General features: G+C 38.9%; 1 protein-coding gene across 3 annotated transcripts; it reads right to left on the bottom strand.

Annotated features, from left to right (window-relative positions):
* Nucleotides 1–16,600: 16,600 nt before the first annotated feature.
* On the bottom strand, nt 16,601–65,769 carry RMDN2 (regulator of microtubule dynamics 2). Of its 3 annotated transcripts, XM_049831430.1 has the most exons (11): nt 65,667–65,769; nt 64,669–65,135; nt 56,943–57,135; nt 55,872–55,974; nt 53,710–53,770; nt 40,661–40,736; nt 38,922–38,999; nt 29,862–29,960; nt 28,080–28,133; nt 27,911–27,991; nt 17,250–17,511 (listed from the first exon to the last, which is right to left on the bottom strand). In XM_049831430.1, exons 2-11 carry the CDS (start codon nt 65,121–65,123, stop codon nt 17,458–17,460), a joined length of 1,254 nt encoding a protein of 417 aa, XP_049687387.1. In that variant the 5' UTR covers nt 65,124–65,135; nt 65,667–65,769; the 3' UTR covers nt 17,250–17,457. The 3 variants fall into 3 exon arrangements, with proteins under 3 accessions (XP_049687388.1, XP_049687387.1, XP_049687386.1); XM_049831431.1 differs by lacking the exons at nt 17,250–17,511; nt 65,667–65,769 and adding an exon at nt 16,601–16,757 and having other exon boundaries at nt 64,669–65,271; XM_049831429.1 differs by lacking the exon at nt 65,667–65,769 and having other exon boundaries at nt 64,669–65,270.
* Nucleotides 65,770–72,089: the final 6,320 nt, after the last annotated feature.

The following is a 72,089-nucleotide window of genomic DNA, read 5'->3' as shown; positions in this document are numbered from 1 at the left end:
ACCCTAGGGACCACACATTGTAATTGATGAAAACACACACACATGCCCCTGCGGTGGACAATTCATCCCATCTGCCCTCTTATCTCCGCTGATGAGAGAGCATAGACAGCCTGCTTGTACTGAACACCTACCATTCAGGTTATTGATGCACCGTGTCCCTCCCTTACTACTCACCATATGCTACAGACAGATATTTAGGTCTGCCCTGCTTAGACACAGACATGTTAAACTACAGAACATCTTCAGTGGTGCAGTTAGATTAGAAAAAAACCAATACTCTTACACTGCTGGGACACATTTCCTTAGGGGTTGAGGAAATAAGCCACACTGATTTAACTGGGCCATGCTGCAGAGTCTAACTCAATTTAACTACCTGATGTCACAGAATCAGACTGGTTGAGATAGGAAGGGACCTCTGGAAGCCATCTGGTCCGACCCCCTGATCAAGCAGGGCCTCCTAGAGCCGGTCTAGTCGTTCTACCTTCACAATAATAGCAACTACCTACCACACTATAGGCTTTTTCTTTCAGATTTTTTATAGCAAACACATAGCAAATAATGCGTTTACCACTGGTTTGCTTTCCTCTTGAAGTTAAGCCTGTATGGGCATCACCCTCGGAAACCCACCGCTGTCCAGAGGAAGCACTTTTCCTCAGCACTGCCCCTCACCCCCACTGCATGAGAAAAGCCTTCCCTTAACCTTCCTTTAGGAAACATCCCCACAGGCAGGAACAGGGAAAGGCCACGTAAGACAGCCCATTACTGCCCATCTCCTGCGGTTCTGAGCTGCATATTTTGTGATTTTATGTGCATTTGCTCCCTGCTTCAGCACATAATGGAGAGGATCTATCTGCCCAGAATGATCTGTCACAGGTTTTCCTGCTGCTGAACCGAGCCAGTAAGTCATTCGCATCTTCCCCAGATGTTTCTGTTTCCTGAACTAACAGGAACCGCATGTACTGCCAGCTCTCCCTGAAGACCTGGGCCAGCGCAGAGAGGGGGGAATTCTCCACTTGACTTCAGGAATGAAGTCTCACCTGCAGGAGCAGGGCTGGTCCAGGATGCTTCCTGAGGAAAGGGTCTAACAAAGAGCCACTCCTGAATCACTGGGACCAGTGAACATAGGTATGACCGATCAGTGAAAATCCCCCACTCCTTTCAAAGGTTTTAATGCTTTTAAAGTTCTAAATAGCACCATGGTGTCTTTGATACTTGAAGTAACAATTAAGCACTACATGCAGCAACCTTACCTATAGCAGTAAGTGAAGTAGACATGCAATTTAAGACACTGGTAATAAACAGTGCCCTGTTTGCTCACTGAGTTTTACCACAGAAGTCGGTGTTTATTGTAATGGTGATAAATCAAAGAATGTAAGCTTTCCCGTCAGTATTTTACAAATAAGTTCCTTGCAAAGTACTGTCACTATTTTCACATGTTTCCAAATATCAAGACGATAGTAAACGCATGGCATGTCTTCAGTCAAACTTGGTAGTCAGGATTTAAGTGAGGAAGAGCTATAGAGCAACATGTTTGCAAACACCTAAGTCCCTAATCTAGCCATTACATTTTACTGCATATTGTTTAATTTACTGCATACTGAAAATTAAATTTTAAAGATAGGAAACAAGTTACAATTTTTGTCAATCCAAATCTGGACAGGGCAATTCAGGCCACTGAACAGCACTTCATAAATAACTAGAAATTAGAACTCTACCTTTTACTTTCCAGTGTTTGGTTTGTGGTAGGTGTGGGTTTTTTTCTCCCCCCTTTACTCTCTGATCCTTGCTCAGATATTGGTCAAAAATAATTCGCAGAAGGCTTGCTTTCCCAGTCTCCGAAAACATTCTGTTGAGTTACCAAAACAAGGTATCAAAACTGTACTTCAGATTTTTTAGAGGTTTTTTTCTATCCAATGCACAGAAACATTTGATTACAGATGTTCACCAAAACAAGTTTTATTAAACTGTGCCACAGAAATTGTCTACAAATTTATCAGAAGGTACATGTTTTCAACTTAAATGTATGTTTTTTATTGCCTTTTTAGTTTTAACTGCTTAATAGCAGCACTATTCAAAAAGACAGACTTCAGTGAAATATGACTCTTGGGGAAACAGATTTCAACAGTAGCATAGGCTTACATAGTAAAGATTAATATAAGGCCAATGTTCTAGAATATTTCTTTCCATTTGTCTAGCTCTGGCCAGGCTAGGGTTTTTTATAATGCTCCTTTCAAGGGACTGGCCCTTACCTGTGCTCAGTAACTGGCTTGCACTCCTGCAGAGGTCCAATGAATTTCTCTATTGAAACTTTCAACTCCCAAGTCAGTTTGAGTCCATTCTTCACAAAGGCACTCAGGCATGATGAAATAACAAATTAGAGAGAATCGCCACATCCCTATGCAGTCTAAAAAAATTAGACCACCCTCATTGTAATTCTGTACTTGCAGTTGTCAATTTTCCACATACAACCCCAGGATCCTTTTATACACACTGCCAGAAAACTTCTCCACCAGTAGCCTGCAAGGCACAACAAAGCCACTTAGTTTGTCCAGGAACAATCTAAAACATGGGGTTAAAGTTCATAATTAACTAAAGCTCCATTCAAAGTTCAGGGATCTTGATGAGTATCAGTAAATTTCAAAGACTGTCAGGTTGCTTTCCTCTCCCAGACAAGCAAAAGGACTTCCAGGAAACAAAAAGAGTTTGATCTCTGCCTCCATGCCCCCAAGAATTATTATTACTTCTAATGAAACACATTGAGGGTCCACATTGCTGTCAGCTGTCTGCAACTTGGTTTATTTTTAGCTTGTAATATAGTTAATAAAAACCAGGTACAAACCTCATACTGCTTTAGAAACACAACTTGGAAATTGGACAGCTCTGCTAAAGTCATCATAGAACAAGATTTTAAGGTGCTTCTAAAGAGCCATAAACCAAACTGTTCTTAATATGCCATAAAAGCATTGTTTATCCATGTGCAAGCATTGAAACATCCGACATTGCACTTTCCCATTTATAGGGAAAGCCAACCCTCCCTCAGGGAGACCACACACTACGTCACATTTAGCACCTGTTAGGAAAGTTTCAGCATGATTTTATTTATTTCCAAGCTCAGTAAATCCTCTTCTGCCTCCTTGCTGGAAGGGTTTACATCAATTAAAATGGTGTGTCATGTAAACTGTTTAAGCCCCTAGAAAGCTTCAGTTTGCATCCTAGTTAGCAAATTCCTCTCCTTTTCACTCTCCACCTACAGCCTTGGTCATGACAGACTGTAAAATGTAGTTTCATAGGTAGCATAGTACCTAGAATTTCATCCAAAAGTCCCTATATTGCTGTCCATACCTATGATGAATTGCTTGCACTATCTATAGAGCTATCCTGCACTGACAGAGAAACCAAGCGAGAGCGGATGGGCCACTTGGCTGTAGTAACACCAGACTCTAAGCTCTTTCAGCATTTGTATTTAAAGAGTAAAAGTCTAGAAAAGCTGGGAACATGAACTTGGTATCTATGCCTATGGCTGCAAATCTGCTGAAAAAGTTGCACATCCCAAACCAAACAGCTTAATTCACCTCAGGGTACCATCTTCAGGAGCCAGCATTATCTGGGATCCTGCCCACCTGAACCTCCAGGGAAGAGTGCAAACACAGACAGACAGGCGCAGAGGCTACACAAGAGGGAACACAAACTTCTTTGGAAGTGATATGGGCATATCAGCAGCAAGAGAGGTCTCACACTCCATCTTTGGCCCTAAGTCCAGTCCACCTTGAGACATCAATATCATACCCTTGTTAATCAAGGACCAAGGCACAACTGAAATATTTCCCTCGTGTTGGACTACTCACAACATTAGAGCCTAGAGGCTCTTTTCTTCAGAGCAGAAATATGTAGCTGGATGAAAAGCACTAACACTGTAGCCATGCTTGGGCTTTCAGGTTTCAGAACCATTAGAGGTTTCCACATGCAGTCACCCCTGCAGAGGGAAAAATCAAGTCACAAAGAGCAGAAGTAATTCTGCTGTTAAAAGCAAAGATGGGGTTGGAGTCCACCAGTCTGCCCCTCATATCTTGCTCAGCTAGGCACAGCAGGCAGCAAAAGGCAGTTACAGGAAAATATAAGAAATAGAGCCTCTTGATCGCCTTCAAAAGAGCCCTTGGCATCTCCTAGCACAGGGCATTCTTCACCTGCAGCCAGACATCTCCTCACTGTTCAGTCTGGTCAGCAAGATGAAAGCTAAGAGCTTAATCTGTGGTTGATTAAAGCACCAATATGTGGTTTAGTTATTAGTAAGAGCATTGCAAGGAGTAGCAGAGTTTGTCCATATAAGCTGGAGAAAAACCTTAAAGGACAATCTTGCATGTCATACTTTGCAGCTGGGATGCCCACCTTTTCTAACAGAGCTTGTTCTGGCAGCACAGGCTTTCTTCTTATTCATCAGTGAAAAACCAATAGGAATAAGATCACCACTATTCTTTGTTATACCTCTCCCCTTCCGCTCCCCCCCCCCAAAAAAAAGACCAGATTTATGTTTTAATTTATACTTCACTCCCGTTTGGAAAAAGACACACAGATCTTATTAAGAAGCCTGCTGCTGCAGTGGAACTGAACAGTGCTCTTCCAGAACAAGCCACATAGATATTTTGATTCTACAGAAGCAGGTCATCTGAAGAAACACATCATTAGTTCTGAATGTTTGCAAATAAGCCTAAGCTTTCTGGGCATAGACGAAGGGTATTAGCAAGGAAGTTCAACTGGTCCTTATATTAGCTGAAGATGGATCACATTAGCAGGACAAAACTTCAGGATTATGGCTGGCCACAACAAATATCAGATGCTTCCAATATATTTCTGCTCCAACTCAGGGTGGAGTTCTCAAGTTTTCAAGACGATATCCGCTAGAAGTCATTTAGGCACCTAACTCCCATGTACTCAAAAATCTGGACATAAGTAACCTTGCACTTCTTAAGGAAGGGGGGGGAAAAAACCCAAACAACAAACAAAACCAGGCCATAATCTTTGTGTGAAGCTTTTCGTGTAAAGAGATACAAGTAATGTAGTTGAGTTTCATATTTTTGCAGGAGGAAGAAGAAAGAATTTGGACATAGCCCTGGCAATAATCATTCAACAATTAGGAGTTATCCCATAAAAACATAATATTGCCAAACATCTTCCACACAGATGCATGTTTTCATTGTTCATCCTTCGTGTTTCAGGAAACAGTAAATAATGCTATGGCCAATACCCAAACACAAGGTGATTTTAGTAGACCACCTCGTTTGGGACCAACCCACAGTCACCAACAGTTAAACACAATTCCTTACATTATACACTACTAGCAATGTCTGACAAAATACAAACATGTAAAACAACTCAGGCTAGCACCCGTACACCTAAGCCAAGGGCAACGGTGGGATTTAGGGGCAGACAAGTGTCTTCATTCCCTACTGGTAGATGTATCGGTTTCTCCAGTAAATGGGCTCATTGCCAGAGTTAGAGCACCGAGTGAGAAAATGTAACATCATGGGATGCAGACATGCATGCTGTGGTAGGCATTTTAACAGGGAAGGCTGCAGCCCCCTTGGAAAACCGCACCTTGCCACGCCGTGAGATGCCTTAATTCTCCCTGTTCTTTGCAGGGCCTGGGATTCCAAGCCCCTACAGTGAGCCCCCTCCTTCCCTAAGGAAAGAGATGGGTGTTAAGGAGGAGATCCTAGGAAAGTGCTTTACTAATCCAACTTTCAGCTCCAGGAAATTGTTCATGTCCCAGGGCAATCTTTTCATCAAAATTGGGTCTTGAATTGAATTGAATGCCAAAAACGAAGGAAATGAAAAATGAGTAAATAGCAAATTAAAATCCCATAGCATTTAATTGTGGAATCAACAAAACGTGGCATTCCTGGAACAAACGCTGTGCCCCAAGCACCTCAGCAACCGCTGCCCGGCACTGCTGAGACTTCTCAGCGTCCCGCTGTCCCAGTCGATCGGCAACTGGTAGCTGCCAAGAGACAAAGCAAAAATCCTGGCACACGTCAGGGTTTCTCATTTCTTTCTTTTTTAGTGTTTACATGGCTGTCTCTAATATGCCTGGTGAGGACTCCAGCAACAGAAACAACAGATGGGGCTTCCACAAAGCAGCATGTTGTCAGAGAGGGAATTGCATAGCTGGCAACTCAGCAGCAGCCCAGCATCACTGCTTCCCCCACATGTGTCCTCATAGGGTTATCTGCTTATTAGGATAGAACTACAGGCTGCCATGTGGTCTCTGTTTATGGGAAGAATAATGATGATGCATTTATATATTTTTAAAAAAATTAATTCACGGACATGCCTCTTTGCAAATCAATGCAGGGAAACATTAAAGTTACTTTCATGAGGAAAAAAAAAAGGATTAATTAATAAGAAAAATATAGTTCAAAGTTAACATAGTCAATCTGTTTTTAATATGATTTTTCTAAGTTCTTTACTGAATTGTCACTCTGATAACATTGCAGCAGAAATGAACTGTTTTCTTTCCTACACCACAAGGCCTGTTGGCTCCTCCCATCCCTTAAGTTTACAGTCAGTTCAGATATTGTGGCTTTTGTGATGTGCAAACTGTTCTCTGAACACATTCACTGACTGGCTTTATTTCAGGGCAATAATCTGTTGTCACTTTGCATCCTTTCAGGCAGTGACAGAAACCCAGAAGGTAATTATAGTTAATTTCATGGCACCCTACTCACTAGCACACCTGAGAACGCTCCACTTCAAATCAGCAGGAAAAACCCTACTAAACTCCAGAGCACCTGGATCCCTCTCTAGATCAGGGTTAGAGACTGGGTTGAGGGCTTTGTTGTTTATTTTTTGGCTTTAAACCTAGAAGAACATGAATGATGAGGAATGCAAAGCAAGGTCCAAGTGGTGAGTGTCAGTTATAGGAGAAATGTCTTAAAAGACTCATGCAGTGTTTCTCAAAATAAGAGATCACATAAATACAGTGTCTAAAAAGATTGCTTCAAAGGCTTACAGCACACAAACGTTGGCATGAAGTGCTTTACATGAAGCAATCCTCAGAAGGGTATCCTTTCATGCCAGAAGTTTTCTAAATTATTCTGCAGAATTTAACAGATAATTCCATCTGTGCTGAAAGACCACACGTCTCTCTATGGCTGCTCTGCCGCCTGCAATACCAAGAATTACTCAACCTGTCTCTGAATATGAGATATATCCTTTTGAAATCTGTCAATAACAACTGGAAAATCTATTATGTCACTGGAAAAAAGAAAATGTGGACCTGGGCAATTGGGCTGCTTCATACCCAAGTTTCTACATCAGCTGTATTTTATCATAATTATATTGAGTGAAATATTACCTGACTGCAAAGTTTCACAGGTCTCCAGTGCAAGAAATATTTTTTTGTAGCATTTGGAAGACTCTGAAAAAAAGAGGTGCTCCGCTTAGTTGCAAAAGCTTATGCTAGAGATGAGATGGGACCCCATCTGATAAAATAGGTAAGTAATTAGACGTAGTTCGGTAAGATGATGATCGAGTAAGTCAGTAAATACAGCATTACCTCACCTCCATTGTACATACTGTATGCATTAAGCATTAAATATATTGGAGGCTGTAAGCATTAAATATATTGGAGGCTGTGTGTAGTAATGAAGATACCAATGCAGAAAGCAAATGGTGAACTAAGGTTCCAAACATCCATTTCTGACTGCCATGTGTCAGGAAAAAAAACGGAATAAAAATCAAAGCCAACTCCAGAGAGAAGGAGTCACACAAGAGCAACACTGAAAAACAGAGTTTGCCAAAACCCTTGGAAACTGAAGTCCTGGAGATGTACACAGGTCTGCTGAGACCTCAATTTTTATGGACACCTTCACACTGGCCATGGGGCTCCAATTATCTCAGGTCAAACTTACTGACAGGCCTGTGGTTCCTGCTGAATGCCCCACCTGTCTGCTTGGCAGAAAAAGCACTTCACAGCCCCTGCAACACTAGCTCTAAAGCTCACTTGTTTAAGATTACATTTTGACTTCTCCTTCCTAAACTTACTTGTTTTAGCAAGAAAACTGGAAGAGATTCAGTGTGATATGGGTGAGCAGACCAGCTATTAGTGTCTCAGCAGGAGCCGTTCAGAGATGTACTTCAGTCTCCTCATACTTAATATCCAAGATTACTTCAATCTTGCCTGAAATTTCTCTCCCATTCCCACTCCCACAGGAGTTACTTTACTTTTTGATGAATGAGTACTGATTTCAGGAAACCAAAGAAAGTCAAACATTCCCACAGATGGATATTAAGCAAGCCTCCTTGAACATTTTTCTGCAAACCATGATCCTTACTTACAAAAAAACACCCTCAAAAGACAAAACCCCACCTCTACACACATAAGGCTCCCCCCCTCATCCCTCCCCTTCAGCCACAGACTCTCTAGAAGTAGATACGATGGTTTGGGGATACCAATTACAGCCATCTCTCTTAGAGACAGGGTTGATGAACTATGAGTTGACTCCTACTGACTCTGTAAACCCTTTAGAGTTCACAAGCTCACAATTTGAGAAGCCAAGGCAAGGAAAACTAATACATTTATTTACAGCATCTTTTACTTTTTTCTTTACCACCTGCCTGCCCTGAGTCAAACATGTAAGGGGCTTCCAATAGGAACTGACGGCTCTGTATCAAGATGAGCCGGCAGTGTCAAGTAGGGTTATCGCCTAGCACTTCCCTTCCAGCATACAAGGCATCTAGCAATGCTTCGTATTCAACAGGTATTTTTCCTGTCTTTCCTCTCAGAGGGAGGCCCAGTTAAATGCTGAACTGTGGCAATTCCTTTCATGAAGCATTTTTAACTTTGCTCTTAGAAGTTAGAATATAAAATGATGTGCAGGCAGAATCTTTCACAAAGTAATTGAGTTGCTTATTGTAGCTACAAAATACAGCAAATCATATCTATTTAAATTGCTCTTTGAAACATACAGGTATATACATTCACATAAATATTTTTATATGTATATACACTAACATAGAAGCTATGGTCCCCATTCAATTTCTGCATGTAATTACAGTTTGACATTCAAAATAAGACAGGGTGAAATCCCAAATCCATAGCATTCATATAAAAACAAATCCAGCACAACGCAGAGAAATCAAGATGTTGCATTGCAGATTAACCCAATCAGCCTGTTTGCCTTTACCCGATACCACTGAACATTTGCTTCTATTCTGCTACTCTTTGATATAAAAAAAGCTCCTTCATTCAAGTTCATTCTCTAGCCTAAATTTAAGGACTACTTTTCAACACACACGTGCACACGCACCTCCCCACCCCCCAACAACAATTTAAGAAAAACACAACACCCCTTAGCTTTCATTTAAGGCTGCCAGTGGCTGAAACAGTTCTCAGCTACTGGGAATCAGCATTAACTCCCCTTGCAGAGCCTGCTGATGGAGCCCTGCTCATTCACAGCAGCTCCTGACTGCCTCGCACCCACCACACAACTTTCATGCAGGTCCATCAGTGAGGATTTTAACCAAGTGCTGTAAATGGTTATGGAAGAAATTGAATAAAATATTGGCAGTTAAAATATATCCCACAAAACAAAGCTAAAGCAATGTTTTCACACTAGCGTTTTAGCACTTGTTTGCTTAACAGTATCAAGCCCTTCTCACAGCAAAATGGCTGTTCATAGGTATGAAGGTGGCAGTTCATAGGTAATACATTTGAAACGTCTTTTCTACCTTGTATTTTTCCATATAAATTTAAGTCAGAGAACATGAACAAAAAAACATTTTTTGAAGTAAGGAAAGAAGAAAAAGAAAAATTTTCATTTCACTGTCATCTGCCACATGCACCAGTGCCCCAGAGGAGGGTTCTGGAACATCCCCTCAGGTCTCACTGCAGGAGAGTCAAAGCACTGCATGGAGGAGTCTTGCATGTAGGTAGTTACAGGCTCAAGACTTAACACGCTTCCTTGTCAGGAGCTACCAAATCCTGTCTACCTTTAGTTAACCTTCCTAGGGACAGCTTCCAGATTTTCTCTTTTAACTGAACGCTGGCAGGTGCCAGGAGCAGAGACACAGGCTTGCAAAACACCCGCCATTATGGTATCCATCGTGTTTGTCACACACACTCTTTCTGTTACAGATGCAGCAGTGTGAAGCTGGATACCCTGCAGAGCACGTACTCACCCCTCCTTCACCTCCAGGCCAGCAGCAGCCAGAGGCTCAGCCCACCTTCCAGCAAACTCCTACAGTAAGACAGCTCCTGAGTGACCAGCATCCCCCAAAGGTGGGAAGCAGCCAGATGTGGGAGCCCAACCCTGTTCGTGAGCTCTCTGGGAAGCTTTAGTCTCACCATGTGCATCAAAACGCCAATTCTCTGCTGCCAGGCCCACCTGAACCCCAGTTCCAGGCACCCTGGGCTGCTCTCCCCACTGCTCAGCCAGGTGTGCCCGCCTCTCTCCTGGCCTCGCTAGGCTGCTGGCCCACAGCGGTGGGGAGAGCTATCCGAGCCCCCAGCACTTCTCCCTGCCTGGCCACCGCTCACTAGCTAGGGTGGCCGCTCACAGCCGCACTTGCCAGTACGCTCCTGCGGCTGGAGGTACAGCTGAGTATCTATCAACGTATCTGCACGGGCTTTCTGTGCGTTCCAGAAAACCAGCCTGGAAATGCCGTGTAAATGCATCCTGAGGCGTCGTCTTCCCTGACAGCTCTTCAGGTGCTGATGGAAAGAGTAAAAGAGGCCTAGAAAGTGAAGCCTATTTTACTGCTCACTGCTGTTGTGTGTTCTCCAACCAGTTAACGCTTGGCTGAACCTTGGCTTCGCTCTACCAGTTACTGAAAAACCACAGGTCAGCCTTCCCATTTTGCAACACCAGCCTGGCAATGGGGGAGTCACTGCCAGCTTCGGTGGCAAGCGGATGGTCCATTCAAACACTGTGATGGCCCCCATTGTGGAGGACTGTGCCTCACTGCCTGACATGTTTTTCTTCAAACCAACTGCATGGGTAAAAGAAGCACTATCAGCCCAATTTTTTTCAGATGGGGAAATAAGGGGCGGGGGGGATAAATATTATAATGTAAAGGCTGGAGAAAAATTCTGTAGTGTGCAATAGGCTAGACTGATCATAAAGCTCTCCCTCTAGAGAATAAACTAATACCCTTTACAGAAATCATGTCTGGTGGACAACTAATTAAAAGTATTGCTCAAATGACCACACAGGTCCAGGTCCAGTTGTTTGAGTCGTGTCCCCCCCCCCCCCCCCCCAAATCTATTGTTACTCAATTTCTCCTAAGACAGTCAGAAAGACCTGCCTTCTCATTTCCTGAATCAACATGTTTGGTCACGTATGAACAGCTGTAAGAGGGGCTGAAAGCAGCGTGCTGCTGGAACAAGCTGAACCAAGTATGAGGATGTACAGAAGCAAATGTCAGACAAGGTCAAGCAGGTACTTTTAAAAATCTCATCCTGGCACAAAGCCTGGATCTCACTGATGTCCAGAGGCTGTTTTGCCATGTTCTCAACGGCATCAAAATGTCACAGGTATGTTTTATAGGGATAAATCAAGTGAAACTACTCTTTAGTAAGACAAATACTTCTAAAACAAAGAAGACATCAGATAACCTTGGGGTCACACACTCACTTACGGTCTTTGCGTGCACAAAAGGGATTTGTGATGAATGTACCAGGAACACTGTTTTGCTTGAAACTGCCAACACCCACACACTGGTGGTATCAAAGAAACACACAGTCTAGCAGTGCTTTTGTGTGAATGCTTTGCTGCACTTAAATGTTGCTGTAGAAGCATTCTGCTCTTTTATTTTGAAAAATGTAAATTTTATTACTCTTTTAAGACTTCATATATGATTTTATAGGGCACTATATAAGCTGGCCTAGCATTCTGAAAACCAGCAATCCTTAGCCCAGAGCCACAGTCAGGAACTTCACAAATGACTTTTAATTTCTTCATATATTATCCTCTTCCAAGATTAGGAATAAAAAGTAAATTGCAGAATCCACTTTGCTGATTTGCCACATTTTTCTGAACAACAAACAAGAACACTTCTCTCACCTGGGGGCTGAAATTTCATCAGCCATGTTGATTACCTTTATCCATGAATTAGAAACTTGAACTTAGTTTAGTAGGTTTAAAAGTACATCCACATTCATACCCATATCCTTAAGAGATTCTTAGGTTACAATATTCCCAGTCAATATTGTGTGGCTGGTTTTTTGGCTCATACAGGTAGGCAATTCAAACCAGCTCATAATCAATCTTAATAAACAAGACATATGAAGAGTGGCTAGGTGGTGTTTGCATGCGTGTAACTTCGGTACGTAGCTAAGTAGCTTACCCCACAGTCACATCATGGGTCAGTAGCACTACCAAGCACAGAGCTCAGGTTGTTCATATTCAAGTTCACATTGGACAATGCTCCTACAGATACTTCTAGAATAACTGGTTGTTTATTTAATGAAATGAGTAAAATATTTCCTCTAAAAAAAATTACTAATGTTTCACATTCTTAGTTCTAGTGCTTCATTTACCAGCGTCACACATGCATAGGTTACACAAACATAGATGGGGCCAGAAAAGCTTACTTCTTTTTGTATTGTCAAGACAGTTTGGTTTGTTTCTTCACCAATGAACTGGGGAGTCTGTAAGAGGGAAAAGTGCTGGAAAATAAGAATATAACCTTATGTGCAGAAGAAAAAAAAAAGGCAAACAATAATGTTGGCCCTTCAGTCAGAGTTACTCCTTCTTGAGTTTGCACTGGATGAATGCTGCAATACAATTTTAATTGTCCCATCACTGCAGGATTTTCTAATTTGGAGTAGGTGTAATGCATCCATCATGACTATTGTGCCCACTGAAAGAAAATGCTACAGGACTGCCCTCCAGGGTGTCCGGGAAAATTCCAGAAAACCCATGGACCTTGCTGGAATCCACAGTACCTCCCTACAATTCTAGGCACTTTAAGGGGAAGGTGTTCAGGTGGTGATGGCTCAAGATAAAGAGATCCAGATAAGCTGGTATGTTTGGGTTGAACATGGCTGGATCTCTGGTAGCCACTTCTTCATTGTTCGGGTTTTTGTTGTTTGGTTTTGGGGTTTGGTTTTTTTTTCAGTCCAGGCTTTTACTACTATAATAACGGGGTTGCAGGTATGGATTTAGGGTTGGGATTTTTATTTAACTGGACACAGGAATTGTCACTTTCCTTTCTAAGTTGTCAGCTACTCATCACTGTTGGACAGCTTCCTAATTCATTCCAGAAGTCGGTGTATTGATATTACTACATAAAAATGAGTAAATAACCCTAAGACTCTGCAGAATGAAAGACAGTAATTTAAACAAAGTAGTATGACAGTGTATCACTGTAACTGTTTCCACAATGTGCCAGTGGCCAATTGCTACAAAAAATATATCACTTAATTTGTGATTACCTGCTGTTGCAGGTGGACAATCCCAAAGGGATGAGGATCCAATGACAGAGCCTTTAGCTTCACCACAAGAAATAAAAATCATCTCAATTATCCAGGAAGGCAGAACTAGTAATTTTAACTGTAATGAAGCACAAGAATCCTAGTATCAGATCAAGAGCCCCTGAACTCACCTTTTGCAGACATGTAAAGACACAAACTCCCCTGGAGAATTTACAGTGTATGTAGTGGAGCAGAGACCAAACAAGAGATGCCACAGTGGGAGAGCTGAAGGAGGTAGCAGGCAACATGGCCAAGGCACCGTGGCTTCAGGCAGACTGCAGCCCCATCTGCTTCATACAGACGAAAGGCCCACAGGGGTTAATATGGTTAACTTCTACCTCCTCCATGGAGACAAAACTACGGAAGTGAATGTCTGCTTCTGGATATTTTAAACAAAAAAGAAAACGTATGGCCCTCTGGAACTATGCTTACTGTTTCTCCAGCTGATACGACACAGAGAACAGATAGCCTAGGCCTAGAACTAAATGCAAAAGCCTTATTCCAAGGAGCAATTAGAGAACAATTTAGGGAACATGCTTCAATTTTAAAAGTTCTCAGATTAGCCAAGCAGAAATACAAAAAAGCTGAGAATGGTCATGTACACTAACTAGTAAAGAACTTAAAAAGCAGAAAATATCTTAGCTGTGTATAACAGCAGTTTCTTACCTGCATGAGGAATATTTCTGTAAACCATGAAAGACAACTTAGACTGAATAATTAAAACCAGCCTTTTCTCTCCCAGATGTTATTTTGTGATTCTACACATAGACTAGTAATGAGCAAAAAGAATGGGCGGAAAAGAAAGATGAGTAATTTCATTTATAAAATCAGAAATTTAATTTAAAAATTTAATCATGTGGATTAAAACCACAGGTGTGATACATAAATAGTCAAGGGCAGCCATGACGCGCATCTTTAAATTCAAGTCTTGAAACACGCTGGTAAATGTTTCACAGTGCAAATTCATTAGGCAGCCTGGGCCCAAATGCAGAGCCAGTGTGTGCAGATCAATCCTACCAATTGCAGAAACCCAGCAGGAGCGCCCGTGGCTTACAGGGGGCTGGAGTTGTGCGGTCCCCAGGGACAGCAAGGCCAGGAGGGATCTTAATAAGTCACCTAGTCCAACCTCTGCCAGAGGATGAACTGTGCCTTAAACATTGCCAATGTTTGAAATCATCTTTGTTTAACTTTTACTTTAAAACTTGTGTAAATGATTTTATAATGTTCTCAGCAAAAGTACTGCAGAGCTTTGCAAAGTTACCATCAGGATTATTTTCTCCTAGTGCCTAATCTAAAGGTAGGCAATTGCTTCTTGTCCTATGAACAGGGGATTAAGAGAACAAGGTTTGGGGTTTTTTTTAAACTGTCTTTTCGGCAATAGCTTTTTACAAATGTGAATACTCCTTTAGTCATTGCTCCTGCAGACTAAACAGAAGAAATTCTTTCAATTTTTACACACAAAATGATGTTGTCTAGCACTCTCATCTTTCTTGTGTCTCTCCACTGGACTCTTTCCAATTAGCCCCCAATCTCCTAGAAATGTGGTGCCTGAAACTGGATATAGTATTCCAGCTCAGACCTCATTAGACCTTATTAGGCCTAATTAGACTAAAAGGTTATTTCATGTGAATTTAATGGGGAATGCTTATTTATTCAGTCTAGTATGAAATTTGCCTTTTCACAAAACCATGACATTATTGACCCGCGATTAGCTTGCCACTCACAGGAATCTGAACGTCTTTTTCCACAGAATTACCACAACTAGCCAGGTCTCCTCCATCCTCTGTTACTTCAATTGAATACTTTCTATTTGCCTTTAATGAAGCAAATCCTACTTATGTCACCTAATTTCAGCAATTAATTTAAATAACTTCTTGTTCTAATCTATTCCTCTGATACACTTTCAGCATTTATTGGCAATAATTGCTTGGAAATGAAATATCTATTGCATAATCCAATCTATTTTATAAAGTATATCAATAAGCATAAAATTGATCTATGTAAAGGCCTTCTTATTACATCCTCCTAGGCGACAGTGAATTGCTAACAACAACCCTAAGTACAAATCACTGTTCTAGATCCATTTAAACTATGCTTCCTGCATTGGCTATGAAAATGTCAAATACAGTCTTTACCAAAAGCCCCTTACCAAAATCAAGATGCATCACCTTTGCAGCTTCTCTGTTCACAAGTCAATTATTCTGTCACAGAAGGAATTATTTGATAGGATTTATCTCATATGGTATTTCATCTTTTCTCTGAAATCATGTATGAAAAAGAGAACTCTGCAATTGAAAAAGAGTTATAGGAACTATTTTTCCTCAGAGCAAACATTAAAAACTACTAAAATACGTATTTCAATTTGTGAAGATCTTCAGGATAATGAAAACCATTGAGCTAACAGTGAGAACTTGGAACAGTTCTGAACTTTCAGATTTTGTTCAGAGGTATCTCACAGTAATGTTTGCACGTCTGAAAACATATTTTTAAAGAAAATGTTTGAAAAAATGGACAGCCCTATTTTATGAAAAGAAATCTCTGTACTTGGAGTCATGGAGTCAGGCTAAATTCAAACGTAACTCTACATCTGTAACTCTACCTGTTTTGTTCCAGGCTACTGCATGTATTGCCTTCTGTTGTTGGTAGTTAAAGCTCACTTACTATGAGATGCTTCAGTCATATATGTATACATACTTCTTCACATCTGCCCAATTTTTAGATCTTTGTAGCCATGACTAGTTCCTTCTTGCTTATGTCACTGTTCCCCATCTGTCCAAAATTAAACCCCCAGTTGCTAGTTCAATATATTCATGCCATATGAGTCCTCCTTGTCTTAGCCATAAACTGGTCCATGTTATCTTACACATCAAATAGGTCAAGTGAACATGCAGTTGTCCTTATCCAATTGTATTTCCTTTAACAGAAATGCTTACTTCTTCTAGATACGCTCCCTGAATCTAGATTAAGGTCCTGAATTAAAAGCCAGTGTGAAAACTGGCCTTTATTTTTCTACAGACTTTGGTGATTTCTGGATCAGTCTGTTGGTGAACAAAATTCTTTCCCTACCTGTAACATTTTCTTGAAAACATTGCTGTCCTACACACTCAGACAGAAGTAGTAGGTCTTTAATTAGTCTATTTTTATGTACAGGTTTTGTTATATAGACGATATAAAAGGTTAGTGATGGTCACATGCTGGACCAGGTTCTCCGAAGACACGCTGATGCCATCATGCTAGGCAACTGTTCAAAGAGAAAGAGCCAGGATTCACAAACTTGGTGGAGGTCCTATAACAAATCCATTAAACAGCACAGCTGTAATAGAATAATCTAAAACACTCAATTTCATTGGTCTGATTTTTAATATAGTACTTGATGTTACAAATAAAATATAACTTTAATATTTAATTTATAAAGTTTTCACATTTCTGTGTAAAACCAACAGTAGGTTTAAAGTAAAAAGAGCTTTGTGAAGGCAACAGCTTTATTTTTAAACTTCAACAAGAGTCTAATTTTATAAGAGTAGAGAAATGTGTAAACATAAACATTCATGATTTTCTTCTGTACACATCTGTGTAAATTACTTGATACAAATATAATTTACTATAGAAACATTGTTTTGTTTGGTTTTGCTACACACAGTTCTATGCTGGCATCACATACTAGTCGATTAATCTTTCAAAGATTAAATTCAAAGAGATTTATGCATTTTGCATTCTAACATCCAGTATGTCCATTGCCAGCAGTGGACTTCATGTTCAGAGAATCAGACTCACAGTGTTAGCAATCTAAATTTAAACTTTAGTACAAGATTATAAATAATCAAGTGAATGCATCGTTTTCATATCATAATTGCCACAATCCAAGCCAACCAAAGCCAATGACAGTTTTCCCACTGACTTGGCTGGAATTCACCCGCAGTTCCCAGTCACTATAGATTCTCATTTTAGTTTTTATCACAGCGTGAAGAGTTAAAAAGTGCGTAGTATCACAGCTTCAGTGTAAGAAGTAAAGCTTCTAAGTCTTTCTGGGCCTCTTTATCCTGAAAGAAACAGACAATCATGCATCAACTTAGGATAAATCCCTTAATTTGCCTAATGCATGCCTACCCATATTTCTTTATTAACAACAGGCATAACACACAACTGTAACAGCCACAGAATGTACAAGACTGCATAGTAAGTTAATTTATCAGTGATTGCAAAAATAAAGTTTGAAGTGAAAACAAGAGCCAGATGGCAGCCCTCTCTTTACAGCTCTGTTAAAGAACTTAAAATGTTAGGCACAAATAGCCTTCTCAGCAGACCAGTAAACCTTTCAGCTTAGGCCGTAACTTTTATTGGTGTACTTTGCATAAAGTACTGCCTTGCCTTATACTTTATGTAAAGCTTGCAACCCACCTGTGTGCAGTTTCTATAAAGATATTTCCATGATGTTTACTAATTATTTATTATGCAATTAAGAAGAAAACATTGGGAAATGTAATTAATGACATAGGTTAGATTATGGTTTCAGTGTATACAGCCATACCTACCTGTAATAACCACCATGGACTGACTACACCTTCAGTGTCTTCCATACTGGTGTTGGTGGGCTCTGCCTATGCTACTGGACTCATAGCAGAGTAGAGCCAATTGGGGAGCAAGAGGCGAATAATTTGCTATGCTCAGAGCCAACACTATACTATACCTCCTAGGACAGAAGGGAAAGGCTTCTTTTAGGCCAATGTGTAAGTGCGCAGTCTGCATGGGGCTTTAAACCAAACCCAGCCCACAGACTCTTTCACAGGTAACCAGTGACATATGTTTTGCTTATTCTATGTATAATCTGTTTGGAAAGGGGTACATGCATATGAACATGCAACCACAGTACAAAACCTCCATTATTCTACTTATTTTTGAAATGTCTCCTGGATATAATCCACTTGCTTTACTTGCCACTGCAAAACTTCTAGCTTGAAAAATGCACCCTGGTTTAAAACCACATTTCTAAAAAGTCAGCACCTCATAGGTGCAGGCTGGTAAGGGTCCAGACACCTAATGCATGCACCCATGCATACTTAGCAGTGCAAGTGAAAAGCACTTGCACATCACAAATTTTGTGCAAGTATTTCTAATGACAGAGACCAGTATTTCTTTCCCAGATAACACCACAGGCAATTCTGAAAGAAAATACTATAGACAGACAGCAAAGTAATCACTGAATTTCAGGATCACTTCATTATCCAATCAACCAAAGAGCTGGAACAAAATACAGAACATTTTAAAATACATTTTATGGGTGAAGAAATTCCTGCTTCCCTTTATTTTGGTTAGTTGTCCATAATGTCATGAAGGAATAGAGAAGAATATTGAGATGATAGAAACCATATGCCAGACATGTCAAACTATATTACATTATTGGTCTGGATTAAGGCATTAATACATTAGCTGGACACTTCTCTTGGAGTCACTGCCTTGGTCCCACTGGCAACAACAGGCTAAACTATCTGCCTAATCATTTATCAGAGGCTTTAAAAGGCACACACTGCACAGCCAGTAAGCTCTTGCCAAAATACTCTAACAGAAGGAAATGTCACACTGAATTCAGCACCCCTTAAACTCCACATCACTCCAGGCTGCCTGGAGCACCAGCCCATGGCTTTCAATAAAAATTGGAAAACTTAAAATTTGTATTAATATGTTGATTCATTCAGGGAAAATACACTTTTTTTCTGTACTGACTGTAGTCAACTTGTGAAAATCATTATGAACTTCATTAAAAAAAAAATAAAAAGCCAGATATTTTCCCATGGTATTACAAAAATTAAAAAGGTTTCATTGTATCTGGTCCTAATCTTTTCATGCTTTTCTAAGCCAAAAATTATAAAGAAGCGGGTCTCCTAGTATCTGAACAGTGTTCAGCATTTCATGGGTTGATGGGGTCCTTTACTCATTTTGCAGGATACAGCATTTTAAAAATATGTCTCCGAACAACTTTGTATAATTGTCTCTCTCCTTAGAAGCAAAAGATTATATTGGGCAATGAGCTTTACGAGTTGCAAAGGTCCCAGAAATATTGGGCAATCTTTCCTGAATCTTCCTCTGGGCTTAGGAGAAAGAATGAAGCAAACCCATGATTGTTCTAAGAACTAGCTAGAGAAGAAGCTGTGAACGTGCAAAGCATCTTACCTGTGGGTTGCCAGTTCTGAACAAGACTACATCAGTAAAAGCAAGCATTATTATTGTTGCAAACTACTTAATTGGCTGCTTTAATTGAGCCAGTGGCTTCCTGTCAATAGTAAGGACTCAGATGGCAAAAGCATAAAAAAAAATAAATGGGTAACAATGGCATTAAAAACAAAGCTGAGAATGGTCAGTGAAGGGAACTATTATGTCACCTTTGGATAAAGTCCTTCCAGACCAAAAGGCGTGTCATGCTAAAAGGAGAGAGAAGCCACAACTCTGTTCAGTGTACAAGTCTCCAGTTTTAAGGATGAAAACTTCATTAATGCCCAAAGTTTGGCTGTTAATGGGAAGACAAAGCCATAAATCTCTTATTTGGCCAACTTTCTTCCTCATTGATTTCTGGGTCTGTGGCTTTCTAAAAATTAACAATAAGGTTGACTTTTTTGTGTTTGGGTTTTGTTTTGGGGGGGGTGGGAGTTAAGACTGGCAGGCTTTGATCTCCCTTTAGAGTGCGGCAGGGAGAGGAAGAGGTGCAAGTCGTAGGAGGAATGCAATATATTTGCATCAGTCCCATTTGTTCACCCTGAGGCTTAGTTCAGCGTTGATTGAATACACAGCCATTTTCAACCTTGCCTTTCTACTGTCAAGGCTTACGTTTATTAAACACTTCTCATATAATTTTCAGAGTTGAATATGAGTTCAAAATGTTCTGCAAACTGCTACACAAAAGGTTTTAAAATTACAGGGTCAGTGACTTATTTTCCCGCCTTCCTATTTAGTTGCTTTTCTTTTGTGTTTCATCATCCACAGGGGACATGCACAGGAAAAAAAGACCTGGGAGGCCAGGGACTGAACAAGGGAAAAGAGGGAGTTGAAAAGAAGAGCAAGACGGAAGAGAGAGCTGGTGGGATAAAGGGAATGTTGGCTTAACTGGAGGTAGTCCACATTTTGACAGTTAATTTCTGCTGAAAAATTTTACTGATAGATATATATACACACAGACATACACATGTAAATGTGCATGTTAAAATTAAATGGCAATTAAAGCAGAGACAGAAAGATAATGATTTTACCTTCCATCTCTGCTAATTATTTCCTTATGCACTCTCAACCCAGGCACTGCACATGTGTGCACTTGTTGACAAAGTCCCAACTGTCAACAGAGAATGATACACCCCCATGACCACAACCAAAATGGTTACACCAGCCAATAATGTAATTGTGTGTAACCACTGCCAAAACCCAAGCTGACAAGCACCCTGTAGGGTTTCATTGAAGTCAGAGGCACTGCACAGTACATTAAATTAGCTGGGCTGCAAGGGTGGTCCAAAGCTGTACTCTGATACGCAGTAACAGCAATGAGGTGCTGAGAGCCACCCCTGATTTTGAGTACAGCTGTATCATTCCTTTGCAGCTCCAGAAGAAATCCTGGACTGTAACAGAAGAGACTCCCAAACAGGCATAAGGATCGTTAATTAGAGAGTAATAACTCTTGTGGACAATATAAATCATATAAAGCTATATACTATCCCTTCTCAGTTTCATGATAGACTCTTACAGAGGGTGTGATTGTAGTAGGTGTTAATTTGCATACGATTGCATAATACTGTTTTTCCCCTTAGATATTTGAATAAAACAATGCAATCATCTACTTGCAACCTTCTATGTGACTGCTGTATGTCACAAGTTAGAGCATTTTATGCTTTTTCATATTCTTAGGATCTTCCTCTGGGGATGAACCATTACTTCTCAAAGCTTTTAGGATCAAGGCAAGCACAGCTTTAAAATACGTAGCTGACAATAATTCCACATTTTCTGATTATACTTGAAGTAGAGGGAAAAATACCCTTTCACACCCGGAAGACTGACTAAACAGTTCAGCTAGTTCGAAGACTGCTGTTGAAAAATTACAAATGGCAGAATTCAATTTAGAATAATTAAGTCACGTAAAATTTTTATACACTAGTTCTTTTCTAACTTAAAAGACAAAGTTTCACCTGTAATCTGGTTTCCTTTTACTACTGTACACAATGCGGAGCTTTTGATGTTTCAGACATTCCCCTGTTTCTGTCCAGCTGCCGCTGCCACCACAATGGGACCTACAGCCCTTCTTTCTGTGTAGTCATCACTGAAACGGCTTAAACACGATCACACCCAGTTACAAGCCCTTCAGAAAGATGCCTGTTGAGGCTTTCCTTCACGCTGTATATTGATTCTGAGACAATATGTTTCAAAATTCTGGAAGCTTGACTTCCCCTGGCCACTCTACAAAAACAGGAAACCAATTGTGAACCTCTTCATCCTGCAGTGCACCACCACCTCCGTAAATACTTCTCCCACTCTGCCCCTGCAACATCAGCACACCAGGGGAAGAGATACACTCCACGCTTTGAGGAATCATCTGTTGATCAGTCTAGCTGCACTAAGAACTATGCCAAAACAATGTTACCCTTGATAGGATGTTGAAATTAATACTTTGTGATAAACTAGTCAATTTAATCATAAATATAAGCAGCTCAGTATTTATCAGGATAGACTTTATCCTTATGTATGAAACTACTGCACTAAAAAGATAGCTTCATTTTTTGGAATCGTTTTTGGAGAGGGAGAAAGAATAAGCAGACAATGCAAACAAACTTTTTGGCAAGAACTTCAAAAACATGCAGACAACAAATCAGTCTGATCACTAAGAGAAAAATAGACCGTATTCTCTGAAGTGCAAAATAATGTAAAATATAGGATGTCTCAAATTCTTCTAGCAGCTCTTTTAAAAATGTCTCATTTTTACCAGCATTTTACAGTTTGAAATCTGATCTTTTTATAATGAGGTTTTAAAAGGCCCATTTCCTGAGCCTGAAGCACTCATATTCAGTGTAAACAGAATCACTAATTAAGGAATAGTTTTTTAAAGTATATTCAGACGATACTTTAATTTTGGATTGGTGGTAGCTATTAGGAAATTCTTATTCAGCTCCACAAACAGTATTAGCAGGAAAACAATAGCCTAGATTTCAAAATGAACACAAATCTGAATATTTCCATTATTTTGTAATTGAAACACCATAGACTTTTTCTTGGCATTTGGAGGACAATTGTGCACAAAATCTAAAGGAACAAATAACCTCTGAAAACAATGACATTTTGTATTGATCTGATGATGTTGAGAAAAGAAAATGTTCTGTTTGATGAGAAAACAAAACCATTTTTTATAAGGTTAACCCAAATTATTCACATAGTTTTGATGGGTAGTTTTTTCCACAAACAAGTCATAATTTGTACCCTTCACTTGAAAAGCAGAAGTAAATTACTTTTTTCTCCTCAAAATCTGTTGTGGAAAATTCCAGATACGTAAATGGTCTATTGTAACAGGAACAACTGATAGGTGCTGAAGTTTATACTCTGTCATCTCTTCCATCCCTCTGTAACTCCCACTCTTTTCCTTACAGACAATATTAAAAATGTAAATTAATGACCAGGGAGATCGATTATGGCAATGTAAAACAAAATGTAAGAACATCATAAGGCCATGATTTCTCCTCAGCAGCTGTATTCTTGTGTAAACATTCAGCCATTGTTCCTGTCCATTATTACATTTACTTCCTCCTCCACATGGGCTTTTCTAGAGTTTCAAACGTCACTGGGGCCAAAGGCAGAGTCTCTAACAAGTCTCTGCTTCTTGCCATTCTACACCTGTTGGAAGTGAATGCCATAATGATCAATTCTGTAATATCTAAATCTCTTTCACTTGTTAATTTCAACACTAAATTGGCTTCATTTGTAATTCCTGGGTAGGAAGGAGTGGTTTTGAATTTAAGAGTTGTTTTTTTTTAAATCACCAATAATTTTGTAAAATACATGCTCAGTTTCAGGGAAGTTTTTATCTGCATTTTAAGTAAGACTTTCAGCAGCTCTCAGTGAAAATAGATTTGCTTTGCATTCTTCCTGCTTTGCTGTCTTCAGATCTTCCAAGACTACATTTTTTGTAATGTAACTGCTGCTTTTTAGATTAATTTTCAAAAAATATCATAGACACCAGAACCTTGAAATTTTAATCTTTTCCTCTGCTAGGCTGTTATCTCTTTGTGGTGAGCTTATGGGGCCTACAAGCACAGAGTTCACTCTGATGCCCATGCTCATCTCCAGATACAAGAAAAAATAATTTATTATACTTTATAATTCTATATTGAGACTTTTATTTTCTGCAAGTTCCAGCCTTGAAAATACCCAACAATCTTTGTTATAAACAAGAAATTAGTGTCTTATTCCCCTTACATACAAAGCGCTATGTGTTTAATCAAGCACAGACACACACCCATTCATTTTGTCTTTCTATATGCAAGACAAATGCTCATGTTTTCAAATTTAAATTACATTTTTCTCCTCAAATTTAAAAAAGTAATTTTTTTCCAATCACAGTAGCCCATCACATCTGGTTTTGACAGCCTTTCATGTAGTCATACTCACCAAGGCTTTAAGCGCACTACAAAGTAATGAGTCTCAGTAAGGGTAATGCAACATCCACTAGATAAACAGAGCAGCTGTTATGTACTTTACAGTAACTCACAGCAGCCCTGAGCATTAGGATCTCTTTTACTGAAGGGGTGAATGTTTCCCAGGACCCTGAGGTTATCCACCTGGACAGCAACCAGAGAAAAGCAGGACAATTTTATGTCCTGTGCACCTCCAGCAGTGAAGTACCACTCTACAGTATGACAGTATTTATGGCCAAGGAAGGACCGCATGATTCATTGGAGGTTTTTGTTTAGAGTAGAGAGGATAAAGAGAAAGGTCTCTACTGTAACATCAGTTTAGTTTTCCAGATTGATTTGCACCAAATCTCCTGTATTTCCTTTTAAAATTAAAAAAAATGCATAGACTGATTAGTTAAAAATGTGCCAAACTATTTTTAAAAACTGGTATTAGGACTTACAGGAGTCATTCAATCAGAATTTGTCTCTCCTTTTATGATTTCTTTGGTATCCTTTTTTAGGTTCATAAAAGGGTTGAAACTGGCCATCTGATTTTTATTTTTTTTTTTCCTTAACAAGAATTACCTCTGTTTGGAAGCCCCTCTACCCCTTGAATTAAAAAGATATTCCCAAGTGGTAGAACAGACACACAGAAGGGATATTTGGATGTGATACAACATTCAAGACAAAGTAATCTCACTTAACTTGAAATGTTACATAAAATGAATCCTAGACAAAGTGTCAAAGAAGTGCCCTGAGTTAGACCAGCTGAGAATTTGACCTGAGGATTAAAATGAGCTATGGGCTATTTTACTGATGCCGAGCACCTCTGGTTCCCACTGAAGTCACTGGAAACTGTGGATGCTCAGAAGCAATAAAAAGTAAACCATTGTCTACTATTATTTTTCATACTTATGCTGCAGGATGATTTGTATCATGAAATACTATACATTTCCTCAATGTGGCACCTTTCCAGCAACTTTGTTCTCTCAGCCTGCTCCTGATTTTATGCCTTTATACATATACATGTTTCTCAGTAGAAGCCAACATTTTAAAACAATAAAGGAATTCCCCTGCCTGAAGAAAGAGAGAAAACACACATGAGAAACTATGATTACACTTGGGAATGATGGTTTTGCATGACTGTGACAACATACCATGCTGCTGACAACCTTGAGATCCTGTGCTGTGGCAAACTGAAAGAAATCCTCAGACTGCTGCTGACCTATATTTTCTTTTTCAGACCACGAATGCCATCTTTTCCAGGGCTGTAGTCAATTCAGGCACTTTAACAGCATCTATTTATTATTGTCTCCCCAACGTCTCTTTAGTCTTATTACAGTCTTTTCCCTCCCTTAAACTAACCCGACTAAATGTTATTCCTCTGTACAGCTCCAAGCCCTGAACCACTTCAGTTCCAACATGTTTCCTCCCAAAATCAGTAACAGTCTTTCTCTAACACAATAACCAAAACAACATGTAACATTCTAATTCAGATGGGACTTGAGGTAACAGCATTAGCAGAATTTGTGTTCCAGATCTCTATTTCATAGTAATTCCTTTGAGTGTGCACGTGGTTTTACCTTGTGCTAACTGCCTTTTTTTTCTTCTTTTTTTTTAAAATTGAATTACACACTATTGCCCCAATGCCATATTTTCCTGGACTTTTTTTTTTCTAAACTTAACTCAAAACACATCACAAGGAAACAAGACAAAGCAGACAAATCTGTGATATCTACAGAATTAGTCAAAACAGAAGAGGACATATCATCTTGTCCTCTTCAGATGGACAAAAGATTTTGGGGGTCCATTTGCTGCTATTTCTTCTGTTCACAATCCAGTATCATTCTTATTCTCATCACCACCCTGCTTGCCAGAATACACACACACACCCTTCAGGCTGCTCCCAAATTCTGGCTCTCACCTCAGGGTCCCCCCTCCTTCTCAGGTCTGGCGGTACTTCAGAAATGTGATGGGGCATTCCTTTTACCAGGGACTAAGTCCCTCCAGGTGACCCAGGACACACTGAACTCCAGCTCACATTTAGACTGATGACAATGGACTTTAAAGGCAGGATTCACCTCTCATTAACTGCACAGTCTAGGAGTCAGGTGTCTCAGGTACACATCTTACACATACCTTCACATCTAGTCTCTCTGCTGTCAGGGGACAGAGAGAGGCAGGGTGGGGCATCTGGCTGCATCTATCTCTTTCCACCAAGTGTAGGGGGAGCCTCAGCAACTACCTTTGGTCACCAAAATTTTGTCCAGCTATTGTTATCAAAGATGAATCCTAATCTATGCTATCTCTACACTTTTTCAAGGAGTCTTTATGAATATGTTGAATGACTTCCAGTTTACTAAACACAGTTTTCTAACCATCAGAAGCTTCTGTGATATATGTTTGTTTGCGATTTTACCAGATATCTTCAGAGTTCATTGCAAGATTACCTGGCCTGTAGTAAATTGAATACAGGAAAAACAAAAAATTCACCAGCACAGTCAGTCCAGATATATACAAACAGGTTGAGTTCAAGCAATTTCAGTTGTATGCTCTCTCCCTTACACCATTGGTCCTACTTTTTATGCAAAGATGTAAGGCACCAAATAACAGGTAATTTATAGCAGTCTTTCCTAAGTTCTGTAATTGGCAAGCCGAAGGTACATTTCAACAGTAAGTAAAGAATAAAGCAGAGTTAAGAGACTATTAATGTCATATCTGTATCAATACATATTTAAAGAAACATTGAACTTAAGCAATGATTGTTTAATTTATGATTGGTACATACTATAACTTAGGCCAAAAATAAAGGCCACCCAGGAGCAGCTGCTGGTGAGGCATGCAGTGGTCTTTCTTCCCAGCAGGAATACTTGACATAAACATGTTACTGCTCCACACGCAGCATTTATTGTCAATCAAGTTACAGATCTATTTAATGGTCTTTTTCCTTAACTTCAAAGAATTAAATGGGATAGGGCCAATTCGTCTCTGGAATCACCTCTCTCTCTCCCTACCACATCTGCTGTGCTCAAAGGGGGTCCCTTAGGCTGACAAAGCTCAGGTTTGAACTTGTCACGCTCTGGCATGGTAAGACGTTTCCAGCCATGGGTCGGTAATTATGGAACTTGCTTCTGCATGAGATCAGACAGAATGAACCTCTTGCCATGACTTGGTTTATATTTGAGAAATTACATCACTTAAAATCTCTCAAATACCTGTAGAAATTTTGCATCCATGTACTAAGAATACTCTAAAGGACCTAAAAATGAATCTAATAATCTCTTAGAATAAACTATGTTCCAGCAGATGTAACTGGAAGAACTGTGCCTCTTTAACTGCACTGTGGTTGAAGACAAAGGCAATCTTGAATAACTCATCTACCTCTGCTATAGCCAACACAAACTGGAGGCTTTCAGGAGCAGAGACAGAGACTATGGGACAAAAATCCAGAATGCTTTCAACTGAGAAAAAGTTGGTTTGGGGCAAAATTTCAGCACAGCTAAAGTGACACACTCAACTGCTTATGCTTAAGATAGTGTAATGAAATGGGTTGAATTACAAAGAGTGCAATTCAATTTCTGACAGCCTCTAACACAGACAAGTCCCTGACAGTTCCCTGGACAAAGATTTTTTTAAAGCTGTTAATACAGACAACTGTAATGAGCCAACCTAGAGTGGAAGAAAAAGGAAGGTTCTGTGTTCAGGGGAAAAAGTGAAACATTATGTTATTACTGACAGTGCAATAATGGGTGCCAAAGACAAGACAGCAGTCACAAGAGAACAAGTTATCGCTCTCAATACCCACCTCATTAGTAACTGAGAGAATTGACAGTGCAGAATCACAGTACTTCAGTGCATTGTTTTTCTGGCCAAGATCTTTATAGCACTGAGAAGAAAAAACATTTTGTTTCCAATCAGACCACTGTAAGAATACCAGAGTCTACAAATCATTATTTATAAAAGAACTTGGTTACCTTTGCCAAATACACATAATTGCATTTGGAATATCCTGGATGCATTTCTTCTGCCTAAATAATAAAAAACAGGAAAGAAAATAGACATAAAACTTGTGTGATGAGATTTATGTGGTCTGCATAACATTTTTAGTAATGCACTAAGCTTCCTCAAACATCAGACTGAATCATCCCTACTATGTGCACCACAATCTGTTTAGCACTTCAAAAAAACCTCAAGAAAACAAGGAAACCCAAAACTCAAACCCTAAACCAGGCACATGAGGTGCTGATACTGAACACATAAAAATGCTCTGTACTGCTTGCTCTCCTCTCTCCCTAAGTGCTTTGTAAAGATATCGGATCACTTTACAGAATATCTGTTGGATTCATTCACTTACAGAGGGGGTTGGAAGACACTGCTCTCTCCGGATTATTAATATTTATTTCCTCATCAAAGAAATAAATAAGGAACCAACCATTCACACTTTGTGTAATGGGTAATGAACTGTATTCATCAACTTTATAATTATTTTTCTTTCACAGACCCATATCTTCCAGCTCTGTGTTCACCTTTCTTTTCACATTACGATCTTCTGAAAAGTTCAGGTTGTTAAAAAAGTTCAAGATTGTCTTCCTTTTAAAACACATCAAGGATGAAGCCTGAAAGGTGAGTAAAAACCTTACCAATTATCTACTAACCAAGAAGCAGCTTTAATCAACAAACAGCTTTTGGGAGAGAAAAATTACCTGAGTGAAATTTATAGTAGCTGTAATCCTTGGACCAAAGCAATGCTGCTTTCACCAAAACTGTGTATTATCAAACATTTGAAAAAAAACCCCCAAACAGTTGTCTTTCAGGCAGTAATTCAATTTTTGTTGCAGAAGATGCCTTAAAACCAGTTACTCTGCAGCCCACCACAAAATGCCTTGAAGCTAAAACACTTCAGTTTATTTCTACCATCTTTAAAGTTTGACATTGAAGATAAAGTCTCTTAAACTGGGAAGATGGTAATCCTTGGACCATTGTATTTCCAAAATTCAGGAGATCATTCCATCTTTAAATAGACTAAGAACACAGAAAACAAGCACTTTTGACAGTGAAGAAAACATGCTTATTCAATTCCTTTGAGAAACTGTCTGAAAGTAATTGTAATGATGGAAGTTTATGCTTTGCATTCAGTCAAGTGAAAAACATGTCTTTTTCAGCTCCAGAAGTAGAAATTATTCATATAAAAGACACTGAAAGAGAGGTTTGTTTTGTTCATGTGGTGTTTTCTCATAACTGTGCATTCAAGTAGAATGCCCAGGAACATGGACCTGTATGACAGAGCTTTCTTTTCTACTTCACTACAAAGGTAATTTCATCTCCACAAGCAAGAAAGGCTTCTACTGAAATTCAATGAAAAGAGCTTCAGATCAGAAAGAGACATATCACAATGTCAAAGTTTTCCTTGCCTATGTTAACCCTCTTCCAGAAACGGGCAAATCGCCAGTTATCACTATGGTTAATTTGTTTCAATGGCATATATAACTTATCTATATCCATCTCACATTAAATCCAATACTATTAACCACGGCAAGTCATTGAAGAATTCCCTAAAACTAAAGAAGAAAGGTGCTAGCTACTCATCTCCAAACTAATTTTAAAATAGAAAAAAAATATTTTAGTAGAGTGCTCTGTGGCATTTAGGAGAGCCCTAGATTTATAGCTACTGAACACAACCTGTTGAACAGACATCTTGACAACAGTCACAGCAGCTGGTAAACAGTCACACAGGAAAACCCTTGGCTAGGACTTACCTTAAGGAAATTCTGCAATGCTTCTTCTACTGTTGAAGTTGGTGGAGTCCCAAAGAGAGCAGCAGCTACTTTCTTTTCAATCCAAGACAACTGAGCTACCTATAATAATAATTAAAAAAAAAATTAAAAAAAAGAAAGAAAAGAAAAAAAATATAAAAGTCTTTAGGGTTGCTTCTCAGTTTTGGAGTAAATATTGTACTGTGCCACTGTACCACTTATACAACCTATTTTGCCAAACAACCTGTCAAGGAATGTTTTATACTGCCAATTTGCCAGCTGAAAGCATAGTCTTTTGGATTTTAGATTAGAAACAGTGCTTTAAACCTGTTAAGGTTTTCATGAGACAGACAGCTTACCATGTACTTGACTACTTTTCAACATTACAAAAAGCTCTTGCTAAAGCCAAAATGTGAGTGCTTTTGGTGCTTGTAAAACAAGTTAATTTATTACACAGAAGCTGGTGACAACCACTGTTAAGAAATAGGCTTCATTTTTTACTCTTCAATTCTGACAAGTAACACTTGCCAAAGACCTCTTCTCATTTCAGGAAGATGGGCTGCTATAAAAGGACTTTAGGGAACTGCCATATTGCCACACAATGTACATGACTTCTTCCCTTACATATACTGACACTTCACAGAAACTGCTCTGGTTACTGCCATAAGGTATTTGGCTCCATCACCTAACCTGGCAAAACACACCTCACATCTTTTATGAAGGATGGAGCTGCTAAGAAATGCAATGTGAGACTGGAGTCTGTTTAAATCAAGAAGTGAAGCCACCCTCCTTTGGACACTTCTACTGCATCTGTAAAGAAAAGTCAGATCTTTTTGCCTTCACATCAGTATTTGAACCACAGCACTGATGGCTCCTATCACAGTGTACAGCTGAGTTTAAAAATGGCAAAAAAAAGGTTCTGTGGTTTTCTAGCAATTTCTGGCCTGATCTATGCAGAGGCAACACAGAGAAGGGGTACACACAGGCAAAGAAAGCAAGCATGTCATCAGAGACCTGGAGGTAAAATATGAGTCGCACAGGGACATGTCTTTTTCAGAGGGATCTGCAATTCAAGTAACAGAGTTGAGCCTTGAACTCAAGTCTGTCCTACTGGTGTAAAAATTAAAATGGTTTTGGATAGCTTTAGATTATTCCCACCTCATTCCCTGGCTTCCCAATCTCTTCGGGGCTGTTGCTGCTCCCCTGCCTTCTCCACCTAAATCCAGCAATTATTCAGTAGATGCCAGTTAATTATAGTAAAATATAAGAATCCATCCACACATAATTATCCACAGCCATAAACCAGACTGCTTCTCTTTTGAACAGACATCAAGCTCTATGTATTTCTTGTTGCAATCTCTCCTAAAAATACCATTGCAAAGAGCACAAATACAGGCCAGCACACAATAGGAAAATGCACAGGACCATGTTTTCTCATCTGGCCCCAACAACTCTAGCTACATAGGAGCAACGTTGCTTGGAGACAGAAGGCGGATGCCTTCTGTCAAGTCTTGCTAGTTGTTCAGCCGGGACCAACGCCTTATTCGTTAAATGCCTCCAGTAAGTCTTTCACACAAAATCACTAGAAATTATATTCCAGAGAGAAACAATGTTAAGAAAATAAAGCTTTATTTCATGCTCTCTCTCTCTCTCAAATATCCGACTCTTGAAGGGAATAAAGTGGTTTTTACAAAAGCTCTCCAGCAATCCCAGAGTTCTTACTCTTTGAAGCAACAAGATGTCTCCCCTCTCTGCATTACAGTGCCTTCACACTATGTTACAAACTGCAGCATGCTGGTTGAAACTTCATATTGTAAGTATGTATATAATTCCCTCACACACTCCATTTCCCTAGTTGCTCTATAGTTTCTGAGACATACTCTGTGAGAGATATTAAAAGGATTTTTGCAAAAGTATTGATTTCTTCATACCAATCTACTGCTGCAGTGTTCTCTATTCTTTTGGAATAGGAAGGGGGTTTCTATATTTCTAGGTCCATCACAACAAGACAGAGGTAGCTTACAGAGGGAGGAAGAGACGGAAAATAATCAAGGGAATGTATATGCTTACACTGTTTTCTGCAAGACCACAGAACACCCTGGAGATACACATACACTGCACAGATAGAATTACCACACACGTGTCTGCTGTTACACAATACTGAAGAAACAATATTGTAGTTTTTCCATGTGGAGTTATGATTACCTATTGAAAACACAAGCTCTTCCTGGCAGTTTTTAATTTTCTTACAATATTTAATCAGAACTGATTTACTGAGGTTTTAGTCCTTATTTTGTCTGGCTTGGGTGCTGCTTTGCACTATTCAAACTTACAAAAAAGCCCAAACATATATGCACTTGGCCATTTTTATATTAAAAATCCCACCAACCTAAAACAATGTTTAAAAGTTAAATACATGCATGCACAATAGTGAGTTTTCTTTAATGTGCACTGGCTCCAGCATTACACTGTGTGACTATTACACAAATAGTCTGAGAGTTCTGTAATGTTTTGAGCAGTCAGACTTGTATGCCACTGGCTTGATGAATTCATTGCAGCTGACTCTAGCCATCCATAAATGAAGTGCCTAGTTTATGTGAGTTGTCCAGGTTCCTTGCATGGTTGATACAGAGAGAGGCATCTCCATTACGCAATTCTTCTTCACCTACATTAGCCTGGGATAAACACTCCTCTCTTTCTCTTCTTTCTTTCCTTCAACTACAAAAGGAGCATAGACAGTTATACCTTGTGGATGGCTAAAGACAGGTGAGGTGAATCCCATCACAACAGCTTAACCACACCCCACCTGAGTCAGTCTGCACCCCTCTATGACTGAGCTGGGACAAATGGAAAAGACCTGTTTTATGCAAGACACAAAATTGTGTCCTGCAGCAATAATGATGAACAGGAAATTATACCCTTTCCCTAAACACACACAAGCACAGTCTTTAATTTGAAATAACTTTATTAGAATAAATCTTATGCCATGTTCAGTGAAATGGAAACATCATTCCTACTATACCAACTAACTTTATTAAGCACTCTCTGTGTGTGAGCAAGCACAGGCAACAGGAACCCTGGTGTAGCATGCTCTAGTGTAGTGAAAATTTGACTTCTACAGTCAAGGTTATTCCAAATAGTGCAAAGCATATCTGGAGGTCTGTACAAAATCAGGTATAAAGAGACTGTAACTGTCATCAACTTCAGCGGAACCACGATTCCATTTAATGCATGTTTTAAGAATGGTATAGGCCAGCAGAAAGTAATAAGAAAAACAGCTACTGCAGCAAGTAATAGCTACAACAAAAAAATTAAAGAATGAAGACTGCCCTTGCCCTACAGATGATTTCCAAATCTTAAGTGAGTTTTGGTTTTTTAGGTCTCCCAAGCCCTGACATCAGTCCTCCCACCAGCCTTAAAATTCCTAAGAGCACTGCAAGGAACACTATGTTTCCACGAAATATCAGGTTTTAATGTATTGGGTCGCTCGAGGAACATTGCTCCCCAGCTGCTATACTTGAGGAGAGCTAGTCCCACTCGCTCAAGAGCAAAAAACAAGGGCCTGAGGGACCATCAGCCAACACTTTAACTTCCCTAGGGCTGGAGGGGAGTGGGTCACCACAACAGCCTGGCCTCTGTCAAGGAGAGCAGGCCACTCTTCAGTATGCCAAAGCTAACAGAGATGGTCATCTTGAACGATCTCTCTATAGATCTGTCAAACAGCTAGCTCTCATCGATTTATTCTACCCAAATCTCTACTAGTACCAGAAATGGAAGAAAGCCACCCAGAAAGTTCATACCTTGCATGTTCCTATCAGGCCTCTTGTTCCTCTGGCAGAAAATCTGGTTCTCCCCTAAAAACTGGGAAAAGGTATTTCCTAACATACCTTTCCCTTCCTTAGTCTAGGATCAGCAAAAATCACATATGAACTGAAACACTGGCTGGAGTTTGTGGTTTTTTGGTTTTGTCTTCTGTTTGTTTTTTATGAGATGCAAACACTGCCCATTTACAGCCTTTTCAAACTCCAGGATGTTGGTACCAAGGAAACTAACCCACTTGGATTGAAAATTCAGCCAGGATTGACTTGCAGCCCTAAAGGATTTCCTCCTCTGATGTTTCCTTGCTAATAGCTCACTGAAGACAGATCACACAATTGTCTTCCATAAAGGAAAATCATGCCATTGATCCAGCTTCAGTAAAATATTAATGGCATCTACTTAAATATCCCCAGAGAGTTGCTTTTTCTTTTTTATTATAACATATTAATGTAAAATTGTATTAAATAATTTTGCAATGTTTTGATTTCTGGAAGAGATTAATAACTGGACAGCAGCTTTAAAATACTGGCTTCCAACACAAATATTCTCTTTCTTGCCAGCTGAGGAACCAGGACAGTCTGCACAGGCATTTAGGCATTTATCCAACTTGAATTCCCTAGGCTTTTCACTTTCCAGTAAGGGGAGCAGACTTACAGAGCACACAGACAAAGGAACTGGGTCAATTTGTTCCCTGATGTTACCCAAACAGATACACCAGAGATGAATCCAACACATAGCGTGTAACGTGCAAAAAGGAAATCCCAAGAGAGCTATTTTTTAACACCCCACTAGCATTTACCAGAGGCTCCAATCCAGTTTCACAAGTATACGCTAACTGTTCTGTGCCAGCCCTGTAATGGCAAGTAGCCATAAGTCTTAACTAGATACGTACTCCATTTTAAAAGCTATACTAAATATTAAAACACTAAAAAACCTCACCAACACAAAATTACAAAGGATTATCAGATAATTGCACCCAAAACTCTAAGGAAAGAAAACCAATTCCTATACACCATGTACCACAGATCAATTCACTTCCAATAAATAACTTCTTGCTGATCTGAAGAGCAAAGTAGTTTTCACTTTCCCTTAACAAAAAAAAAAGCTGAAACTTCAAAGTTTCTAAGCACTGTACTTATTTTAAATCATATGAACCAAGCTGATTGTATATTTAAAACATTAAACCTTCCCTAAAAGTTATGTACTTAACAAAGCCTGGTTTTGTCACAGAAGGCTGAGAAGAAAAAGTTTTGTTCATCACCAAAGACATTTTAAATGAAAACTATTTTGCTGCAGTTGTTTTTCTTTGGAATAGTAATATCTCTTCTACTTACTAAACACTAGTTTACTTTGTTTACCAGGTATTTTAAAGTATCTTCATTACAATTATATGGTAATCATGTTTTCCTAACATTATCAATAAGACTACCCTGGAAAAAAATTACCGCTACATAGAAGTTCATATCAGCTTTGGAAAAAAGAATATTAAAATAATATTTAGTAGGATTCTGCAGTTATCCATTATTGGTGGTGTTCAATTATGTTTGCTCAATGCATAAATAAATAGGTTTGGGTTTTTTTCCCCTTGTCACCCCTGTAAAACAAAACATTAAAGCTATACGTGGCTTCTTGTATATACAGCATGTGTCTCAGGCAAAATTTTGCCCATCATGACATCTGTGAAATGATTGCTGACAATCTTGCCTACCTGATTGTGAGACCAGAAGTAATTTTCTAAAAAAGCTGAGATGATACACACATCAGAACAAAATCTTCCTCTTTTGTATAGCTCTACTGACTTTATAATGGTAGGAGAAATAAGAAACAGCAAAAATTGATTTTTAGACAATGTGGCACACAACTGCCACTGGCTCTGCATCAGAGACAAACCCCCATTGCTGTGAGGTGGTGAAAATCCAGCTCATCCTTTCTGCTGAAGGTGCTATGACACTTTGCATCAGCTTTGGATCTGGCCCCGCAAGAATAAATACTGACTAAAAAACTTGGCATTGCTGTACCATTGCTCTTTGCAAAGGACTGCTGAGGAAGGTGAGAAATGGCAGTCAGAGCCAAATTCTGGCAAAACTCCACAAATCAAATAGCTTTTACTAGTGCAGCATGCAGTCTCTGGATATAGATTTCAGCCTTCACAAAATCTTCTCCATTTGCCTCCACTATACTTTTTACCTAAAAGTCTGTTCAGCTGATTGCCATTTGTGAAAATGAATTGGAACCCTGAGTTACAACACTTGAAGCATCCCCTTTTACAGTCTCTTATGCTATACCTATTTCTTCCAGTTTATCAGGCCAAAACCCAGTGCTAGAATATAGTAATAAGATCCCCAACATTAAATGGGAAGTTAATGGGAAATGTCTGACTATACTAGGAAGACTTAAGTACCTCAGGTTTCCCCAAAGCGTTACCAAAAGTAGTGTTCGATACTTTATAGGCTATCTTTTTTAACTACACTGCTTCAGTAAAAGAATACGTGACTGAAATTAGACAATAATAGCCCTGGAAGTAACACTTGCGAAAGAACAAATATTGTGGCCAATTCTAACTTGACTCCAAAGTCAGCTAGGCTAAATGTAAAAACTAACCTTCTTTCTTCAGACATCCCTTTTCCTTCTTTAATTTCCTCATGTTGGACAACACAGCCTTCCCAGCCTCAACTGCAGCTAGACTAAACAGGAAAAACAGAGGGTCTAAGAGCAGCAATATCACTCCATCTACAGGTACCAGTATAGAGGAGGAGTGATAAATGAATTTTTCAAGCACTCTATCATAATCCCTACCCTGAAGAAGTATTTGGAACCAATGCCACAGCCAACAGTCTACTTCTGGGATAATTACCACAGCATGATACACCACAGTCTGCAGAATAGGACCAAGGAATTTGCCACATCTTCCACAGGTTCCAATGACTATCTATATCACGTGTATGGCCAAAGTGTTTCAGCTTACTATTTTGTCATGGCAGTCACAGAAGGCAAGAATTAAAAAAAAAAAAGAAGAAAAGAGAAATAGGAAATCAATCCTTAAGTATTTTAGTGGCTACATCTGTTTAGGTGGATTGTTTCACTTAATAAAATGCAGGTCAGCTCATACCCTAAAGCAAATGCTTATCTGTGGCTTCAGTGTTCAGTAAGGAGGCCCTGCATAGATGTTGCAAGTGTGGAACATGAGTTTGTAATGATATAGTGCAAGAAACCACATGTATTAGTCAGGAAGTGGTGATTGTCACTAAAATGAAACAAGAGTAAAAAAGCAGTGCAATAAGAACAAAGTGAGGTATACTGAGATGACATGTTAAGTTTCCAAAAGCGATAGCTCAAGTGAGAAATAAGCCATGAAAAAGATCTGGGAGTGTTTGACATAAATGGAAGCTGTAGCCAGCTGTTGGACACAGCATGGTATAAAACTGCTTAAGGAATCACTGGTGAGAGTGATGCTCTTCAAAGGCAGGACAGCAAGCATACTGTAGGACAATCTTCAGCACCTCACTTTTGCATAGCTAATGCTGATATTCAAGAATACCAGGTGACGAAAAGCAAAATGAAAAGCTCTTTGAAAAAGTTAGTGTCATTCTTTATTTAAATCAACTGAGAAAAAATGTAGTTGCTGAAAGCTCTTTGAAAGTTAAATATATGATCTGAAAGAACTGCTGATAGATTACTTTGCATTAAGTCTTGTTGCAGATAAAGACAAAGTCTGCAGTGTATCACAGCAACTCCTTTCCAGTTTGCAGTCACTTTGTAGTGACTAGCACTGGAGGTAGCTGGAGGAAAAAGACAGGGCTGGAATTCACTGTGCATTAGCAGTTATTATTCTGAGAAGCCTCCCAGTGATCTTTTACAGCATAGACTATGCAAGAACATTTTCTTCTGGTGAAAGATTTCTCACAGAACTAAGGATGAAGCATATAGGATGAAGGATATATGAAGGATATAGCCATCTGAGCCATCAAAGATGTGGGCTTAAGAATAAGACAACTCTCATATTACAAGCACAAGCACCATTTTAAAAAAAAGGAAAAAAAAACCAACAAAGAAACAGCTAACCTTGTAAAACAATTATTCTAGTTTTTCATATGAGTACTTATCACTATGTCATTAATACAATATATAAAGTGCCTGTTGTGTTGGCATAACACAAATTGTACCTCTTGCAAAACTTTATGTTGCATTATAGATTTTTATGCCTGCATCTTTGTTGTGACATTCTCCTGGAATTTACCAAGCGAGTATGGTAGCCTTGCTGCCACAGACATAATCCCACAGCATATAAATGCCTTTAACTTCAGTTATAAATGGGGAATAAAGTTACCAAAAACTATGTTACTAGCCCAAGGTCACTCAGAAAGTTTGTGGCAGAATAAAGAACTACTCCGCTCTCATAAGACCCCACCTGCAGTACTACATCCAGCTCTGGGGCCAGCAATGTAAGAAAGATGTTGACTTGTTGGAGCAGGTCCAGAGGAAGGCCACAAAGATGATCAGGGGGCTGGAACACCTCCCCTGTGAAGACAGGCTGATAGAGTTGGCATTGTTCAGCCTGGAGAAGAGAAGGATCCAGGGAGACCTTGTAGCCAGTATCTAAAGGGGGCCTACAAGAAAGCTGGAGAGGGACTTTTTACAAGGGCGTGTAGTGATAGGACAAGGGGTAATGGCTTTAAACTGAAAGAGGGTAGATTTAGATTAGATCTAAGGAAGAGGTTCTTCACTGTGAGGGTGGTGAGACACTGGAGCAGGTTGCCCAGAGAAGTTGTGGATGCCCCATCCCTGGGAGTGTTCAAGGCCAGGTTGGATGGGGCTTTGAGCAGCCTGGTCTAGTGGAAGGTGTCCCTGCCCATGGCAGTGGTGTTGGAACTAGACGATCTTTAAGGTCCCTTCCAACCCAAACCATTCTATGATTCTGTGAAATCAAGGCTTACAATACCAGAGGTCACCCTTCCTCCCTTGCAAATATCAATTACTTTTCATTCATACATTCAGACAGGAAATCTGAATGCAACATGAGGGACACACAAGCACAGCTTACTTAAAGTACATGACAGGAAAGGTCAGCAGTTAACATCATACATGCAGAAGTTAATTCAGGAAATGTAAATGTACTGCTTCATTTAGCTCAAAACATCTACTTCAATAAACACCTACTTTGTCTTAAGTCCCATTATTTCATTTCAAATGCATTATCATTTTTCAGTATACTCAATTCATACGTTAGATAAAAAACCAACTTACTGAATAGCACCATCTTCCATTTAGGTAATATAAAAATGGATCTTGAGGCTTAAGTTCAATTGCTTTGTCTAGGTGCTCCTATTAGAAAGAAAATCAGTGTCACTTTAGATGTTTGTTTGGCAAGTGTGTTTACATTCTAAGTTTGCTGTTAATCATAAACAAATTCAGAAATCCTCTTCTGCTGCAAATCTTTTCTAACATCCTAAAATATTTTAACTAGCAAACCCCTTCCCCATGGAGGGAAACCATAAACAAAATTATTTAGCAACTTTACACACAATGCAAGAAGGCATACTTTATTTAGAACTTTTGTCTTAAAAAGGCAACAACTTCAATTAAATTAATTTTATTTACAGTTAGTATTAGGAAACTGTCACACACCAAAACAGTGAGAAAGCAACCACTTTCTTTGACAGATCTTCCATGCCAGCACCCAGCACTGAAGCATAGTCTCTTCCACCCTGGAATGTGACTGCCCCAATGAAATAGTACATGACACAACAAATTGTTACTATAATGTAAAATTCAGAAAATAAAATTATTCTGTTTATAGTGAAACCATAAAATCTAGAAAGCCTCTTATGATGTGCTTCTTCCAAAACAATTTTCATTACAGGTCATAAGTATCTTTATTTCACTCTTTAATTTACTAAATAAAGCTTTTATTGCTCAACCTGAGTTTGAAGAAAAAAATAAGTTATTTCACCCCTAACTACCATTTGCCTCTCAAATAAATTTAACTTCTAAAATCTCCGCATCCCCCCCCCCGATATCTCTGGTGTTCTAATTAAGCCAGTCACTAAAATATCCGAGTTATACAGATCTAAGAGCCTATTATTCTATCATTTTGTCCACAGACTATTCAGATAGGAGCTATGTTTTCATATTATTATTTTCCCAAATCCTTAACATTTCCAAATGATTCACACAGATTTCAGTAATTACTTCTGAAGAGAAAAACCTCCCTGAAAAGTCTACTGCTAACACTGTGGGCTCTTTTTAAAGTCCATCCTTACACAACTGCAGCACTTCTGTTATTTGTCATTTTCCCTTTGTTCCTACCTTGTCCCAGTGCTCCAGGCTTAGCTCGCTTGGCACAACTCAGATGTAATTAATGCTCTCTCATAGGAAAGCTCCACGACACTCAAAGCCCTAACATGGACATGATGTGATAGAGACCCATCCCAGGCATTCCCTGGGAAGTGGAACACATCTGCTGCCTCTCAATGACACCCAGAAATTGGGGACGCTGGCTCGGAGGGCAAGGGATAGAAAGCACCTAAGCAATGACAAGGACAAGGAGGGGGAGAGTAGCACATGTAACACAAACTGCTAACCCTAAAAACCACGATTACCTTTGAAAGGACAGTGTTAAAACAAATATTACTTCTTAAGGGTGGCATGAAGAATGATTGCAGAACTGTGTTAGTTCATCACTTAGTATTTCATATGTTTTTATTTTCTAAACAGAATTGTCACTCCACTTTCCTCTGCCCTTTGACTACAAAATAAAGCTGAAATCTTAATGCTGTTCCCAGAATCCCACCTTAGTTCTTATATTTTGTAAGAATATCATCTATTTGCATACATAAAAATAACTTTTTCACTTTAACTTTGGCACCAAAATAGACCTGTGAGGCTGAATTACTGTGTTGCAAAAAATCCGTCTTAGACACTATATAAGGAAATAATTTAAAGGAATAGCTTAAAAAAAACCCCCAAACCCTACAAAAACATACCTTAAAGAGATAACCATTCCTGATTTTGTTTTGTACACTTTCAAACTGAGACATATAGCCACACATAATTGCAAACCTGAGAGGGGAAAAGAAAAACACACACACATACTTTTCGTGATTTAAATAAACCTTTGAATCAAATTACAAAATATTTCAATACCTAAATCACAGATTAACACCTGTTTTTCTTCCATCTTGATGGCTGGACAGAAGTTTGGCATTAGCTGTACGCATTCAGGAGCAGACAAAAAACCCAAAACAAAACATACAATAATGAAAACAAGAAGTTTAAGTGACACTGTCTGGGCTGTCAGTGAAATGAAAAAACAGGGATTCCTCCTCCAAAATTTCTACCATTTAGATCAGACTGCAACACTTCCAGACTTGCTCCAACATTGACAGCAGTTTAACTGGACACATTGCGCTCTGCATTGCAATGCACTGGGAACATTAACATCATCAGCTGCAGTACGTCACCTGGGAAGGCAAATCCTTGGGATGTGCTCAGCAGGAAGCTGTGCAGACCTCAAAAACCGTTCACAGTCATCTTCTACCATTCACAAGCATCTTGGTGCATTCCTGCACCTCTAGCATTCTTCTAATATCTTTAAAATTATTTTAAAACATACACACACATGCTGGTCTAACAGAATCATTACTGCTATTACTAGCTGTCTACTGCTAAGATTATTATTATTACTATTATTATTATAAATTGGGGACACTGACAGTGATAAAAGAAATGTGAGACCATTTCTATTAAAAATTTGTATTGTTAAGCACGTATAACTGAAAATATTTTCAGAGGTTCCTACCTATAAAGGTTCAGATTTTCTAAGCAATGCTATTATCTTACTGACCCTCCACCTAAACTTCTATTGCTTTTTATTTATTACAAGTGCTATAGAACCTACTATGCATAAGCAATCTCATGCACAGATGTCAATTGTACTTTCCTTGGATGTATTTTCATTGGTATTAAGGTAACTTTGCATTTCTGTATAAAACTTACAGAACCACCAAAGATATATTTAAGCGGCATAAACTAATACAGATAATTTATCTAAATTTTTCAGAACTTTGCTTTTGTATTAAAAATTTTACAATGAAATATCAAATTAAAATACAAATTAATCCTAAAAGAGGGAAATCAAGTTGAAGTCCAGAGGAAAACATGAGAGCTATGCAAGAAACTTATCAAGTTAATTATAGTAACAGACCTGCAACCTGTATGGCACATACAGTTTTTAAGCATTACTAAACCTAAGCTTTCTTGAATTTCTTTATCTAATGTAATTATTCAAGCTCCAGTGAAGCCTCATTGAAATGTCACTGCTAACATAACTAAAGAAATTATTTTATTGCTTACAGTTATATTTAATGGTTTTAGGTTAGAAACACTCGTGCTACAGTTTGTTGAATTTTTAGTCAGTAAGTGTTCCCAGGTAAGGCATATGCGGGTCAGCATAACAACAGTAGTTGAATTTGCAAGAGCTCCAGACAGACTGTCAAACACTGTTGAGCAGGATGTATGTTGTGACCAATGTGGACTGAACAAAATCCGGCCAATGGCACCACTACTTCTGACAGTTAAAGCTGCTGGGGGAGCACTTTTCATATGGGAACCAGCTGCAATTGAGGGAAAAAGCAAGGGGTGGGGGTCAGGAAAGTTCAGGTATTTAGAAAGAGGGGGAAGGTACTGAAAACTTCATTAGGCTTAAGTAACTCAAGCAACATTTCCCCTAGTCCCTTCACTCATTAAGTGCTAATCAGATAAACTCAGCATACCATAGCTAAACGGATTGCTGCTACAAAAGAAAACAATGAAAAGCGAACAAGCTAATCCAGCATCTTGCAGTATTTCCCTGTCTGTGCGTGACAAGAAAGAGGGCCTTAGTTTAAACCAGTTCAAAGAAAAACTTCTACTTACAGCTAAAATCTCTGGGGAGGGAAATCCCAGTAAAATTTTCAGTAGATGAAAACTAAGCTAACGTAATACATTTTATTTTTTCAAGGAAAAAATAGGAATGTTTTTCCATGTATTAGCAAATTATTTTTTTTTTCTATTTTATACTTTTGAACCAGGCTAGGCAGGCAATTGGCATAAATCAATTATTTAGTTTTTAGAGTTGATGGCACTTTGGATATTAATTTCATTTCTAAAAAAAGGGGTTGGTTTGTTGTTGTGGTTTTTTTTTCCTGAAAAGAATTTTCAGGCGTTTTAAACAATTTTTAAACACTTTAAAAAACCAAAGCAAACCTCATCTTCACAGATGCAAAGGGTAGTACTAAGAAAACGATCAGAGAAAACGACGAAGGAACTAACCAGCAATGTTTGTCATTCGATCCCGAAACCGTCTTTCCGGATTTAGGCCCCAGCTCTCCGCAAAGCCGGCAGCCGCAGGCCGACGCGCGGGTCCCGCGGCCCCTCAGCCTCCCCTCGCCGTTGTCACCGGCCCCATCTCGTGGTGGCACTCGGACACAGCAGGCAGCCTCGGGGCCTGGGCCTTTCACAGTTCTTTTTACTTCCTCACGCGGTGGGGAATAAATACAAAAGTTATCGCACAATATTGTGCAAATATCCTATGAAACGGGTGAAACGTACGTATCTTTTGTTAGGGCAAGTGATACTGGTTTTCCTCACAACCGCTGCCTGCCATACGCCCTTTGAACATCAAAATTAAAATACTGCTTACAGTGCCTTCACTGAGAAAAATAAAGAGAAAATTGTACCAACTAAGTACTGCAAGGAAGTGACTTAGCTGCTGAGCTAATGCTACTCCTGGATAATGTGAGAAACCAGCCACAGACGTGTTCATCTAAGTAAACGTAACAATCATAACCTCAACGAGGCAGACACAGTACTTCTATTAACATTAAAAAAATGTTATTTCCAGGTAGAAGAAAAGTTACTGAAAACAGTGTAGAAGCATACAGATTAATCATCCACAATTAATACTCCTTTTCTAAGCACAAACACAATCAAACCAACCGAGTAATAAGTCAGCACCATGTCCCTTTGCTACGAACGATGTCACTGAAACTCAAGACTTGCAAGGAACTAGTTGAGAGAAATGAGTGCCAAGGGCCTACGTAGCCATCACATAGAGGGGTCCAGATCAAGGTGAATTAACATTTTCCCCTCCGGTGTTCCAGAACTTCTGTATGTATTCAGACAAGGTAAAACTGCAAGGGGCATACCTTACCTGCTGCAAAAGGAAGAAAAGCAGGTTGACCCAGTGAGTTTTACCAAGCATGTTTGCAAGCAACCTGTATTTTAATACCAAAACCACAGAGAGATGCCACCAACACTTAGACTCTGGCAACCACAGCTTATCCCCTATGAGATGGATTTACAGAAAAGATTTAAAGTGTCAAATCAAGATTAAGCCACATTAGGACATTGAACTACAGCAAGTTTTACCTTTTCCCTGATAAATTTCACAGGGCCGAAATCAGAAATAGCACACGTCTTCCCAAGCTTGTTCTTCCCTCTTCTATATCTCCTTCCATGTATCCCAACTCCAGAAAAACCTCTTTTTTCATGTAGACTTCAGAAATGTGTGAGTACAGGGCTTACATTTAGAAGTCTAGGTCTCCTTTTTAGCAGCCTAGTACCAACAGGAAAGTTTTTCTTAATTACAATTGGTATGACTCTGTGAACAGGAGGAGAGTTTGTGATATTTACTAATACCAAAGAATTTATTTCATCTGTTTCATACCTATTTTTCACTCCCTCCTCTTCACCCTAGACACATTTGACATGTAAGGTAGTATGAGTAAAGGCTAATGTGTGGGTAACATGAGAGGCCTAGTGAAAAGAAAGTTCATTTCCATTCCAGCTCTAAATCTGTTCTTTTGTCTCCCCATCTCCGCACGGCTCAGAGTCCTGTGTGTCCCATCTTATTTCTCTAGCCATCAACTCCCTCACTTACATATTCTGTCAGTCTCTGCAATGCAGCCAGACCCTCAAGGCTTTCTTTTCAATCTGACTTCAATGAGATATCAATTCCTATGTAGGGAGATTTTACAAATTATATTACTGTTTATGACCCCTGTTACATTACCCTTCCAGAGATCACAGCTTTGCATACTTAAAATTTTATCTTTTTCCTACCATGATATTTCACCTATAAAATTGCATCTGATACTAAATTTCTGTGGAAAAGTAAAAGTATCAGTTAGATATCAGCTTCCTCATGGTGGTGAGGGTATGGAAGCAGTGGCTATGAATGTGAAAGACTGGCATTATACAAAGTAAAATGCGCCAAGGTGCAAAGTGAAGTGTTTAGGTGTTTTTTTTGTTCATGGGTTTTGGTTTTTTTGTTTTCCTTTTTTTTTTTTCCTTCTTCTTGGAATACAACTGAGTCTACATTATAGAAATTGGCAGAAATATAGTTTTTATATTAAAAATTCACCAGAGCACTGAAGCTGAGCTCCAGGCAAACATCAGATGTGGCACACACTTGCGTAGGTGATGCTTGCAAAAACACAGGAAACAAACCCATACTTTGGTAAAAAAACAAACCAAAACAAAAGTAAGGATATTTAAAAATTCTGGCTTAAAAGTTTATTGCAACACATACAATATACCAAAACAAGGAAAAATGCTGCTGTTAATGCATATTCACATAAGTTCACCAGCAGAACACGCGGATGCCATGTTCTGCATTTCTGAGGCTGTGGAACCCGCAACTGTGTTAAATTTCTGTATTCCAGAAATTTAACTTTTGTTTTTATAACAGAATTTTTGTGGTTGTTATAGCTGCAAACACAATCTTTAAGAAATTAGAAGGATATAGTCTTCACAAATGTGGAAACAGAGTGAAACAATAGCTTTCAGAGACAGCAACACAACAATTCTTGACAGAAACAGGGATCACTAGATTGCCAGTATTATTTCTTCTGTGACCATTCTGGCAAAAAGCTCGTAGTAAATAGTCCTTTTCACATTTCAAACCTCCCTCCTTTGCACTTGCGTGAGGATGTTGCAGTGTTTCACCAGTGCACTGCTATTTCAAGAACCTTTTCCCCAGGGGTGCATCATACTCCTCCTCACGGCCAGACTACAGACCCGAGCTCAGTCCTTTGCAAAGGGCTAGTGTCATGCAAGTACCAACATCTGCTACCTCCCTTTAGCGGGGAGGGAAATGTGCACCGAGAAGAAAGATCAACAGATGGAGAACTGGAGAAGGGACCACAAATGCCCTGAGGCATTGCAACATTTCTGAACTGAAATATTCCACTGACCTGTCATATGGAAAAGAAAAAAAAAGAAAAAAACCAACAACCTCCCACTAGACTGTGATTTCTTTTTTTTTTTTTTCCCTCCACACAAAGTGGCTTTTATCAGATCTAATCTCTAACTCCAGCAACCACACAGTCCTAATGCATGACCTTCCACCATTCTCTCATTTAAATGCTCTAACCAGAAATACACAAGAACCTGCACATCCCTCTGATCCACTTACTGCAGAACAAGGTACACCTTTTCAGAATAGCTTCTGAATTTGTCTTTCTGTAGTTGAAATTTTAAATTATTTTTACCAAAATAATTAAGTAATTTAAAGATTGTTGACTAAGATTAAGCATAATTAACAACAAAGATTGCTGTAAAACTTTTTTGGTCTCCCCATGAATCAAATATGGGGCAAATAACTACTAACCTGAAACTTTGTTATACCAAGTTTTGACTGAAATTATTTCTGCACAAGGTATCAACTCCTGAAAAATAAGACTATGATAGAAACAGATGCTTGTAGCTTGTAAGTTACCTGTCTCTTCTAAGCCTAAATAAGGGATAAAGGCAGAAGGTTACAAGAATTTAGTTAGAAACATAGTATGAATTTAATTTTAAAAGTTGTTAATAGTATGATAATATCCTACAACATATTTTATAATTTTGAAGAGTTTTGTTTCACTAGAGAAATATTTTTTTTTGCCACTGCACCCTACAAATCTGACAAATTATCTGTTCTAATTCTACTACTGGGAGTACGACATTCACTTTTTTTGTGGGAAGTTTGTGTAAAACCCCTTTGTGTGTACATGTCACCTAACATAAAAGTTCTTATTCCATAAGAACTACATTTTTCCTGCTTCTGCACAGCTTCCCATATTTCTGCAAAATAACCAAGTTATATGGGTTTAAGAACTTGACTTTATCATGCTGGGTAGTAATATCACTTAGTCTTAGAAGTTAATCCAGGAGAAACTTAATCCTGGTTGGGTCAAAATAGTAGTTCACTTTCTTAGAAACCATCTTCTGAGCAGTTTTTTATCCTATTATGAGTGATTTTATCATTTTTTGTTCACAAGACACAAAAGTTTCTACATTTCTGAATACTTTGTACCTCTCAAGTAATACAAAACACCTTCTGGCTAGATACTCTGTACTGTTACACACAAGCCTCTCAGTATCTTTGCAATCTCTAGACTTCCTCACTGAAATATGTTCTACCTGGGACTATCACTTCTTTCACTTTTTGTATACCAAGTACAGCAAGTCCATTCAGAAGTACAAGTCATACTAGCACATCAAAGATTCCCTAAGGATCAGTTCTAGCCCAGGCCCAAGCTTAGCACAAAATTATATGTGAACATAAGGGTCAACATTTTGACTTAGTCCTGGAAGTGAATAACAAACTCTACAACAAACAAAAGCTAACACAATTTCTATGATTATATTCTTTTCCATTTTCTGGCTTACTAATACAAGGCAGCCAAAACACCAAGTAAGTGGTAATTCATGTCCTCAATGAAGCCAATCCATTCTCTTCCATAGTGTTGCCTCTCCGTGAGAGACTGTCAGCTCTGGAACCTGCTGCCATGGACAACCCTGGTCTTGTGAAACTTGTTTCTGCGCTTCCCAGTAACTCACATAGAGAAGAAAAGTCTTGGGGGCAGCTGTGGTTCAGGGGGATTCTTCACTTAAAATGACTAGGTTTTCACTTGATAACTTCAATCCAAATGAGACACGTGCTATGTGACTTCTATCAGTGGGTAAGTTCTATAGAGAGAGTAACCCAAACTTAACTGCAGCACTAAGTTTGTTTGTGGCAAACAAACCGAAGTTCAATGCTAAGAATGATCTTTCTAAGTAAATGTCACATACACTGGTCACATCCAATAACCTTTCTGCTCTTTGCAAAGCCTGTAACAAATCCTCCTCAGCAAAAAGGAGGTGCAGGGCTCTCGGCAACAGCAGAGAAGCCTTCTGGACCTCTTCCAGATTCTTGAAGAAAAAGCAGCAATAAACCCCTCCCCCCCAACATAAAAACTCACTTGTCTTGCTAAAGAACTTAGAAGTGATTGTGTAGTTTTAAATAAAAGCACTGTTAACATTCCTCTACATTTTGTGTTTTCTGTAACTGCAAAGCTGTAAAGCAATGCCATCCGAAGCAACTACAGCACTGAATTATTCGCATAGCGCTTCCAATTAAAATCTGGACGATAAAGATGTTCCATGGTCCAAGATGAGCTATGAGGATTCACAGCTATCATTTTTGAATCACTGACCCACAAAAGGGTTTTGTTTGAGGCTTGGGAAGAACAAAAAGACCTGCAACTGGCTGATGCCAACTTTTGCATGCGAGTTCCTTCACAGCTTGAATAATTGACACCAGCTGAACAAAGCAACAAGTCACTTAGAATATTTACTCTGCCTCTCTTTAGGTTGGTCACACAAATAATAAAAGGTTACAGCTATGCTTTTCCTTTCCAGTGTTTCCATTTACTTCAGTATTTTAGAGGTCACCATTCAAAAAATCTGAAAGTTTTTTGATCTCACTGGCAACTACAATATTAAATATGATCACATGTTTTAAAAAATCTGGATTCAGATACAAAAAGTATTCACAGCTGCAAAAGTTCACTACCAAAACCAACTTATTTCAAGATTCTTTGCTCAGTTCTTTCTGCATATATTTTATCAAATTTAATTTGAGGATGAATATTGATTACTTGTCAGTATTCTGAGCAGTAAGTTGACCAGTTTTTCTGATGATGTATTTTATGATGAAGTTTTATAAAAAAATATAGGTGACCTACTGAGAAGATATATGGCATTTTTTTTTGTTCTTAACTGAAGTAAATGTGAAAAGTAAGGCAAGACAGCTGAACTCTAGGCCTACATTAGCAAGAGTTTGCTCATGAGACCATTCCACTAAACTCTCCTGGTGAAGGCAAAAGATACATTCTATTTCCCAGACAACTTATGGCAATTTTACAAAATAGGAAAAACCCTGCTCTGAAAAAGGGATGTTTTTTCCAGTGTAATTCTGTTTACACTAGGGCTTTACTGGAACTGTTGTCAGTCAGGGTGTGACAAAAACATATTTATGCAGTAAACAAGAGCTTTCAAGCAGTGGGGATAAGCTTCCATAATAAACTTTCAAATAGGTCTATAGCCCTAATCCTTGCTTGACAGGCATGGTGTACATTTCTAATGAAAAAAAGTAAACCATAAAAAAGTGCCATGTTATAAAAAGTTCTAGAGAAGAATGATTAAGAGAGAATATTCAAAAGCACAGCAGCAAATGACTACTTCTGATGCAGACGAAAGGCAGGTTTTAAAGACTAATTCAGCTCCAGTGAGGTGTTCTCTATTGACTTAAAAATCCAAAAGTAATTGACCCTAAAGGTGAAAATAAGAGCACATGGCTAAGCTAGGGATATTGGATGGATATTAATGACATATATATATATATCAGAACTGGATGGCATATTTAAAGAGGGATATATATCAGAAATGCTAAATACAAACTGAAGGCAGTAAGAAGAGGTTCTATAAATACAGCAGAAGGAAAAGAAACATAAATGAAAGTATCAAACAATTAGCAATGAGGAAAAAATGACAAAAGATGAAACCAACAAGGCTGAATTCAATTTTGTCTTTGCTTATATTTCCCCTACCCCCAAGGGTTAACTGTAAGTAGACACCAAGAAACAGGACCAGGAAAAGAATAGGCCTATCATTTAATCCTTACTCATTTAGTAAGCCATAATATATTAAACAGTTGAAGAGAACATTAGAAATAATGCATGAGTTAACAATATAGATAGCAGCTATACCAAACATGAGTTAAAAACTCAGTTGTGCTGATAGGAAATACCAAAACCCCTCAGAAATAAGAAAGTACAGATTAGTAAGAAATCAACCAAAACTTTCCTTAGGCAAGGTCAGAAAGCCAGCTTCCTCATCAGTAGCTAGTACAGAATGAGACAACCTTACATGAAAAATGAGAAAACTGTCTAATGAATAGATAGGCTTATCTTACCCAGGCTAAGATCATTTACCTTATGCAGCTTAAGAAAATTTTATGTTGGTGGTGAGGTGAAAAGGAAGGATTTTGGTCTGAGACAGCACTGTTTTCACACTGAGCTTGCATTCATGCTCATCTGTGTACCTAATCTCCTATTACAGTCAATGGAGACCCTATTCAATTCACAGTAGATCCCTGCTTGGACACAGGTGCCTGCTGCCACTGGAGCTGCCCTAGAGTTTCCCACCACTTCCAGCTGTTGGCCTGGAAGAGTGCCAACCCCCAAAGGTCCTGCGTGATACCTCCCATGCCATGCAAATATGCAAATATGCTGGCACATCAAATGTCACATGTTGCCTATTAAATTTTAACTCTCCATCCCCTGTAAGCGGAGGACAAGTCCCTCATTCACATGTAGACAGATAATGAAGACAGTACATGAGATGTCAATCTAGAATTGGGTACTGCCCTTCATCTCTGACCTTAGGTAAAACTGGTATGCCATTCTTTTTTAAGTGACCACCTGCTAGTGATCCTAGTATTTTTGTATAAATATTTATTCTATTTTGTCTTTTAAGTTTTGTTTTCTCTCTTATTATCCTTTTAAACTATGGATTACATATTACTTTCACATATTATTTCTTCATGCCTTAATTGTATTGCACTGTTTTCTGTTCACACACAGTCTTATCTAAGATTTTAAGCAAAATTCTGTTTTCATATGACTTTGAGAGAACAGCTTCTGCAGGGAAGATTCCCCAAAGTCTTATTTCCTGTTCATGGGGATTAACATGTAGAATAACGTTTAGATGAACTGGATAAATTTGCATCAGCCAGACTCAGACAATCCAGATCTGACATACAGCTGACTACCACAATCTCCTGGGTAATGCAGAACGTCCCAGCAGAAGGGAAAAAGGCAAACATAGCTGCTATGTACAGGAAAAAAAAAAAAAAAAAGGGAAAGGGGAAACCAGCCTAACCTGAAAGCATCCCAGGATAAATTATTCTGTAAATGCAGAAGCATACAAAACAGTTAACGCAAGCTTGTAATGAACAAACAGTATCAAACAAAAATATTTTTCTTTTTTGACAAGATAAACAAGACTGGAATATTAGAGGAATGCAACAAATGGGATATAGCTTGACCTTAATGTGGCCTTTGACTTTGTCCTACCTGATGTTCCTCAAAATCTCACCATGGAAATATCATTTACATTAAATCACCTGTAGGTGGTTGGAGAAACAGGTTCAAGTGAACCTGAGCATCATTATAGGTGTTCCACAAAGTTTTGTGCTGGGTCCATTATCTTCCAGTAATTTCATTAATGAAGTCAATGATTTTAAAAAAACCACAAAAACTCAAAACACTTTATTTTAAAAGTTGTAATCTGGGAGGGGGTGTAAGCATTTACAAACCTAAATGGCCTCAATAAACCTGAGAAATGGTCTGATATCAACATGAAATCAATGAAACATGTGTAAAGTACTCTACCAAGGAAGAAAAAAGAAATGTGCAGTTACAAAAGAAGTCCATCTGGTTAAGCAGCAGCATAACAGAAAAGGATCTGCTGGGACCACAGACTGAACAACAGTTGGCAGGCTAGACAAAAACATACAAATGTCTGTCTGGAGCATGGAAGTCCATTCTGCCCAGTATTCAGAGCATCAGTTAGAGTGGCATAACCAGTATGGGGCATCACAGTTTAAAAATTACACATCAGGTCAGAAAGACTTCAGAAGAGAAAGACAAGCAGATAAAATATTCATTAAAAAAATATTATACCAAACTATTCTATAGTGTCCATCTACATCACTAGAAAGCTACCAGTTCAACAGTAAAACTCTCACATTCACTTGCAACCCAGATACAAAAAGGATGAAAACTGTAAACCATACAGAAATCCATTGCCTGTTACAAGAAGCAATAGTTTACAAAACATAAGATTTTCTTCTTAAACCTCTCAAATAGGCTTTCTGAGCTAACCTCTGGAACATGTCTCCTTGCACTCATAATTCTTCCCTTGCTAGATGTGCCTGCCAGTACAGGATCTCACATCTGAAGTCCAGCAGACCACCTACATCTCTCTGAACAACACATAAGCATTTATCAGTGTAGTTTCTGCCAGTGAAGTTGTATTTATACCAAGAGATTTTGTCAATCTTGTGAGCTGGGGAGGAAGGGAAGGACGGAGGGGCAGGACTTCTGCTTGCATGTGATTTTGTGGTTGTTTATACACATAGCTGTAGCTGAGAGGGGTACACCAGCATTACCATGAAGAAGTGACCATGGCTATGGTCAGGTAAACAGCAGAAATGGCTGTGAGTTGCTTTCAGAAGGTGTTCAAGCTATATGGGCTTCAAATCACCTTACACTGAGGAGTGATGCTCAGATGATCCTCTTCTGTTAGTTTTGCTGCCACAGCAGCAACCTCCAGCTGATAGGAATTAACAAGCAGCTGGGTAAATCCAAAAGCAAAAGCTCCTATCTTAAACTGCCATATTATAGCCACCTGGGGCCTAGGCTTCACCTTCAGGCAGGCATCATCATTACTTCCAAGGCATCATCTCTACTTCCAAGGCACCAGAAAGAGCAAATGCAAATCTGTGGTGGTGAAGCTTAGTCACAATTCCCACAGCACACCAGTTCTAGCACCCCACTGTTACAAAGCAGGTGTTTGGATCACTAGTTGTTATAAACAGAAGGAAAAAAAGAATCATAGAAACATGGCAATGCTCACAGGAACATGGTGTGGAACAATAACATAGCCATCTTTGAAATTTAGAAGAGACAGAGACCAAGCTAGTGAGTGACCTAATTAAATGAGAACATCTGTGTCTAATCAAGTATCTAAACCTGATCTAGCTGACATGTGCTCCCTTTATTGGGAATGGAGATATCAACTGAACCTTAGGAGAAATTCACCTCACCCTAATGCAGATGGGCAAAATGGACTCACATGAACCGCGCTCCAGAAGTGGCTACTTCTTTTCAGATTGTGAAGGGAGCCTGAGATAAAAGGACTTGGTTTAGATATGTGAAAGTTAAGTGAAATCCCACCCTACATGTGTAATGACAAAATTAATGAAGAACATAGAAACCAAAATGGAAAAAGCTAACAATATTAGAAAAGAAATTAGAAGCTCAGTAAAATTGATTAATAAAACAGTAAGGTGAGGAAGTATCAGCTAGAACTCAGCAGAATTATCTATACCTGATAATGTTGATTAGATAAAAAATATTTACATTTGCAAAGAGCTTGTTAGTCCTGGCAAAGTCTACAAAATTAATCCAGGTGCCAAGCTTAGAGGAAAAATATATGATAAAACAAAAATTGAGAAGTTAATTGAAACTTCCATAGTCCTCTCATTGTCTATTTTTAATTATTAGAATTTAGAATATTACAAGGACAAAATATGAGGTCAAATGACATTGTTTTGCAAAGTGTTAAAAGAGAAGGTAAATGAAAAACTATGGCTTCTCTGAACAATAATATACTAGTTTAAGCATATACTGCCTTCTACATTTCATGGTACATACTGAAGTATGGTTATTGAGTTGTTTCACAATACTTCAAGGTAATTTTTAGCTGCAACTGATGATAATTGAGTTCCATAAAACTATAAAAAGATATTAATGAGCAATTTATGAAATTGATGTCACACTGCAGCACGATAAATGTAACTTGCTGTGGGCACTATTTAGAGCCAAAGACTCTAAAGGGGTTTTTTTTGTTGGATGTGATAAATACATAAAAGTTTGCAAAAATGCACTTTCTCACTTACCACTGGTGACTCTCAGCGCTCTTGCCATCCAGCAGAACAGCCTTTTCAGCTTTAATCTTTCCTGCAAACGGAATACAATATATTAAAGGATTTATTATACTCTTCCACATTTTAGGCAATTCCTAAGAAAGAACGAAGCAACCTGTTATACTCTAGCTGCAAAGAAGAGATTGCTTCCCATTCTTGTAAACATTTAGATGGACAATGTAACATCCTGGCTGTACATTATTTACATACCCATATATACATGCATAAATATGTGTGCATATACATATATATAGGTGCAATTTTAGCATTTTCTCTTAAAATACAGTTCAGATGCAGCTAAATCAGGGAATGATTGGACTGGACTGGCAAAGGAGGCAGAGTTGTCTGTAAGACTGAAGACCCTTAAAAGCAGGTTAGAGAAGCACCTGTCAGAAGAACCAGCAAAGCTGTTTCCTGCCTTGGCTACAGTAATGAACTAGTTGAAGTTCCCTTCCAGCACAAAGACTTCCATTAAGTTCCACTTTTAATTGAATAAAGATGACAGTAGGTGATTTGATCAAACCCATGCTCCCAGTAAGAAGTTCAGATGAGATGCTTGCTGTTTGCAAAGTCTCAGCTGCAACCAATTAAGCCACACTGACATTTCTGTATTGGAAGTTAACTTCAAAAAAACCCAAAGAACACCATACAGAGTCCTCCAACCCAGTGGAATGAAAAAACCCACAAAACTACTGCCAGCTCCCCCACAGTCTAAATCCCTCTGCACCACTTGCAAAAACTGAGATGAAAAAGGCTGCTGTCACCCACCACTTCATGAGAATGAGCCAAACTAGGCTGGTTACTCAGCACCTAAGACCCAATTTCCTTCCATCATTCTTTATCTCTCCCTGTCTTTTCCTATGCCATTATCGTTCATCAACTGAGGCTACATGTAGTCACTGGTAAAAGCAAAGAATCCAACAACTGAGTTCACTGTTGTAATTTCGTTTGTGTCATAATCCTCACTGTACCATGCGATTTCCATGCAAAGAAGCCAAGTAGCTACTAAAGCAAAACCAGTATCAATTAAGTAGCTAAGACAGTGCAAGTCTTAATGAGCATGACAAAAGGATAGGGACAAAGACCTTGGACAAGCTGAGATTGGCTATGGAATATGTAATAACAGCACAAAGGCATGACACTGCCATTAAGGATGACAAAGGGCAGCAAAAGCTGCTTTGTCAGTGATGGGGTCACTACTGACAGAACAAAAAGTAGAAAACAGGAAAAGAGTCACAAAAGACAAAATAACCTGAACTTGGAATACACATATAAAACCTGAATTTGATGCAGCAAAAAAAGGGAGAGGCAATGGAGAAACAAAGGAGAGAGAGAAGTACTCCCAGATACAGGCAAAAAGGATTATTTTAAGAACAGTGTGTTGACTGGAGCAGAGTGACACATGTAGAAAAGATGTAGGTTTCATCGTAATAAAGAGAAGAAGGCCCAAAACAAAAAGGGAAATGTAAACGGTACCTTTAGCCTATATGCATACAGACAGTGAAAGAAAAGTCAATGCTTTTAAAAGCAACAAAGTGCTGTGAAGAAGAAAATCAGAAACTTGTTGAGGTTAAGCTGTCAAACAGGACACACGGGGAGAGATGCCTGGAAGCCATATCAATTGTCACACACGACTTCTGTTTCTGGTCAACAGTTTTTCCAGATTCACAAAGTTTCATCCCCACCATCACCACAAAAGAGGCTGCTGATATGCAGGAGTGCTCCTTTGCCACAGGAAAGCAGAAAAACAAACCTTGACTTTGGCTTGACATTTGTTTATTTATTCCTCTTGCTCTCCCAGAGATGTAATTAAGAAACTCTGCTTACAGCATCTGTCTTTCTTCACGTTCTGTATCCATCAACAAAATAAAGGATTTTAAGGCACCATCCAGAGTCAACAGCCTTCAATTATGACCCACAGTACTTCTTCACTGATTCTGGATCGCTCCAGTAAGGAAAGAATGGACTGAAGTTGTATACTGTGGCAGTTTATTGCACAAAACACTATTATTACAGCACAAATGCTCCCATTTATTGGATTGGAAATTCCTTGGAGTGGAAAACTTAACCAAAGTTCAAAGCATGTTTCACTATATTCAGATGGCATTCTACATAAACCTTTTTTCTCTGCTTACCATCAGTAACGTACTTCCTCTTCTCCTCAGCATCAGTAGTCATCTCAAACAGATCTCCATAAGCACGTGCAAGTCTCCAAAGGAAGTCCACACAGTTTTCATACTGGAAGTAGAGGACAGCTGGGTAATTAAACTGATCAGAATGTGATTTAAAGAGTTTCCTTTCATAATGCTTAAAGCAGGTTATCAGAACATGGCATAAATCTTTGGTTGTTTTGCATCCTTCTGTACTACTTTTAGTTTATGTGAGAACCAGATGACCAATTTTTCACAACCAAAGGAGAATACAGCTTTTGGAAATACCATGGTCTGTTTAAAGAGGTTTTATTTCATAGATCAGTTTTAAAGTTCTTTTACTATAAAAAATAAAAATCCAGTAATCCAGTAAAGCACAACAGATCCCTGAACGATGTGACGTGTATTTTCTTTAGGGATGCCATAATAAGCACCATACTCACTCATAATCAGTATCCCATCTGTCTTCCTGGGTATTTCAATATGTAAATGAAAATATAATCAGAACTAATGTTTGCCAAATCAGAAGAAACTGATACACTGAATTAAGCACTGCACATCAAACCACTTTGCAATTTTATCTGGAGTTACATATGTGCACAGTAAAGTCAAAGGAAAAATTCACATGAAGTATACCAGAAAGGTATAAGCAGACTACAGGCTCATAGTTTGATTTCTTGAGAACATCTGGCCTGTTTACTACTTAATTCCACCGGACTTTCTCACATAGACCATTCCAAAATCAGCAAAGGTAAGTATCATTTATGTAGAAAAAAACCCATGATCTTTCTTTGTCACATGCAAGAATGCATACATGAAACAAAGCCTCGAAGTTATTGAGCCTGGATGGGATATAAAATAATAAAACTTCTATGCCCACCCAACATGAATATTGACACACCTTGAAATATTTCTTTTTCACTGTATTTTAAAAATACACATGAAATTTCATCTTCCATTCCTGCATGCACCTTAATGCTTGTAGTAAGGAAGTTCTTAAAAGCAGCACAAAGCGTAAGTTAATAGTAGCATAATATTAAATTTACCCATTAATACCTTGTCATCTTGCTCAAACAGCAGTCTGAAGCCCTCCTTTTTATCCTCCTCTGAACCCTTGTGCAAATTGTCTACCTGCTGTAAAAGATTAAATAACTCTTCTTCTTCTGATTTCACAATGGCATTGAGAGATTTCATACATCCCTTTTCTTCCTCAGAGTCTCCTTCTGAATCAGTATGAGCTGTAAGATAACTAAAATCACAGAAAACAATAACCATATTTTCTAAAAATATTGGGAAAGCATTGCTAAATTCAAATGCAAAAATTTCAGAGCACAATTTCTTCCAGTTGTCCAGCTTAAAGGAGTTTTTATTCACGGTATCAAACTTATTATTATTATTACAAAACCTTTATCTTCAAAGGGACAGCACAATCATATTCCAAACATAACATGCAAGTAATTACACTGTCCTGCTGCTTAATACTGCATTAAAAAAATGCAGATACATATTAGAAACACATGTATCCTTGTGTTTCAAATGCAGAACACTTTAAATCATTAATGTGTATGAAAGACATGCTCTGTAAACCTGAACAGGCCTCTTCAACTCTTTACTTCAATTTCCCTATTTTTTGAAATAGGAATGAGCTTACTAACTAAAACATAAGTGTTGTAAGAATCAGTTACACAATGTTTTGTTAAATACTGTAAGATCTAAACATAAGCAATAACAACACTGTTATTAATTCCTTTACTTATTTCTTTTGAACATTTTGAAGGTCAGAATATCTGAAACTGGCAAAGAGCTTATATTAATTCATTATGCTTAGGGCACAAGTACTCAGCACAAGGCAGTCAAGGACAAAGAAATATTTACAAAAGCCATATAAATACCATGCAGAGATAAGCAGGTGGACTTACTGTCAAAGTGCTGAGCATACATTAGGGTACTCCAATTTCATATAGGAGCAGCTGAATGGCATTATTTTTAAAAAGTAGCTTTTTGCTTATGTGCTAAAAATGGACAGAAAAGCCTAATCTTCTGCATTTCCACTTTTGAAAATACTCTTCTGATGAGAAATAATAATGTAAAAGTATTAGCTGCTAGGTTCAGAGATTTTTTTTAAATGGTAACTATGAGCAGAAAAAGCATGAAATGTACTATACACATTAAGCAACTGAATAATCAAGGTAGGCCATGACAATCAAAATACATAAAATCTATTTTTTTCCAGAAATATACCCAGTACAGAGCATTAGCAATATAAATGGAGGTTAATAATAATGGCTTTTAACTATTCTGTTTTCAATGCGTTGCTTTCGGAAGTGACCAGAACTAAAACATGAGCAGATACACTCAGAGCCTGTAAATGTACAAGTACAACTACTTATCAAGGGTACAAAAGTACTAGATGTGACGTGACAGTTTTGCTGCAATGTTAACCCAGTAATATGGGAAAGAGGAGTCAAAAATGCATTTGGATAAAAAGATACATAAATAAACCATGTGTACGTGTTCAAACTGAAAAACAACATGGAGCAAAGCAGAGATGGGAAACATCATAGATTCCTACACATTTGTTTTACATAATCTTGATGATGCTGAAGTTGATGACACATCCTATGTTGTATCCTGCAGAGCCTTTATTTGTAAGTCACTGAACATTTATTTTGGTTTTCTAAAGCATCTTTAAAAACACAGCACCTTGTTCTTCCATAGTTATTTTGAAGTGGGTACAGAGCTACACCACATATAGGCTGCGTTTGTAAGAGCACTAACTTGACCAAAAGTGCAGGGGATTTGGTGGGAGGGGGGCAATCTTTTAGCACCAATACATAATCCTATGATTTGAAGTATGGTTGGAAAGTACCTTTTCTCACATGGTTTGGATGCCCCCCCCCCCAATTAAAAGATAAATGCACCGAGGGTTTGTGCAATTACCAACCTAAAATAGATAATATAAAATAGCAACAACTAGGCAGTAGGCAATTTCAAATTCCAATACAGTACTGCAACTGTAACACTCCTTAGTTACAGGAATTTGGGCACTGCATCCAATGCTACCTAAGCAGGTAGATAGATATAAAGTAAGGAATCAGTGTTTGGAAGTCAATGTTGATGTTGCCATCTTTATCTTTGCTGCATAAACATCTGCTAAAATTTCTATGATCACTACTGTTCCAATGTTAGAAAACAGACAAAAGTGATTATTTGAAAATGTTACTCTCCCAGCAAAAATATAAAGGCCAAGGTTGGGCTGACAGCCAAGCCCTGTCACTCCAAACAAGCCCAGCAGAGATTTCCAGCAGCTCTGTATCAAACTGTCATGGCCAAACAACAAATTGAGGCCAAACATCAAATTCATATGATATCACATAAGTCATATGAGAATATTCATTGAGAGACTCAAATGGAAATAGTGTCAAGTAGGTCACTATCTACCAGATGATGTGAACCCAGAAGGAGCTAATTATAAAATATCATGGAAGAATAATCTTTTAAGATCAGACCATACTGCCTCAAGCCTTTTCTCATCCCACCTCTCCTACAGGAACATGATCTCCAGGCCACATTTGTGCTGAGAAATAGCAGAGAGGACAGGTCATTTCTTCCCCACTCCCTCTCACCTCCACTGTCCTGGGAAATTCTCAACTACTTCCTCTATTTATCTGCTTTAAGAATCCTCAAAGAATGTAAATGTGGAGCATACCATCTTAAACCTTGATGAGAATGCCATAAAATTTCAATTTAATAACTGATTGTGTGCTTTAAAGAAGGAAAAACAATACCTATAAAACAACCTGTGGGAAATGAAAAACACAACAGTGAGTAACTTTTTCCAGTGTAAGGCAATGCCAGTAATTCCTAGGGACTGCAACAAATCATACAACCCCATACCTGCTGACATAAATGAGAAGACACTGAGCTACACTAAGGGGCAGGAGTTTCTACACAACCAACAGAGAAGAAGGGCATTCTCAAATGAAAGAAACAAAATGTTTAAAATCTTCTCCAAGTTTTGTTTGAAGTGTTTTTCATAAGAACTCCACAAGTTAAATGTCCTGATACCAAAATGTTCAAGGGAGCGCAAGCAATTGCTAGTGCTTAAGATTCGTCATGCTAGTTACCCCCAAGATGCACCAGCATTCTTCTAAATGTTTCCTTTCTTTCCTCAGAATAAATTCATAGTGCCTTCAGAGGGTTCTCTCTTCCTTGTCTCTTCTTTGGCTCCAGGGCTGACATTGCTGCCCCCCAGCATTTCCCACAGGAAAAGCACGAAGGTGACAGCCAAGGGCTTCATGACATTTGTGATGAGTTCTCACCTCACTAGTCATGCACCCCAGGCAGACTCCTACCTTGCTCAGAAGTCATAGGGGTAAAATGACAGCAAGGTATATAATCATGTATAAAACATTAAATATAACTTCAACCATTTTGGCAAACTGGGCATAAAGAATGTTCTGTTTTGCTTCTGATGACGTTCATTTTCTTACTAGCTCTCTGTTCAATCCTTATCATAGCTGAAATGTTTTAAGCATGAAAACTTAACATGTTAAGAAGGCAATACAGACTTTTAAAGAATAAACAGCTAGGATTTTTCGTAACAACTTGGGTAAGCTGTACTTTACCAATTTGAACTGAAGCCAGTTTTATTACAAGATAGGAGGTCCTTCCAGCTACTTACGGACAAAATAAGAGTGTAACAGATATTATTGATATAAAACTACGATAAGAAGAGCTTGATAACTGACTTCAACAAAGCAGCTAGCAGGCTTATACATCTACTCATTCTACAAAAGCATGTTATGAAAAGCAATACTATTAAAAAAAAAATATCAGTATTAACACAAACAGAAGTGGAGATTCTTTTTAACACAGTTTAAAAACTCCAAGGGTCTAAGGGCTGATGACAGTAATCCAAAAGGGAAATTAACAAAACCCGAGAAAGTCATTATGTTCATATAACAACACTGACATTTGCAATTTTACCTGGTATATTCCTGCAAGAGGTTTTATCAGGTGATAAACAGAAAAGCGAGTATTTACATGTGATTAACGCATTGACCAATATTTGAGAAAATGGAAAAACTTTAAAAATGTCTACAGTCAGTGCCAGCTTGTTTTCACCTCTATTACACATTGATTTTTTTTAAAAGAGAAAAACAGTTGTAAGAATGTGAGGAGCAATGATCAACCAACAGAACCCAGTTGGATCACAAAGGACTGTTCAAAGTTCAAAGAACAAATGGAAACTGTGCTGGAGACTCACCACACTGTGGTTAAGCTGTTCAGTAAATTCACGCACTGAGTACTGGATTAAAAAAAAAAAAAAGAGCTGCATGGTATAAAACACTACTGTGGTATAAACTCACTTTGCTTGTTCAAAAACTGTGTTGGATTGCCTGCAAACTGTCAGACACTGGGCCTAACCAGGTATCATCTGTTCCCAACGTTTCAGCTTTTAGACAGATCAAATGTCTCCCTGCCAACTTACAATCTCAAGCCGACACAAACACCATCTCATCTGTTCCAGCAAATTCAATAGAAAGGTGATTATATGTCACAGACTGATTTGGATCAAATTTGCACTGCATCACCCAGCAGAGTGCATATCCATCAGTAACGATAAGCGGCCTTCGAGGAAAAGTTTGGCAAATCAGATTCTTAGGTCGACTGAGGGTTGCACTGAAAACAAATGGGCAGCAAAAATAAATGAAGAAATGAAGTAATTATAAGTGAACTGATACTCAGAAGCAAGCAAGGGAAATGTTTCTTCCTGCTGAATATTTAAACTATTTCAAGGAAAAATTATAAACAAAACATCTCTAGGAAAAAGATTTACTGCAGTGAATCTTCCTGGTGATTGATGCCAAATGTGACTTGAAAAGCTTGGATGCCAGGCCAGCCAAAGACCAATGTCAAACATGACACTGATGTCAGTGGTTCATTACTGCTGTATCAGGGAGGAAACAGCTTTAAAATCAGAAAGAGGAGGATTAGGTGACACTCTCCATCCCAGGTGTTCATCTAGACACAATTTATTGTATCTGTAAATGAATGAGTGCTTGTTACACATTCTCAAATGTTAAAGATTGAGGGTTTTGCTAGTAAATGATGGGAACTGAAACAAACTTAAGAACAGAATGCAGAAAAGCACAGACTAGAAACTGTAGTCTCTTTAGTGTTCAGTCATGTCCCATCCATTCAGTGTATCTTCCATTAAAGCTATCTGTTATTATGTAAAAATAGATCTCATTTATTAAAAAGCATGTGGTATTTCTCCACTTACAGAAATATATAATTTTTGAAAGGCAAAATAGAAAGCTTCTCTTCCCAAGGTGCTGAATACCAACAGTGCCATTGAGAATATGACCAGAGCAGATCAAAGCAGTGAGGACCATATCAGACTGCCAGCTTAAAATATTTTATGGAAAAAAAAGGTAGTATTAAAAGCTTTTCTGGAAGAAGTTTACAAATCTGAAACCAGTGTAGTCATCCAGCACAAGTCCATAAAACTCTTAGGATTACTTCATGTGTCAATTCCCAGCGTCTACCCATTTGTCAGTTAAAACCAGAAGTGCTTAACACAAGCAAAATCCTATCTTCTAGATCATGAAAATACTGCTGAGGCAGTGAAACCTGCTGCATGTACTTTAGATAGAATACAGAAAGTGAAAAAATGTTTAACCTGTTATTAAGAGAAAAATTATTTCTCAAATGCACAAGCTAGCAACTGAATGCATTATTGTGTGCAGAATTCACCACAGAACAGTATAAAACAATGCACATAGTGTTATACCTACAGCACATGAAATGGTGATGCACATTAACTGGAAAAAAAAAAAAGTGTGTTATTATTGTCTCTCACAGCAATCTCCCACAGAACATGTACCACTATCATTAAAGTTACAGAAGACCTCAGAAAAAGCTATATACATTGCAACTGTACACATATTAGGATTAACAACCTATTTTCATTTGCAAAAGGAAGAAAAAAAAAAAACAAAAGAAAATTACTTAAATAAAATTATCTTAAATTTAGAGAAGATATGCAAAACAAGCACAAGGTGTTAGTAAGAAAAAATCACCTCTTTTCAAAAGGGATTTAAAAAATAGCATTGGAAAAGCACATACCCAAATGACTAACACTATAACCTTGAATTATCTTCCTTCCTTCTGACTGTACACAAATACTTGTCAGAGGAGGCCTCTCTTAAGGACACATTCAAAGCTTTTGCACACTATAATCACTTGTATTGGATCACATCATCAGCTTCTTCGTCACACAGAACCTGAACAGACAAGTTTCCTTGGCTAGTTCTCAAACAGCAATGCATCTCTGCTGACCAGAAAATGGGATCTTCTCAAATGCTAGGTGTGGAATAACCCCTATATTGTGTTTGGAGCCTGATTATTCATAAACCGGTCCTTTGGCCTTACCTACATCTCCAAATATTTTATGCATAACATAAAGGCCTCTGCAAACAAACTAATGGATAAAGCAACCTGAAAACTAATAGAACTGAAATGTTTCTACACCATATGAAGGAGGAATGTCTTTGAATATGCCTGCCAATACTGAATACTTAAAATAAAGAACTGGTTCATAATAGAACTGACAGGTCACAAAACATGGTATCAAAAATATAAGACTTGTGAAGCATGTGGGCTGGGATTTAACACAACAAGAAATTCTTCCCACAGAAACTGAAAATAAATCTGGAGGAACTCTTAAAAAATAGAATTCCATTAATTATTATATGCAGCATGTTGCTGTCTTCACAATATTACAGTTAATTAATATATCTTTAAAGAAAAAAAAGTTACTTTAGGCAATTTACAGACATAACGCTGCCTACACAGGTATGCATAAGACACTGAGGAGATGGTTCAAAAAACTCAGTTGCTATAAACATACCCTTATTAAATTGCATATGAGTACCTAATCTGATTATATCAAAACAAAGTTGCAATTACAGGAGAGTAGTGTCATCACCGTTTTTACATTACTACTAGAGGGCATATTAGGTAACACATGAAAAGACAAAAACATAGTCCCTCTCCTGGACTCCAGGTACATCTGATCCTTCAAGCTTGTTCCTCAACTCACGCAAATAAAAGATCCCATTAACCACAATGGGTCTACAAGATGAGATCAAAACTAGGAACTTTCTAGAGTCAGTACCCTAAATCCCTCATGATTACTTTTTAAGCCACCAGAAAGTGTATACAACAGCAAACATACATAAACATGCTGCCATTTGGACATGTGTTGCATTCAGACATAGCTTTCATAGCATGTAACACCTTTAGGCAGAACACTGTAATAAGTCATCTTTAAGGCCCATAGAAGACAATTATCATGAAAAGCACAGGAGCATTTGTGCAGCTTGAACAAACTGTCAGAGGCACAAGACTACTTTCTTACTAGAAGCACTTTTAAACTTACACCATTACTCTGAACTTTGACTCTCATTGCATAGCTATGTAGCAATACTGCATCAGATTGTTACCAAATGCACCCTTAAAAATCTGTATTATGCTTGGCACTAAGCCAGCTTCAGCCATAGTGCAGATTCAGAGATGGTCACCCAGAGTTTCCTCTGACATAAAAATTACTAATCTGAATTTTTGGGTGGTTTTTTCCCCTGAACGTAGAGAAATATAAAATATACATAAAACTTTAAAGGGCCTCCTGATTACAATACGAAGTTTCACATAGGTAATGATATAACTTGTGCTGCATGTGTACTGTAGTATATACAAAATATTATTGACTCACCCTCCTTCACTTTCCGCCTCCTCAGAGCTGGTAGTTTCTGTTGCACCAGAAGCTGTCTCAGCTTTTCTCCGCTTTGTTGCTCTGTGTGATGGGCTAACTCTCTGAACATCTCCCTTCCCTTGAAGCTCATTTTGAACAAGCTCTTCAAGCTTGGGAATAGCTTCTTTCAGAAATTTCACCTCTCTCTTCAGTTCATCCACACTTACTAGCAAGCCATTCAATTTTTCTAGTATCTGCAGTTGCCTTCCGTGTAAAACCATTACTGCTTCTTGCTCGTTAGGAGCTTCATTTTCCAAGCCCACAGAATTAAGCCTGGTACCTACATCTAGGAATGCAGGCACACGCACAGCTACACCGGGTTTTCGGATCTTACGGTACCAAAGCAGCATCAGGCTTATTCCAGCAGTCCCTGCCATTATGCCCAGTATTAGCCCTTTATTTTCAAAGGGAGACATTTCTGCACTCTCCTAAAATTGAGAGACAACAATAACAGTCGGAGTTAAATAAGTTTTTCCTACTCTACTCAAACGACTTTGCTTTTAAGTCACAAAGGGCAAGGCTAGAATAACCGGCGCATGCTGCAGATACAAAGTTACAATGCAACTCTAGCAGATTCTGCAATAAAAGACTTTGTGCTATGACAGCGAAACCAGGACGGTTGTGGGTTGGGGGCGGGTGGGGAGTGAGGCACGTGCGCAGGACCGCAGCCTTCACTTTTAACCTTCTCCGCATCGTGGGATTTTGTTGTTTTAATGCCAGAAACTCATATAATCGGATTTTCCGCAACGGCACAGCGGCGGAAACCCAGCTGTCAGGCCGTGGCACAGCCCGCGCCGCCCGCAGGGGTGTCTCGCCACCGCCTCGGCCCCACCGCGCCGAAGGGCTGCCGGAGCCCCGCCGTCACCTCCCCGCGGGGGACCGCCCGTCTCGCAGTCCGCCCCTGCCCCGGCCGCCCCGGCAAGGGTCGCCGCGGGCCCGGCGCCGCCCCCGTTACGTACCGGCGGGCCGGTTCAGGAGCAGGAGCGGGAGCGGGAGCGAGTCCGGCCCAGGCGCGGCGCCGCGCGGCCCCGCAGCTCTCCCGCCGCGGCACAGGGGGCGAGGGCGGGGGCGGCGGCGGGGCCGCCCCGGGGCGGTGATACCCGGATCGAGGGGGAGGGGCCTCCGCCGCAACCGCCGGCCGGGCGGCGGGCGCGGCCCTGGCCCTGTGGCGGAGAGCGCTGTGTCTTGTCGTGCCGTGTCGTGTCGCCCTAGCAGCCCCGGAGCGGGCGGACCCCCGGCCTGGCCGGGACTGGGGCCTCCAGCTGTGAGTCCGGGTGGTCCGCAGCTGCGGGAATCCCGCCGCGCGGTGCCTGCTGCTCCTGCTTCAGACGATGCTCGAATACGAGTATTTGCACTGCTTTAGTAGAGACCTGAAGCTGCAAAATCGCGAAGAACCTCCGCCCAGTTGCCAGGAAGAGGAGCAGTCCTGGCGCAAAAGCCTCGTTGCAATTTTAGCCATCCAAGGGCCCAAAGCTGATTTCACCAATGTCCGTTATAGATTGCCCAAAGTCATGGAGGAACTTGGGTTTAACAGGGTGCGGGAGGTATTGCTCCTGCGTCCCATCTGAGACATCATTTTTACCGGTGACGGTCACAAGACCCTTCTTTTTCCTTTATGAAACTATTTCTGGATCTGCCTCTTGTTTCTGGCCTTGAATGGAAGACGGTTCATCACAGACAACCCACCGTGCCTATTCGTCTTCCCAAAGGCTTCTGGAGGGTGCCCGTACACAACATCCTGCTGGAATTTAAAAGCATAAACCTCATGTTCTTCTGTGTGGGGGGCTCAAGGAAACCATTATAGAAACCACTGTGTCAGTGCAATGACAGAAACTGCTCTTCAAGAGTTGGAATTTTCCTCAGCCATATCACTCAGAAACAAAGGAACACAATGTAGTCCTTAAATAACATACTAATTACCTCTAAAAAGTGAAAAAAGTGCCGTTAAAAAAAAAGTACCTTAAACAGGTACCAAGAACTCAATAATTTTCAGTCTTACTTCAAATTAGCAAATGTAAACCTGTCTAATGTCTATTTATCTTCAAAGGCTTCCTTTAAAGTAACTACAGCTGCTAACTAATTCTCCATTAAGAACCTGAGGATGAAACTAGCCTTACGTGAGACCAAATTACAACCTGAGAGAAAGACAGAAATTTGTTAAGATGGAAAAATGAATACTACTTCAGTATTCTACAGTTTTCATAGTTAAAAAAAAAGTATAATGTCTTCAAACGTTTGTAATTTGAGATACTTAAACCAAGGATGGAAATCTCTTCAATTTTATGGATAATGTCAACTTCACTAAAATAAAATTATTTTAAAGAAAAAAATTCACTATAGGTAATTGGTTTTAAGTTACATAATCTGTCAGTGTTTTAAAATGGAACAGGACTACATGAATCTCCGTGCTGATGGTGTTTCAAATATTCAAGAACAGTAATAAAAATTTGTTGGAGAACCTTTATTTTTATTTTCTCTCTTCAATACCATCTGTCAAAAATCTTTCTATAAGCCAATTAAAACAGGAAAGGATTTTTAAAAGATAATTAATCGGAGGCAAACACAGCACAAAGCTCAAACAAAAGATTATGGATGCAAAAACCTAACTGAGTTTTTTCAAAGATTTTCCAAAGTGGCTGTCTCAGGCTGCAGGCCTTAGACGAGTGGGCCTGTTTTCAAAAATAATGGCCCAAAAGAACTGCCGTCTTCAGCTGCCTGGGTGCATAGCAACTGTGAAAATCAGGTCACCTGTCTGGTCCCAAACTCATTATTTGCTTTTCACCTGCTTTTCACCTGGCCATTTTACCCAGGCAGAGCAGCATGGAAGCACAGAAGTTACTGCATGCATGTAGAAACCTGCCAGAACACAACAGCTTTCCAAGCTGGGGAACTAAACATGAATTTACCTAGATTTGACACAAATATATATGGCCTAAACCTGACATATGTTCTAAAAAATTGAAAGGAAATCATTTTAGAAAAGTGCTGTTCTTCTGCCTGGGGATTTTTTTCCTAGTTCAAAAGAAACCTTGTACCTGAAGTCCTAAAAACCGTGCAAGTCCAGACCACCATCTGTTATGAAATGGTTATCCCTGTGTATTTTTAGTAATTTTAGTGTATTTTTAGCCTTACTTCCTAAGAAGACAAAGCATATGTCCCCAGGTTGTCCGTGTGCTGTCCTTCTGCCAGGCAATACCATGACACTTTCTCCACCCAGTAGCTCCTAAAACTGTAGCTTAGTTTCAGCCAATTTTTCTGCCAATTTTGACAGAAGAAAGATGTCAAGGTAATGAAGTTCCAACAAGTTTCACTAAGGTCAGCCAGCTCTGGGCTGGTAAGACCCTGTGAACATCCTGTCTCCCTCCACCCCTGGCCCCAGGCGGATTGGGGATGAGCTCAGCGCATCAGAGCTACAACACTGACACACTTGCATAGGGCACCGGCCTTCTTACAGCACCATTTGTGTAAAACCAGGCCATGTAGTTTAAATGGTCTTTTGGGAAATTTGAACTTGGACGCTATTTTTATGTCATATTAGAAAATCTAGTTTATTACTGAGCAATTGTATTCAATGGACAAAACAACCATTATATTGTAAGTAACTGATACATGCTGTTTTCAGCCAAGATGTAGCTTAATTTACTGGTGTTTTTGTTTCTGTATGGAAGGCATTTGTATTTTACAATTGACATAAAATTCTTTAGCTGTAATTCTTCTGTAAATTTTCTTTTGTGCTATGCTGTTCTTTCTGAAAGCCCCCCCATTACAGATTAATCTGCTGCTTGTAATGAATACAGAAACTTCAAATGTGTTAGTAACACTTCATACTTATTAATTCAGCAGTTTTCTTGTAAACATAAAAGCAAACCTTGTTAATAAATCACCAGATATTGTGAAAGCTTAAATACCTTTGACCGGACTTGCAACCAGCCTGCCAGAAATCCTACTGTTCTGTCAAGTTGTATTGAATTCTCCTGAATCTTTTGCTATAAAAATAAACAAAATGATATATTACCTCAAAGGGAAGGGAAGCATTCACTTTCAGACTTGTCAATATTCTCTGCTGCTCTTGCCCTGAACAATTGTCCAGTGCCCTTAATGAAAAATTAATAAATTGGAGTTAAAAGGAGATGGGTAATACCACACTGATCTTTCCTGTTTTCTTCAAATAAAGATATAATGCTTAGCGTAATTCCCAAAGAGATGAGTTACTGTAACTGCTGCTGTCTTTATGTCTCTGTGTGTGCAAGTATAACTGTACCTCTGCATCCTCTCCAGTATTTTTGAATATTTGGCCAATCTCAGTTAAATTCACCAGAGAAGTTAACTTCTGACAAGTTTCTTTGAATTAGATGATCTTTTAGAGGAGAAAGCCCTGAATTAGTGCTCCCACTATAGGCAAGATTTTTCACCCCTTGTTGCACAACTGAGAATCCACACAGGAGAAAATCGTTTTGCAAGGACAGGAAAAGCTAAAGCAGAGCTTACGGTTTATTAGATGTAAGGTAATTGAACTACAAGATATGACCTGATAGGAAACCTGGCTTCATTAGTTCAACTGCACACACAACCATCTGTTTGTTTATTTATTGTGTTGATGGGATCCAGTGCTGGAATTTTAGCTAAGTACAAATGGTCACTGATGCCATGGCATTTAAAAATTTTTTTTTTTTTTAAAAAAAGAGATGTACAGGCTGTTCCTGCTTCTTTGTGTTTGTCTCGCCAGGAAGCTCAAGGACATTATAAAAATATATTTATGCAAGCTATGTTAATTTTTTTGTGCCACGGTACACGGTTCAATTTCCTTGATGTAAGACATGAGAGTTGGCAGCCCAAAAGACTTTATGTATGTTGTGTTGACAACAATAGAAATAAATACTCAAGGCTACATTAGATGTAATTCCACAGCTTTGCCTGATTTCTCCACAAAGAGAAATGGTCCTGGGAGTGCCTGGGTATACTTCAAAGAGTAAAAATATATGAATAGTCATAAAAAACATAGGAGTATTTTTTTATAAATGTATATTTTACATATATATGTATATATCCTTTGGGAGTCAAAACTCAGAAAGATTTAAACTCTTTATAAATATACGTGTGAGTGTGTGTGTGTGTGTACACATGCATTCCACAATCACCCAGTGTATTTTATTTAATGAGAAGTGACTTTTTTTTCAGCTTCCCTATCAATATGCTATTTCAGAGCATATTAAAGTATTTTAAAGAGTTTTAACATTTCCACCTGCAAATGGCAGAGTGCCCCTTCCCTAACTCCACAGATCAGTCCCTCCAGTAAACATTGCCTAATAAATGTCCTTAGGATGTCTGCAATTCCACATTAAAAAAACCCTTCATTCAGGTGATGTGGTGTGTTCTTCCATCATTTCTGCCCCTGTTTCGTACTAGCACTTGTGAGCTTATCAACAATTTCCTTTCTGATTTTAACTTTCCATCTAGGCCAATAAGGCTATGTGTGCATCAGCAAGCAGTGGGGACCAACAGGTGTGCATCTGTAGGCAAAACGGTGCTGAGGCCATGACATCCATGCTGTGCCCTGCGTTAACTTTTGACTAGCTCCAGTCTGACTGCAGGGGCTGCATGCCCATTTGCGGCTGCAGTGCCTTGGGTGTGCTTCTGCACTGGATCTTCCCAAAGTGCAACTCGTGTCCCAAGCCTGGTCCACGGGGTGAAGCAAAGCTTGCCAAGCTGGGACAATTGGGAGATTTGCCTCAGAAGTGCACACCTAACCCAACCCAAATAATTACTTTATACATACATATTTACACTAGGAGGTTTTGATGTACGTTACACAGTTATTCAGGTAGGACAGAGTGAATACAGCACGGGAGGTCATCTCGCCCCAGCAGTTACTGTGTGCTGGCAAAGGGGTTCCTCCTTCATTGTAGAATAATTTTTCAACAATGACAACTGATAAATGCAGCAAAAAGCATGAGGAAAAGTGGTGAAACCAGGAGAGTTAAGGAGAATCAGAAAGAAACTCCTGATCAGTTACAAGATTTTTGCTATATACAATAACAAGATAGGATTTCTACTGTATTCAGTGCACACACACATATATATTCACACAAATATATTTATACACACAGCATTTTAGTTTTGCAGATTGTTTCAAGTCTCCTGATGTGCTTTTTCAGCAGGAGACAGGTCTGTGAAAGTGAAATGTAAATGTAGATTCTATTATTTTAATTGTTGCTTGCACCCAGTCCTGGTGTTTAAGAAGCTTTTCCTCTGATTCTGAGCTGCAGATTCCTGAAGACTAAAAAGGAAATAAACTAGGCAGCCTTTCTGAATTTTGGGGAGATGGTCTTACAAGCTTCTTGCTCATTCGTAGTTCTAGTGCTGCTACCTTGTGGGAAAAAAGGCTGCAGCAACTTCAAGTTAGCCCTCTTGTAAAAGAGGGTATTAAGATCAATTGTCAAGAATGGTAATGATGGCATTTTAAATGTTTCCATGTTTTCATTGTGGTTTTGGGGTTTGGGTGTTGCCGGTATTTTTTTAAATTTATAAATACTTCACCCAACCTGTGTTAGTGTGATTAAACCAGTAGGTTATATGGGGAATCACTATTCAGTGTGGTCCAGATTGACATTTGGGTTCTTTGCCTAGAGTTTTGTACTGTGTTCTAGCAGAAGTAACAAAATCCCTCCCAGTACATTCTGGAGTATGAGCAGTACTGCTGTCTGTGAAAGCAGTGAAAATGTTTCTTCTATTGCCACTTCTTATAGACGCTATTTAAAATTACTGCACAGTTACTCAATACGTAGTTTTGAAAATCCAAATCTAAGAAGCAGCTAGTAAAGCATCTCAGGCAACACTACACTATTCTCTTAAACTGGCAGATTTTTGGTCAGAGTAGTTGTTTTAGAAGCATTTTCATTGGCGTGTGCTTTTATATTCGAACTGAAATACAGAGAACAGAGTAAGATTCCAGCCTTAAGAAGAAATTGTACCAACAATTGAAACATGTTTTTTCTGCTTTCTTGTTTTGTTTTCCAATTTTCAAATGCACATGCAAATACAGATTTGTATGTCAACAGACACATAAAATACTTGATACAGTTCTATTGAATACTGATATAATCCACTTTAGCAAGTTACTAAGCAGTTTTTCAAGATCATCCATGTTCATAAAGGAGGTATTTTGTGTTTTACCCAATAGCCTTGGATTGGGAAAGCAGGACTTAAGCAAGTGAAACACCTAGAAAAGTCAAAGACAGAAATGACAGAGGTGGCCCCAGAGCTGGCAAAATTAAAAATAATGTCAAAGCAATTTGATTAAGTTGTTTTCATTTCAGTGGGATTGCGACTGTCACTTTTTAAATAGAATGGGGCTGTAAAAGTTGGTTTGGTCTTACAGTTAT

The sequence above is a fragment of the Accipiter gentilis genome, chromosome 28 (assembly GCF_929443795.1).
Source record: "Accipiter gentilis chromosome 28, bAccGen1.1, whole genome shotgun sequence".
NCBI classification, from domain to species: Eukaryota; Metazoa; Chordata; class Aves; order Accipitriformes; family Accipitridae; genus Astur; species Astur gentilis.
This window is presented reverse-complemented; position numbering and strand designations above follow the sequence as displayed.

Bases quoted from the DNA above. Each gene is read 5' to 3' on its own strand.
- RMDN2 (XM_049831431.1), bottom strand. From the start codon at position 65,123: ATGTCTCCCTTTGAAAATAAAGGGCTAATACTGGGCATAATGGCAGGG. The intron at 40,737-53,709 runs GTAAGTGAGAAA...TTCCCCTCTCAG, and splicing joins AGCGCTGAGAGTCACCAGTG to GTTTGCAATTATGTGTGGCT. The intron at 27,992-28,079 runs GTAACCAAGTTC...TTTTCTTCTCAG, and splicing joins ATTATGTGTATTTGGCAAAG to TGCTATAAAGATCTTGGCCA.